Consider the following 57195-nt stretch of genomic DNA (forward strand, 5'->3'; position numbering starts at 1 on the left):
CTTTCTGTTAAAAAGTACAGAATCCAGCTACAGAGGGGGGCGTTGAATCCCAGCGAGGATAGTTTCCCCTTCAGCTTCCGACGTTTAAAGGTGTTAAACGCCGATCTGAAGTCTATAAACAGCAGTCTGGCATATCAGACCCATTTTCCCGGTGGGACAGGACAGAGTGGAGGGAAGAGGCTATGACTTCGCTATTGGATCGATTCGAACGGTAAGCGAACTGGAAGGGGTCAAATGTAGCCTGGAGAAAGGCTTTAATGCGTCCCATGACCAGCCGCTCAAAGCATTTTGATGTTAATGCCACAGAACAATACCATTAGACTTTTTGATATTTGAGTTTTCTTTGGAGGGGTGAATTAAAGTAGGTATACGTCCTGTCTCTTTGCTCTACACTTCAGCTCAGTAAGTGACGAAATTTACCTTATGTTGGTGTGCCAACCTCCATTAAACTTTTCAAGAAAAATAGCTGACAGACGGCACTTCGTCAAATAAAAACAAGGTAAGGTTAAGGGGAGCAGCCATTTGAAACTGGACGCTTCAGTCTGTGTACAGATTTCATCAAAGCAAGTGATTCTGCAGATGCTGGAAATCCAGAGCAACACATTCAAAATGCTGGAGGAGCTCAGCAGGTCAGGCCGCATCTTCGGAAAGGAATAAACTGTTGATGTTTCGAGCGAAAACCCTTAGGAAGAATTGGGGGAGAATAAAGGGGCTGGGTAGGGGAAGGAGTACGAGCTGCCAGGTGAAGGAGAAGGTAGGTTTCTGTGTGTGTGTGTGTGTGTGTGTGTGTGTGTGTGTGTGTTTATGTGAGAGAGAGAGAGAGAACACAAAACTAGGACTTAATAAGAAGAAGGGGTAAAGAACTGAAGGGGAGGAATCTAATAGGAGAGGAGAGTGGACCTTGGGAGAACCGGCAGGAGGGGGGAGCCAGATGGAGGTGATGGGAAGGTGAGAAGAAAAGAAGGGGTAAAAGAGAAGTCAGAATGGAATGGAGGAAGGAAGAGAAAATTACCGGAAGCTAGAAAAATTGATATTCATGCCATCAAGTTGGAGTCTACCCAGATGGAATATGGGTGTTTCTCTTCCAATTTAAGATTGATCTCATTATGGCAGAACGAGAAAAGGAAACAGAACTAGAACGGAAAATCCTGTCTTTTGTGGTGGGCGGGACAAAAGGTGCTCAGTGAAGGGGTCCTGCAATCTACTTTGGGTCTCAGCAAAGCAGAGAGCACACCAAGTAGAGTAGATGACACTGACAGACTCGAAGATGTGTTACTTCACTTGGAAGGAGTGTTTGAGGCTCTGAATGTTGGTGAGGGAGGAGGCGTAACACTTGTCACACCTTCAAGGATTAGTGCCATAAAGGTGATCAGCGTGGGATGGGGGAGATGTGTGGGCAAGGGAGTCATGTAAAGCTTTCAAATTCAAATTTGTATATCACATGTAGGTGAAAACATACATTGAGACGCATAGTTTGCTTTAACAACGAACACATTTGGGCTGGGGCCACACATTCTGAGACCAAGATAGCATGTGTACTCTTGGCACAACAGCACAACACAAAACAGGGCGGCAACAAAACAGCAGCAGCAAAAACAGACCCCTTTCTTTCCTTTCATCCAACAACCCACACGCAGACAGTGCTCCGACTGTGGCGTTGGCCCTCGGGCCCTCAGCGTTTGGCCATTATGCTTCGATTTCCAATTGATCTTCGGCATCAACCCTCGGGGTAGCTAACGATGGGACTCCGTACCCCAGGCTTCAAATTCCCAGCTTGCCGACTGACAGGCCCTCGTGCGTTATGCCCGCACGGGTATCCAACCCTGGGACCCACCATCCACCTATGTCGTTAGCTTCAGAGCACAGAGCGGAGGCCTAAACTCGAGCCAGACCTCTAACTCCCCACATCCTAAACCCTAACCTGACCCCCAGTGTCAGCTTGACACAACATCAGAGGCCGAAGGGCGTGAATTCTGCTGTCATGTTCCACGTTCTGAAACGACCCCTACGCATGCGAAACAATGAGGCCCGAACCACAGCCCTTCACTGTTGTCCTGCTATGGTAATAATGTGGTTAATTTACAGTGCAGACCTGGCCCTTCCGGTCACTCAGCAACCCATCTATTTCACACTAGCCTTATTCCAGCTCATTCACCCACTTTGGACTGAGGGAGGAGACACACTGCACCACGGAGAGAACGTATAAACATCCTACGGTGCTGGAACTGAACTCCCGACACCCGGATCTGTAATAGCGTTGCACTAACTGATATGCTACCGTTAAGCTGGTAAGAAGGCAGCAAATATTTACAAGGATTTTGCCCAGACTAGAGGGCCCGAGTTGGAGAGAGAGCTTAGCCAGGATACGCCTATATTCCTTATGATACTGAGCGATGACAGTCTTTCCCCCGGGGCAGGGGAGTCCAAACCTAGCGGGCATACATTTAGGGTGAGGGAAAATGCTTTAAAATGACCTGAGGGGCGACGTTTTCATTCTGGTGATGGTGAACGATTAGAATGAGCTGCCAGAGGAAATGGTTGAGGCAGATAAAATAGTATTATTTAACAAGTTGGATATTTACTGGGATGGGCCAGGCTTACAGCAGCAGTTGCCAACCTTATGTGGATCCCTACCATTAATTGAGAGGTCGAAAGACCCGAGGTTGGGAGCCTCTGGTTTAGAGGGATATGGGACAAATTAGGAAATTGGGATTACCTGGGTGGGCACCGTGATTGGCATGGTTTTGCTGGGCCGAAGGGCCTGTATCAGTGCTGTTTTGCTCTATGACCACACACATTTTCTAAAGGAGATTAAGAACACTTATCAGTAGTGATATCGACTTGTCCTGGGGCATTCAGGGATTTGTGGACATTCTCCTCCAGATCTCTCTAGTCCAGAACCCTGTTATAATATCTTCCCCCCGCCCCCTCCCATTGAGTTAATGTGTCTTCCTCCCCCCCACCCCTCTTTTGTTGCAAATGTCTCATTGGCTGTGAATCACATTGGGATGTTCTGATTGAAGCTACCCTGCTGAGTGAGTTCGACAGCTTTGTCTCTCTGATCATTTCATGTTGCAGAGATAGTAAAATGTAACTGAGGATTGTTCACAGTCTGGAGGAACTCAGCAAGTCAGTCAGAGGAGAATTGATCAAGACCGATAGAGAATAGAGCAGAAACCAGAATAAGGTGGTGGATGGCTGGGGGAGGGGAAGGAGTTCAAGCTGGCAGGTGATAGGTGAGGCCCGTGCAAGGTGGGTATGTGGGATGGGGGGGTACGAAGGATGAGGTACAAAGCTGGGACACGACAGCTGGAAGAGGTAAAAGGGTTGAAGAGTGAACCATTAAGAAGGTTTGGGGGAGGGTGTTCTGTCGTCATCTATTCTATGCTGCTTTTTGCAGTGGATGGAGCAAAGGTTCTCAAGAAAATCAAGGTTTAAAGTACGTTTATTATCAAAGTATGTATACATTATACAACCTTGACATTTGTCTCCTTACAGACAGCCACAAAACAAAGAAACCCCAAAGAACCCATTAAAACAAAGACTGTCAAACACCCAATGTGCAGAGAGAAAAAAAACAAATCATGCAAACAATAACCGCAAGCAAACAGTGTTTTGAACTGAAGTCCACAAAGAGCCTACGCTGGGTCTCACCAATGCAGAGGATGCCACACCATATACAATAGATGACCCTGACAAACTTGCAGGTGAAGTGCATTCTCACCCTGAAAGACTGCTTGAGACTCTGAATGGTGGTGAGAGAGAAGGTGAACAGGCAGGAGTACCACTTGACTCTCTTGAAGGGCAAGTGTCAGAAAGAGATCAGTCGGGAGGGAGGAGTTGACAAGGGAGTGATGTAGAGCACAATTCCTACAGAATGCGGAAAAGAGTGTGGAAGGAAAGATGTGCTTTATGGTAGGATCTCATTGGAGATGGCACAAGTTGAGGAGAATGTGCTGGACGCAGAGGCACATGGGATGGTAGGTAAGGACAAGGAGTCCACTAAACTTGTTAGGTTGATGGAAAGATGGGGTGAGGGCCAATGTGCAGGAAATGAAGGAGATGCTGGCAAGGATAGACCAATTGTGGTGGAGGAGAACCCCCGTTCTTTGAAAAAAAGAACATCTCAGATTTTTCAAAATGGAAATTCTTGTCCTGAGAACAGATAAGGCAGAGACTGGGGGACTGAGAGAAAGGAATTACATTTATAAGTGACAGTCAGTTTGTAGGTCAATGAAGAGTCTGTCTTCAGAGATCACCTGCCATCTTGTACTCTTTCTCCTCCAGCTTATTCAGGCTTCTGTTCCCTTCCAATGCAGGGTCTCAGACCAAAACATCGATTGTTTCCCCCTCCACAGATGAGATAAAAGATTAGCTTCGTCACCTGAACATCAAAATGTACAATAAAATGCAGTATTATTACTGTCAACAACCAACACAGTCTGAGGATGTGCAAGAGTCACCTTGTTTCTGGCACTACCAGAGCATGCCCACAACCTACCAACCCTAGCCCATATGCCTTTGGAATGTGGGAGGAAACCACAGCACCAAAAGGAAACCCACATAGTTATGGGGAGGAAGAACAATCAATGGCAGGAATTGAATCCTAATCTAAAGATCACTGGTGCTGTAAAGGGTCGTGGCTGACTGCTATGCTAATGTACCGTCCACTGCCCGAGTTGCTGAGGCCTTCGAGTATTCTGTGTGTTGTTCAAATTCCCAGCGTCTGCAGAATCTCTCCTGTTATTGTTCCTATCACAAAGATAGTAAAACTTACCTCGGGATTGTTCATGTTTCACCATTTTATTACAGGTACAGTTACAACTGGTGTCAGTGAGCCAAGAGAGATCACCGGATGTGGTCCCTCTGGGAACGGTTTGACCAACTCAAGTCCCATCACAGGAGACCTCAGTCTCCCCACAAACTCCACCTACAAGGACCTGGCACCAACATTTCAACAACTGCAACACCAGCAGCAAAACCTGAAGCTCTGACCAGTCATCTCGATACTGTCTGTGGGATCTATCTCTGCTGGTTCTGACTGATACAACCTCAGTGGGAATTGTCTGATCACAATGGTAAACAGTGCACTTAAATGAAAACCAATAAAATGTACAATTATTAGTGATGCTACGGGAACTGCAGGGCATGAGTTATAAGGAGATGCTGAATAGCCTGTGGTTCTTTCCCTGGGATATCAGCTGAGGGGTGACCATACAGAGGTGCATTAGTTTGTGATGGAAGTAGATAAGATGAATGATCAGTCCTTTCCCCAGTGTAGGGGAGGCTACAACTGGACAGAATAGACTCAAGGATAAGAGGGGAGAGTTTTAAAAGGACTTGAGCTACATTCTGTAACCAGAAGGTAGGAGGTATGTGGCAGAAGCTGCCAGATGAAATGGTAGAGGTGGGTACAATTCCAATAGTTGAACAGGTACAGGGATTTGAGCCAAATGAAGCTAAATGAGACTGTCTAAGGGAGGTAACGTGGATGAGTTGAGCTTAAGTGCCCAGTTCTGTCTTACATAATGTATCACTAGGGGAGGTATTTGATGTTCTGGGGACTGAGCCTATAAACATCAGGATAAAGAACCAAAGGTGGTGAGAGTGTGAACGTGCCATGTTGTTTGCTTTGAAATTCCTTTCATTGCTGAAACACTGCAAAATTAATTGTGAAGAAGAGAGGAGATTTAAAAAAAGAGGAAGGCAGGCAGGTTGTGAAATTTGGAAAAAATCAGTATTTGCAAACATGATAAAGCCCAAATGGTTCACTTTCAGGGGCGATGACCTCGCACTGCACAAGAGAGCCAAGTATAATCTGTGGAAAGCTATCAGGGATGCTGAGTGAGAATACCAGAGCAAACTAGAGAGTCAATTCCAACAGCAGATGCCAGACGACTGTGGCAGTGTCTGAATAATATAGTGAGTAATAACCAAAATCAGGGTGACCACTGGCAACGATGCAATCCACTGGATGTTTAAACTTTTAAAATGTTCCTTCTGTGCTGAAATTGTCTCTACCAGGCAGCCCAGGACTCAGTCACTCCCTCTCCACACAGATCAGACAAACGGCCTCTCCCCAGTGTGAACTCAGCCGTGCTTCCTCAAGGTGGGTGAATGGGAGAATCCCTTCCTGCACGTTGGGCAGATGAACTGCCTCCCCCAATGTGGACACGCATGTGTTCCTTCAGGCTTGACGATTCACTGAATCCCTTCCCACACACAGAGCAGAAAAACGGCCTCTCTCTGGTATGGACCCGCTTGTGAATCTTCAGGGTTGATGACTGACTGAATCCCTTCCCACACACAGAGCAGACAAACGGCTTCTCCCCAGTATGGACTCGCTTGTGAATCTTCAGGCTCGAGGACTGGCTGAATCCCTTCCCACACACAGAGCAGAAAAACGGCCTCTCCCCAGTGTGGACTCGCTTGTGGTTCCTCAGGCTGGTTGACTGAGAGAACCCTTTTCCACACGCTGGGCAGATGTACGGCCTCTCCCCAGTGTGAACACGCTGGTGGTTCCTTAAATTGGAGGAATCATGGAATCCTTTCCCACACACGAGGCAGATGAACGGCCTGTCCCCAGTGTGACTGCGGTGATGAATTTCCAGAAGGGACGGGTAAACGAATCCCTTCCCGCAGTCCCCACATATCCACCGTTTCTCTGTGGTGTGCCTGCTTCGCCGTCTCAACTGTCCAGATGCTTGGCTGAAGACTCGTCCACACAAACAATCTTGACATATTGTTTGGTTTGAAATTCCATTCAATGCTGAGACCCTGTGAAATTTCAAACAGGAAGAGGCAGAGGGAGAGAAAGATAAGGAAAAAAGGCAGGTTATGAAATCTGGAAAATTGAATACAAGTCGATCATGATAAAGCCCAGCTGGTTCACTTTCCCTAGGTAAATAAGTGACCAGTCTCAATGACTACTGACCAGTGATTCTAACTTTCACCATAATGAACAGCTTTGAGAGATTAGTAATGGCCCACATTGCCTCTCAATCTATACCACATGCAGTTTCTATACAGGAAAATAATATGTCTATGGAGGACATCATCTCTCATTGTGGAGGCTGAGGGAAGACCCAATGGATCTTCAAAAGGTTATGTGTTACATAGATAAACTAGACAGCCAGTACCTCTGACCCAAGCTCAAAATGTCTGATAGTAGAGGACGTATATTTAAGGTGTAAGGGGGGTAAGTTCATAGCAGAGATGAGGGTTATGTTATTTACTGAGCGGTGGGCACCTGGAATTCATCGCCTGCTGGAGACAGAGCTGATAAAGTTGGGGTTTCATCCTTGGTGATCTCAGCCTGTAACACAGCTATTATTTCTTTTTGTCTCCCTCTGGTTCACTGCCTCTGTCCCTCTCCACATACAAACTCCCAGCACACAGTCATGGCCACCCACTCCTTGATCATTTCCCCTCCCCCTGCAAATTAGTTCTCTCCCAGTGCAGTCCCTGAAAAACTCTCTCTAAAACTGTTCATCACTGCCCTTTCAAATCACCACTATTCCCTTGGGCTGGCTTACTCCCTTACACCTCAAGTCACTATTTCAGTACCAGAGAGAAAGAGGGGAGATCATCGGTATAGGCAGGTAGGCAGAGGGGACGGGGTGAATCTTTTGGTAAAACATGAAATCATATTCTGAGACAGAGTTGACAGAGGATCAGAAGACGTAGAATTCTTGTGGGTAGAGTTAAGCAACTGCATTGGTAAAAGGGAGTTATATACAGGCCCCCAAACACTAGTCGGGCTGTGGGAAATGGGAAAAATAGGTACATGGAGGACACCATCTCTCAAGGTGGAGTCTGAAGGGAGACCTGATAGAGCTTTACAAGATTATGGGAACAGAGATAGAGGAGACAATCAGTAGAAATGTCTAATACTTAAGGGCATATATTTAAAGTGAGGGGACAAGTCTGAAGTAGAGGTGTGGGGCACATTATAACACAGTGATAAATACATGGAATCCACTGCCAGGATGATGGTGGGAACAAATATGACAGAGGTATGTATGAGGCTCTTATATAGGCTCATGAATATGCAGAGAATGGAGGGGTAGGGACAATTTTAGGACAGAAGGGATGAGTTGAGTTAGGCATTTAATTACTACATTAATTACTCCAACACAACATTGTGCACCAAAGGGCCTGTTCCTGTTCCAGTCTCATCAAGGATGCCTGCCACTCTGGCCATTCCCTCCCAGCTATCTCCCAGGACAAGATCCAGGAGTTTGAAATCCCGGACCACCAGGCTCAGGAACAGCTTCTTCCCCACTGCTGTCAGACTCCTGAACCAGTCAGCTCTCTCACATCCCCTTCCCAGAGGGGGTCCCACGTTCTCAGTTGTTCCGTTATTGTCTCTGGATCATTTCTGTTTGCACTTGGTCAGGTGACACTGCTGAACTTTCCACCAACCTGTTGTTTTCCGCTCCTCACTGTGTTTATATAACCATGGACACTGTTCACTCTGTCACCTACATGGCAGCAAACTCATCAGGGAAGAAGCTTGTCTCCTGGACAGGGGAGAGGAAGATGTGTGATGGGGACAGAGCTGCTAAGGTTGAGGGTTTCATCCTTGGTGATTTCAGCCCATATCACAGCTATTACCTCTCTCCATCTCCCGCTAGTTCACTGCCTCTGTCCCCCTCCACATACAAACACCCCAGCCCATATTCACCGCCACACACTCCTCAATCACTTCCTTGTTCCACTCTCTGCCGCATTACCCCCATCCTCCATCCACACCACCCATCCTGACAAAATTGACCATTCCCAGTGTCTGTCCCTGGGATCTCTCTCTGAAACCCACTGTCACTGCCCTTTCTAATCTCCTTCATTCCCTACTCCACGGCATTCTAACAGAGGGAGGGTGAGCAGCCAGAAGTTTTGGTGCATACTGGCACCAATGTCGAAGGTAGGAAAGGAGGGCCTGAGGAGAGATTTTAGGGATCTAGGTAGAAAGCTGAAAAGCAGGACTCCCAGGTTAGCAATCCCCGCACCAGTGAGGATAAGAATAGCACAACTTAGCAGATGAATATGTGGCCGAGGAACTGGTGCAAGGGACAGGGTTCCAGGTTTCTGGATCATTGGGCTGTCTTCTAGGGAAGGTATGACCTGTGCAAAAGGTTCCGGTTACAGCTAAACCCAAGGGGGACGAATATCCTTGCGGACAGGTTTGCTAATGTCATTCGAGAGGGCTTAAAACTAATTTGGCGGGGGTTGGGAACAGGAGTGATAGTGCTGAGGATGTGGTAACTCGTTTACAAACAGAGGCAGAGGTAGTGAGACTGCTAGCAAGGATAGGATGGACGATAGGGCAAAATTTCAGTGAACCGGATGAGGGGAGAAAAATTGAAAAGGGTGATGAATACAGGACTGAAAGTGTTACATTTCAATGCATGCAGTATACAGAATAAGGTAGGTGAATGTGTACCAGTGTTAAGAGATTGGAATGTCTGATCTGGGCATCACTGAGTCGTGGCTAAAAGATTATAACTGGGAGCTTAACGTCCAAGGATACACATTGAATCGAAAGGTCAAGCAGGTAGGCAGAGGGGATATGGTGGCTCTGTTGGTTAAAAAAAAAATTACATCAAATCCTTAGAAAGAGGTGACATATGATCAGATGTAACAATGTTGTGGGTAGAACTAAAGAACTGCAAGATTAAAAAGACCCTGATGAGAATTATATACAGACCTCCAAACAATAGCAAAAACTGTGGGCTACAAATTTCAGTGGGAGATAGAAAATGCATTGGGGCATTGTTACAAAAGGTATGGAGGATTTCAATACGCAGGAAGATTGGGAAAATCAGGTTGGTGCTGGATTCCAAGAGGGAGAATTTGTAGAATGTCTACAAAGATGGCATTTTAGAGCAGCTTGTGGTTGAGCCCACTGGGGGTTCAGCTATTCTGGATTGGGTGCTGTGCAATGAACTGGAATTGAGTACAGAGCTTAAGGTACAGGACAAATGATCATAATATGACAGAATTCACGCTGCAATTTGAGAAGGAGAAGCTAAAGTCAGATGTGTCAATATTACAGTGGAGTAGAGGGAATTACAGAGGAACATGAGAGGAGCTGGCCAAGATTGATTGGAAGGGAATACCAGCAGGTATGGTGGCAGAAAGACAATAATTGGAATTTCTGGGAACAATTCGGAAGGTGCAGGATAGATACATCCCAAAAAAGGAAGCAGTATTCTTAAGACAGGATGACACAACAAGGGAAGTCAAAGCCAAGAGAAAATCCAAGACAGGACATAAATAACAGGACAGGATTGAGATTTTTGATTGGAGAAAAGCTAATTTTGAGGAGATGCGAAAGGATTTAGAAGGAGTGAATTGGGGAAAATTTGTTTAATGGGAGGTTATTTAAAGGTGAAATTTTGAGGGTTCAGAATCTTTATGTTCCTGTTAGGTTGAAAGGTTAAAAGTTTGAGAGAGCCATGGTTTTCAAGAGATATTAGAAACTTGGTTCAGAAAAAGAGAGGGATCTTCAGTAAATATAGGCAGCTTGGAGTTAATGAGGTACTCAAGGAATATAAAAGAATGTAAAAAGAATCTTAAGAAAGAAATTAGAAAAGCTAAAAGAAGATATGAGGCTGCTTTGGCAAGTAAGGTGACAATAAATCCAAAGGGTTTGTACAGTTATGTTAGTGGCAAAAGGATAGTGAGGGATAAAATTAGTCCCTTGGAGAATAAGAGTGGATGGCTATGTGCAGAGCCAAAAGAGATGGGGGAGATTTTGAACAATTTCTTTTCTTCGGTATTCACTAAGGAGAAAGATATTGAATTGTGTAAGGTAAAGGAAACAAGTAGGGTAGTTATGGAAAGTATAGCAATTAAAGAAGAGGAAGTACTGGCACTTTTAAGAAAGATAAAAGTGGATAAGTCTCCGGGTCTAGACAAGATATTCACTAGGACCTTGAGGGAAGTTAGTGTAGAAATAGCAGGGGCTCTGACAGAAATATTTCAAATGTCATTAGAAACGGGGATGGTGCCGGCGGATTGGCGTATTGCTCATGTGGTTCCCTTGTTTAAAAAGGGTTCTAAGAGTAAACCTGGTAATTATCGGCCTGTGAGTTTGACGTCAGTGATGGGTAAATTGATGGAAAGTATTCTTAGAGATGGTATATATAATTTTCTGGATAGACAGGGTCTGATTAGGAACAGTCAACATGGATTTGTGCGTGGAGGGTCATATTTGACAAATCTTATTGAATTTTTTGATGAGGTTACTAAGAAAGTTGACGAGGGTAAAATGGTGGATGTTGTCTATATGGACTTCAGTAAGGCCTTTGACAAGGTTCCACACGGAAGGTTGGTTAGGAAGGTTCAATCGTTAGGCATTAATATGTAAGTAGTAAAATGGATTCAGCAGTGGCTAGATGGGAGACACCAGAGAGTAGTGGTGGATAACCGTGTATCAGATTGGAGGACGGTATGTAGCAGTGTGCCTCAGGGATCTGTACAGGGTCCAATGTTGTTTGTAATATATATTAATGATCTGGGTGATGGAGTGGTAAATTGGATTAGTAAGTATGTAGATGATACTAAAATAGGTGGAGTTGTGGATGATGAGGTAGGTTTTCAAAACTTGCAGAGAGATTTAGGACAGTTAGAAGAGTGGGCTGCAAAATGGCAGATGGAGTTTAATGCTGAAAATGTGAGGTGCTACATTTTGGTAGAACTAATCAAAATAGGACATACATGGTAAATGGTAGGGCATTAAAGAATGCTGTAGAACAGAGGGATCTAGGAATACTGGTGCATAGTTCTCTGAAGATGGAACCTCATGTGGATAGGGTGGTGAAGAAAGCTTTTGGTTTGCTGGCCTTTATTAATCAGAGCATTGAGTATAGGAGTTGGGATGTAATGTCGAATCTGTATAAGGCATTGGTAAGGCCAAATCTGGAGTATTGTGTACAGTTCTGGTCACCGAATTATAGGAAGGATGTCAATAAAATTGAGAGAGTACAGAGGTGGTTTACTAAAATGTTGCCTGGCTTTCATCTCCTAAGTTACAGAGAAAGGTTGAACAAGTTAGGTCTTTATTCTTTGGAGCATAGAAGGTTGAGGGGAGACTTGATAGAGGTGTTTAAAATTATGAGGGGGATTGATAGAGTTGACGTGGTTAGACTTTTTCCATTGAGAGTGGGGAAGATTCAAACAAGAGGACATGGGTTGAGAATTAGAGGACAGAAGTTTAGGGGTAACATGAGGGGGACTTCTTTACTCAGAGAGTGGTAGCTGTGTGGAACGAGCTTCCAGCAGAAGTGGTTGAGGCAGGTTCGATGTTGTCGTTTAAAGTTAAATTGGGTAGATATATGGACAGGAAAGGAATGGAGGGTTATGGGCTGAGTGCAGGTCGGTGGGACTAGGATAGGGTAAGAGTTCGGCATGGACTAGAAGGGCCAAGATGGGCTGTATCCATGCTGTATTTGTTATATGGTTATATATAATAGAGCAAAACTTAGTAGGAAGTTAGATGATTGGGAAGCTAACCAACAGGAGGTTACCAGTAAAGTCATAAAGAAGGAAAAGATGGAATAGGAAGATAAGCTAGCCAATAATATTAGAGATACAAAAACTTTCTTCAGATACATAAAGAGTGAAAGAAAGACGAGGGTAGACATTGGACTGCTGGAAAATGATGCTGGAGAGGTAGTAATGAGGGACAAGGAAATAGCTGAGGAACTGATTAAGTGAGTGTCATTACTCAGTGTGAGAAATTGCCATTACTAGGGAGAAGGTGCTTGGGAAACTGAAAGGTGTGAAGGTGGATGAGTCACTTAAGCCAGATGGTGTACACCCCAGGTTCTGAAAGAGGTGTCTGAACAGATTGTGGAGGCAAGTAATGATCTTCCAAGAATCAATGGATTCTGACATGGTTCCAGAGGACTGGAAAATTGCCAGTGTCACTTCGCTCTTCAAGAAGGGAGAGAGGCATTAGAAAGAAATTTATAAGCCAGTTAGTCTGATCTCAATGGTTGGGAACATGTTAGAATTGATTGTTAAGCATGTAGTTTTAGGGTATTTGGAGGTCTATGATAAAATAGGCCATAGTCAGCATGGTTTCCTCTAGGGAAAATCTTGCCACCAAATTCTTTGAAGAAATAATGAGCAGGATACACAAAGCAGGATCAGTGAATGTGGTGTGTACCTGGATATTCAGAAGGCCTTTGACAAGGTGCCACACAAGGCTACTTGACAAGTTGGGACCAATTCTTTGTATGTTATATGTCAATGATTTAGATGATGGAATTAATGTCTTTGTGATCTAATTTGCAAATGATACGAAGGTAGGTGGAGGGGCAGGTAATATGAAGGAAACAGAGAGGCTACAGAAGGACTTAAACAGATTAGGAGAATGGGCAAAGAAGTGGAAGATGGAATACAGTGTCAGGGAGTGTATGGTCATGCACTTTGGCAGAAGAAATAAAAGAGTAGACTATTTTCTAAATGGAGAGAAAATACAGAATCTGAGCTGCAAAAGGACTTGGGAGTCCTTGTGCAGGATTCCCTAAAGGTTCATCTGCAGGTTGGGTCAGTGGTGAGGAAGACAAATGCGATGTTAGCATTCATTTTGAGAGGACTAGAATATAAAAGCAAGGATGTAATGTTGAGGCTTTATAAGGCACTGGTGAGGCCTCACTTGGAGTATCTTGAGCAGTGCTGGGCCCCTTAGCTAAGAACGTACATGATGCCATTGGACTGGGTTCAAAGGAGGTTCACAAAATGATTCTGGGATTGAAAGGCTTGTATGTGAGGAGCGTTTGATGGCTCTGGGCCTGTACTCACTGGAGCTCAGAAGAATAAGGAGTGATCTTATTGGACCTATTGAATGTTGAAAGGTCTGGATAGAGTGTTTCTTATGGTGGGAGAGTAAGATCAGAGGAAACAGCCTCACAATAGAGGGACATCCATTTAGAATGGAGATGAGGAGGAATTTCTTTAGCCAGAGAGTGCAACTCATTGCTGCAGGCAACTGTGGAGGCCAAACCATTGTGTATATTTAAGAAAGAGATTGATAGATTCTTATTAGTCAGGGCATGAAGGGATACAGGGAGAAGGCAGGATATTGGGGCTGAGATGGAAGTGGATCAGCTGTGATAAAATGGCAGAGCAGACTCAATGGGCCAAATGGCCTAATTCTGCTCCTATATCTAATGGTTTTATAATCTGTGTAAAGCTATCAGGGATGCCAAGTGAAAATACCAGGGCAAACTAGAAGGTCAATTCCATCATCATATGCCAAATGACTGTGGCAAGGCCTGAATAGCATAACAAGTGATAACTGAAATCAGGGTCTCCCCTGGCAATGATGCACTCGACTGCATGTTTAAGTTTTTAAAGTGTTCCTTTTGTGCTGATTTTGTCTCTACCAGGAAGCGCAGGGCTCAGTCAATGCCTCTCCGCACACAGAGCAGACACACGGCCTCTCCCCAGAGTGAACTTGATTGTGCTTCCTCAGTGTGGATAAGTGGGAGAATCCTTTCCCACAGGTTGGGCAGATGAACGGCCTCTCCCCAGTGTGCACACGCATGTGATCCTTCAGGCTCGAGGACTGGCTGAATCCCTTCCCACACACAGAGCAGAAAAACGGCCTCTCCCCAGTGTGGACTCGCTTGTGGTTCCTCAGGCTGGTTGACTGAGAGAATCCTTTCCCACATGCTGGGCAGATGTACGGCCTCTCCCCAGTGTGAACACGTTGATGGTTCCTCAAATTGGAGGGATCATGAAATCCTTTCCCACACACGAGGCAGATGAACGGCCTGTCCCCAGTGTGACTGCGGCGATGAATTTCCAGAAGGGACGGGTAAACGAATCCCTTCCCGCAGTCCCCACATATCCACCGTTTCTCCCTGGTGTGAATAGTCCGGCGTCTCAACTGTCCGGATGCCTGGCTGAAGCCTTGTTCACACTCAGAATCTTCATGTGTTGTTTGGTTTGAAATTCCATTCATTGCTGTGATCCTGTGAAATGTATTTGGAACAGGGAGAGGGGTAGAGAGAGGAAGACAAGGAAAAATGGCAGGTTATGAAATTTGGAAAATTGATTGTAAGCGGATCATAATGCAGCCCAGCTGGTTCACTTTGCCCGGGTAAATAAAGTGACCAGTCTCAATGACTACTGACCAGTGGCTCTGACCTTGACCGTAATGAACAACTTTGAGATCAGTAATAGCCCTAATTGCCACTAGCTTCCCGGTCAGTCTATATCCCCTGCAGTTTTCATACAGGAAAGATAGGTCTATGGAGGACACCATCTCCCAGAGTGAAAGATGAGGGGAGACCCGATGGAGCTCAATAAGATTATGTAAGACATAGATAGAGTAGACAGCCAGAAGTTCTGTCCCAGAGTCAAAATCACTGATAGTAGCAGGCATATATTCAAGGTGTAAAGGGGTAAGTTCAAAGCAGAGGTATGGAGCAGATTATTTACAGAATGATGAGCATCTGGAATTCACTGCCATGGTAGAGGGAGAGAAAAGCAAGCTGTGTGGGTGGAGACAGAGCTGATAAAGTTGGGGGCTTCACCCTTGGTGTCTTCAGCCTACATCACAGCTATTATTTTCCTTCATCTGTCCCTGGTTCACTGCCTCTGTCCCTCTCCACATACAGGCTCCCCAGCCCATATTCACTGGCACCCACTCTTTAGTCATTTCCTTGATCCACTCTCTGCCCATATCACCACCCACCCCACTAGACCTCCCCCCATATTACATCCTGCCAGATTTGACCTCTCCCAGTGTCTGTCCCTGGGATCTCTCTCTGAAACCCTTCATCACTGCCCTTTCAAGTCTCCATCATTCCCTGGGGCCAGTGCTTGACTAGTCCTGACATTTCTGCGATGTCCTTCCTTTTCCAACACCTCTGACCACTGATACAGAGAAAGCCAGAGGACCTCCGAAGGACAGGCAGCATCTACGAAGGGCAATGTGCAGTCCACACTTCAGGACTGGACAGAAAAGATGGGAGATAGCCAGTACAAAACTGTGCAGTGCTGGGGTTAGGGAGGAAAGGGGAAGGGGTGGAGCAAGAACAGGATGGTTTTCAATGCATCCAGGTTGGAGTCAGTGTGATAGGTAGGTGGGGATGGAGGAAGACCAGAGTAGGAATGATGCATAAAGCTGGGAAGTGATATTCTGAAAAAGGAAAACCTCTCAGATATGCTAGAGTGGAAAGCGTCAACACGAGAACAGAAGAACCGGAGACCACAAGACCATTAAGAGATTGGATGGGATGGCACAAGTCTGCTGCGCCGTTCCAACATGGCTGGTTTATTGACCCTCTCAACCCCAGTCTGTCTTCTACCCGTAACCTTTGATGCCCTGACTAATCAAGAACCTGTCAACCTCCACTTTAAATGCGCTCAATGCCCTGGCCTCCACAGCCGGAATTCCATAGATTGGGTGCAGTTTTGGTCATTACCGACTTGAGACATAGCAGTGAGATGGAAAGGGTGTAAAGAAAACTTACAAGGATGTTGCCAGGACTTGAGGACATGAGTTATTGGGTAAGGTTGAATATGTTAACACTTTATTCCCTAAGTCGTAGGAGAATGAGGGAAAATTTGATGTACAAAATTATGGTATAGATAGATACTCAAGTTCTGAGGTTGGATAAGATTAGAACTGGAGGTCATCAGTTAAAGGTGAAATTTTTAAGGAATGAGCTGCCAGCAGAAGTGGTGGATACAAGGTCAACAACGTTTAAGAGAAATTTGGATAAGTCTATGGATGGGATGGGAGGATCTACTGTCTGGGTACAGGCTGATGGGACGAGGCAGATTAATAGTTCGGCATGAACTAGATTGTCCAAAGGGCCTGTTTCTGTGCTGTAGTGAAAAAAAAAAGATTCACCATGCTCTGGCTAAAGAAATTCCTCCTCATCTCTGTTCCAAAGGGACATTCTTCAATTCTGAGGCTGTGCTCTCTTGACCTAGACTCTCCCACTATAGGAAACATCCTCTCAATATCCACTCTGTCTAGGTCTTTCAATATTCAATAGGGTTCAACGTAATCCCCCTGACCCCCCACAATCTTGTAAACAAAACAGAGAAAGGGAATTGTATCCCTTGACTGCAGCAGGGTGGGATGAGGTGTAGTCTAGGTAATTCAGGAGTCAGAGGTGTTGTAGAAAATGCCAGTGACTTTGTAGAGGATGGCAAAAGATCCTTTTCCAAGATGGAGACAAAGAGATCAAGAAAGAGGAGAGACGTGTTCGAGGTGGACCACGTGGACCTGAGGTCAGATTGGAAGTTGATGGAATTGATGAACTCCGAAAGGGTGCACAGAGCAGCACCAATGTAGATGTCAATGCATCATTTGGAGCACTAGTGGTCCAGGCTTGGAACATGAATTACTCCACATAGACAGTGAAAAGGCAGGATTACCAGTGACAATGTCCATGGCTACATCTTTGGTTCTGAGAAAGGTAGTGGGACTGAGGAGCTGTTAAGGGTAAGCACCAGTTCTGCCAGACAGAGGAAGATAGTGGTGAAGGGGAACTAGTCACATCTATAACCCAGAATAAAAAATGGAGAGACCCGTCGCCTTCCTCATGGGGGAATAGAAGAGCACAGGGACAGGACGTCCATGTGAAAAAGCAGGGCCAAGAACGAAATATACTGAAGTGGTGGAGTGCACATGAGGTGACATGTATAGGGTAGGAAGGGACTGAACCCTTAGGGACAATATGGAGCTAAGATAGAAGAACACACTGGGGCAAGGGTGGGCAGAACCAATGGCCAATGGGGCAGGTCTGTGGACCTGGAGTAGGAGGTAGAAATGGGCAGTGCAGGGGTTGGAGGACGATGAGGTTGGAGGATTTAGAGCGGAGATCTCCAGAGAAGATCATGTCAATGATGGTGTGGGAGACAGGGGTCTGAGGCTTCTCATTGGGAATCTGACTGAGTGGCAAGTGGGAGGCTACACAGACTACAACAGCCCCATCCATGACTGCTAGTTGGACAGTGAGTTTGGCACTGGTGTGGAGAGATTGGAGAGCAGTGTGTTCAGAGGGTGAGGAAACTACTGAACTCTTTAAATCCACTGGTCTCACCTTAAGACCATAAGACATCGGAGCAGAATTAGTCTATTCAGCCCATCGAGTTCACTCTGCCATTCTATCATGGCGGATCCCAGATCCCACACGTACACCTGCCTCCTTGCCCTAACCAATCAGGATAACTATCAATTTTTACTTTAAATGTACCCACTGTCTCGGCCTCCACTGCTGCCTGAGGCAGAGTATTCCACAGATTCACTCTGTAAAATTCCTCTTCACCTCTGTTCTAAAGAGACATGCCTCAATTTTGAGGCTGTGCCCTCTAGTTCTGGACACCCCACCACAGAAAACCTCTCCACATCCAGCTCATCTAGTCCTTTCAACATTCAGTATGTTTCAATGAGATACCCCACATTCTTCTAAATTCCAGTGAATACAGGCCCAAAGCTGCCAAGTACTCCTCATGTGTTAACCCCTTCATTCCTGGAACCATCCTCGTGAGCCTCCTCTGGACTCTCACCAATGACAACTCAACCTTTCTGAGATAAGGGGCCCAAAACTGTTGACAATGCTCCAAGTGCGGCCTGACTAGTGTCTTGTAAAGCCTCAGCGTTGTCTCCTTCTGTGAGTCTTGCTTGAGGACCTCTAAATCCCTTTGCATGTTTCATTTTCTCTCCTTTTAGATAATAGTCTGCACTTTTGTTCCTTTTATCAAATGCATTATCATACATCTCCCAACATTGTATTCCATCTGCCACTTTTTTGCCCATTCTTCCAATTTGCCTAAGTCCTGCTGCAATCACATTGTTTCCTCAGCATTACCTACCCCTCCACCTATCTTCATATTATTCACAAGCTTTGCCACAAAGCCATCTATTCCATTATCTAAATCACTGACAAACAATGTGAAAAGTAGCGGTCTCAATTCTGACCCCTGAGGAGTACCACTAGTCACTGGTAGCCAACCAGAAATGGCCCCATTTATTCCCACTCACTGACTCCTGCCTGTCAGCCATTCCTCTATCCACGCCAATATTTTTCCTGTAATGCCATGGGATTTTATCTTGTTAAGCAGCCTCATGTGTGGCACCTTATCAAATGCCTTCTGAAAATCCAAGCAAATGACATCCACTACCTCTTTCGTCCATCCTGTTTGTTACTTCCTCGAAAAACTCTAACAAATTTGTCAGGAAAGATTTCCCTTCACAGAAACCATGCTGACTTTGACTTATTTTATCATTAGTCTCCAAGTACCCCAAAACCTCATCCTTAATAATGGACTCAACAGTTTCCCAACCACTGAGGTCAGGCTAACAGGCCTACAATTCCGTTTCTTTTGCCTTCCTCCCTTCTTAAAGAGTGGAGTGACATTTGTAATTTTCCCAGTCCTCTGGAACCATGTCAGAATCAAGTGATTCTTTAAAGCAGTGGTCCCCAACCTCCGGGCCGCGGACCAATACATTGCCACAAAGAATGCAGTGGTAGTCGGAACGCACCCAGCATATCTTTAAGAAAAAAGCCGAAATAAACAAACTAATTAATTAGGTGCCGCCCGGCACGTAAATGTCAGCCCAGATCAGAGGCTTTGTTCTTAAAGATGTGCTGGGTGCATCCCGACTACCGCTGCACCACTGCATTCTTCGCGGCAATGTATCGGTCCGCGGCTCAGAGGTAGGGGACCACTGCTTTAAAGATCATAACTAATGCATCGGTTATCTCTTCAGCGACCTCTCTCTGGACTCTGGGATGTTGTCCATCTGGTCCAGGTGACTTATCCACCTTAAGACCTTTCAGTTTGCCTAGCACTTTTTCCTTTATAATAGCAATGGCACTCATCCCCGCTCCCTGACACTCACAGATCTCAGGCATACTGCTAGCGCCTCCCTTCCACAGTGAAGACTGATGCTAAATACTAATTACGTTCATCTGCAATTTCTGTGTCCCCCATTACTATCTCACCAGCATCATTTTCCAGTGGTCCAGTATCAACTCTCACCTCCCTCTTTATATTACTGAAAAAAAACTTTTAATATCCTGATTTATATTATTGGGTAGTTTGCCCTCATATTTCATCTTTTCCCTTCTTATGGCATTTTAGTTGCCTTTTGTTGAATTTTAAAAACTTTCCAACTTCCCACGCACTTTTGCTACATTACATGCTATTTCCTTGGCTTTTATGCAGTCCTTAAATTCCCTTGTCAGCCATGGCTGCCGACACCTGCCATTTGAGAACAACTTCTTCTGTGGGACATATCCTGTGCCTTGTGAACTATTCCCAGAAACTTCAGCCACCTCTGCTCTGCCGTCAACCCTTCCAGTATCTCCCTCCAATCCACCTGGGTAAGCTCATCTCTCATGCCTTTCTAATTCCCTTTACTCCATTGTGATACTGATACATCTGACCTATGCTTCTCCCTCTCAAATTGCAGTACGAATTCAATCATAATATGATCACTGCCTCTCAAGGGCTCCTTTACCTTAAGCTCCCTAATAAAATCATGATTATTACACAACACCCAATCTAAGATAGCCTGTCCCTGAGTAGGCTCAAGCACAAGCTGCTCTAAAAAGCCATCTGGTAGGCATTCAACAAATGCCCTCTCTTGCGATCGGACACCAACCTGATTTTGCATATTGAAGTCCCCCATTACAATTGTGACATTACTCTTATTACATGCCTTTTCCAGCTTCCTCTGCAATCTCAACCTCACATCTTGGCTACTATTTGGAGGCCTATATATGATTCCCATAATGGTTTTTTACCCTTGCAGTTTCTAACTCCATCCACAAAGATTCGACATACTCCGACCCTATGTCACCTCCTTCTAAAGATGTAATTTCATCTCTTACCAACAGAGCCACACCACCACCTAAACCTTCCTGCCTGTCCTTTCAGTACAAAGGAAATCCTTTGATATTAGACTCCCAACTATGACCTTCTTTCAGCCACGACTCAGCGATGCCAATAATACCTTAGCTTGTTTCATTTAATTGGATTTTGGGTTTTAAATCAATTCACCGTCTACCATCGTCTACCATCAGGACGGAGGTACAGAAGCCTGAAGTCCACGCAACCAGGATCCAGAAGGGCTAATTCCCTTTCCCCGCTGTTCCCTGTAAGCTGCGCAGGTGTATGGCCATGCCCGCCTGCATACACAGCCTTTGTTGCTACGCAGCTGGAACTTTCTTTCATACATAGTGTTGCGCAGTTTCCCTGCTCAGAGTTGGAGCGCGCAGCTGTAAAAATATATCTGTAGACAACATTTCCTTTGACTTTGTTCTTTAAGCAACCAATACAAACCTGATCAGTATAGTCTGGCAACATTTTGGCCACTTTGCATTGAAATTTACTTTTGTTCTAAATGATTTTTTTCTGTCACGGAAATTTGGTACAATTTATGTTTAATTTCTGTGGATGTTACCTATATGATACCATGTACCAACGACGCTACTGTACGTTTTTCATTACACCTGTGCAGACATGTACGTGCACAGGACAATAAACTGGACCGACTCGAAAGTCTGAAAATATTGACATTGACCGACGATGACATTTTGCTCCGAGCCACCAGGGCCTGACACATTCCATTGTCTAAACCGCGTAAACAGAGCCCCTCGTTACCTGTGTTCCCCCGGTGGAAGTCGAAATCTCTGCCGCCTCAGCACCCCTGACAACTTTGGGTCAGACGCCCATTCTCTCCACTTGTCTGGCAATCGTTTCGCTCTCACCACATCGATTTGCGGTGACTCTCATTTTCTTCCTTTCCTCGGCAATGAAGCTCGAGAACAGGGTTTTACCCAATCAGAGGCGCCTATAGACGACCCATGATTTTCACTGTCCAATCGCAGTGGGGACACCTGACTCCGCCCACCCGGTCCGGGGCGGCATCGCTGTCCTCCGGCATTCCAAAGGTCTTTGCGGACACAAATCGGTCAGACTGTTCGCTTTGGCTGAAACTGGACTCTTTTGAGCATCACCTTGCCTCCCGGGACCGCACAGACGGTTAAAGGTCCCCGCCCTTTCACCCGCATCCCTCACACCCTCTGCTCTCCGCAGCCTCGCTGTCTGATCTGCCGGTTCACCCCGAGCTCTGCATGCCCTCTATATTTGTTCTGACGCTGGGTTGCTTTACTCCCCCAAATACCTGGATCATGCTGCAGGCGCGGTTTCGGAAGTAAACCGTAACAGGCACAAACCCCACAAATTTAATACGCAGGGTGACGATCTGCAGTAATAAATACGCCATCTAGTAGAGTGAAATTCAGTCCGAGAAAGGAACAGACAGGCTAGCAAAAAAAAATAAAAGTACCTTCCATAGCGTCCGGATTGAAAATCAGAAGCCCCTGGGCCTCAGAAAGGACAAAATTGGTATTACGCGAGCAGCGACCAAACGTCATTAACAAAATGGCTCCGGAGATCGACAATGGAGTTTGAGCCCGGGTGGTGCGTTGTGGACGGAGGAGAACTGTGGACTGAGGAACAAAGGACCGAGCCTGCAGTTGGGAGTTCCTTCTCAGGCAGGAAAGGGGAGAGATGTCAGGAAGTGACGAAAAAGACGAGGTAGCAAACGTGAAGTGGCATTGGGTGATATGGGGAAAGATAAATGGCAGATCTCTGGGAAACAGAACATAAGCGGCGCATTGAAAGTTGGAATGGTTTATCGTCTGGCGATAAAGGCTGTAGGCAGAATTTAAATAAAAGAAGGAATTGCTGAGTTTTGAACCTTGAACTATTTCTGATATCAATCCGATTGGAGTAACTAAGGATTTGAGAAAAGCGTTAGATATTGTGGGTGCAAGACCTTTAGGAGATAGGACACAAGGTGTTTTGTAAAGATAGTAAGCAGGGTGAGAAAGCTTTCAGGTTGAAAGTTGTGGGAGGAAGGAAAGTAACAGCAAGGGATTATACTGAATGACAGGGCTTTGGGATTCATGACAGGAGTGCCTCTAGCTGTACCCTCCGACCATGTTTAAAATAAATTAGTCAGGGGAGAAGTTGTTGACAACAAATGTTTAAAAAGACTTCGTGGTGCATTAAATTTGGTGGAAAACAAAAGTTGATAAATAGGGTTGATTTAGGTTGTATCTGCAATATTTTCAGTGCCAGAAGTGTGGTCATCATGCTGCACCTGTATATTGGGGTAAAGTGTGGTAGGTGTGGTGGAGAACATGATCATGGTAATGTGGAGAAGGTGTCAGGCTAAAGTATAGCAGCAGTGCAGCTCGTAGCTCTGCTCAAGCGCGGCTGTCATGCAGGGAAGAAAGTTGTGGAAATTCAGCGTGTTTGAGTCGAAATGGGCACAGCATATGCAAAAGTTCTTCAGAAAGTATGGAACACAGTACCAGTGGGACCTATTACTATCCAAAACACAGACAGATTAAAGTCAGTATGTGAAGTGCGTGACTGTATAACAAAGATTGTCGATAAACTAAAATTTGTCACTTTCATGGCAAATGTGGTAACTTGTACAGTACAAATTGAGAGCAGGACAGAGAGAATAAAGTTATATTAAAAACTGCAGAAAATCGTCTAGAGATTTTCTAAGCGGGGGTAAATAATATTCAGATCTCAAAAAATTGATATTGTTTTCTTACTTCCTTTTTCTTGTTTTTTTTACAATTGAATGCTAGAAGTTTGTTAGCTAATGGTCAGGAGATTTTAATGCTCAGAGTACTATGTGGGATTGTAGTGACACAACTGTGAAAGGGACGGTGGTGGAAGACATTCTGGAAGAAAAGTATTAATTGTGCTTGAAGGATGCTCAGTAGATGGCAGTAATACCCCTTGTGTTGGTCTGCCAACCACCATTAAACATTACTGGAAGAATAATTGACAATGTTTCAGGAAGAATGAGGCAGGAATACAACAGGTTTTGTTCCCCTCCCGGGCAGAGAGATGTTGCTGTTGTCATGGTCCATCCACGAAGTCCGCATTCCAGTTCACGGACCGGTCCGTCGATCCTTATTCCAGGCTTTCCGGTTTTCCCTTGTTCTGTTGGTGCCTTAATTGAGGCACATGATTCTCATTTTGGGCTGGCTACATAAATAGCTCCTGGGTTCAGCTTGGGTTGCTGGACTGTTCCTTTCCCTTCCCTTCACCTTCTGCCTGAAGCCTTGCCTGCAACCTCACCTGTGTTCTTGCCTGTATCGCTGTCAAGTTCTACCACCGGAGAAAGACTGGAGCCTTGCTGTGTCTAGATAAGGAACTGTTGTTTGGAACTGCCTGTTTGTGTCCTCACCTTCGCTAGGTAGGTCCGGCCGTTTGCCGCTACCTTGAGTTGAGAACTGTCCCTGTGTCCACGCCTTCGCTAGGTAGGTCCAGTTGTTTGCCGCTACCTTGTGTTGAGAACCGTCTCATCGTGTTCAGCATTCTGTGTATGAGTCCCGGCCCTACGTCCTGTTCCCAAGGAGGGGTCCCGGCTCTGTGCTGTGTATTCCTGTCTCCCAAGATTACCAAGGCTCTGCGTTCTGCATTCCTGTCTCCCAAGACCAAGGCTCTATGTTCTGCGTTCCTGTCTCCCAAGACCAAGGCTCTGTGTTCCAGTTTCCCAAGTCTTAGCTTTGTGTCCTCATCCAGTTTTGGTCCCGTGTCCTGCCCAGGGGTCCCGCATCCTGCCGCCACGTCCAGTCCTGTTGCCTTGCCATGTCTTGTCCTCACCTAGATCCGGAGTCCGAGCCCAAGTCAAGACCCAGGTTCCAGGTCCCTGTCCAGTCTCTGGCTCGGAGTCCTTGTCCAGGTTCCAAGTTCCTTGTTCCTTGTCCAGGTCCCACTTTCCTAGTCTAGTCCTAGCCCAGGCCCTGTATCCTAGTCTTGTCCAGGGCCTGTGTCTTGTCCAGTGTCGTTTCTTCCCCACCTCCCTTGCTTACCTAGTCCTGTTCCTAGCACTTCAGTGTCTGTGTCTTGCATTTGGGTCCGCTCCCAGCGTGCCCCCTCCCCCCATGACAGCTATAGCTCAGCACCAAGTATGAGTGGGGTGCCGGGCTGTGAAGTGTGTGAACATTGAGGCTAAGCCAAGGAGCAGTCCCTGGATGGGGGAAGAATCAGTGTGGCCTCCAGAAACCCTGCGAGCTGTCACGTTGGGGCATACCCGGCCCTTACCCCCATCTTCCTCTACCCACACTCCCTCACCAAGCCCCAGGGATTCTCCCATTTCTCACCCAAGATGTCACTGACACTGATCCCAGCCAGCTGTGAGACCCACATCTTGTTAGCACCGATGGCGGCAGCCACACAGACCAGTCCACAAATTGCATTGGGAAAGACCTGCAGACTGACTGGGAACCTTGAACTATACAAGTACTGTCAGCTTCTAAAATCCAAATCCGAGGACTGGGAATCAAAAGCGAAAAGAGAAACTGTCAGCAGAATGATGATCTGAACATCTATCAGGACAGTGAATTAAAGTCCATTCTTCCAGAGGGAACAGATTCTTTGTTTCTACTCCATGAAATCCCATTTTTGTCATGGTCCGGTCCGTGAAGTCCAGATTTGGCTTCACGGTCCGGTCCATCGACCCTTGCTCCAGGTTTTCCTGTCTACCCTGTTTCTGTCCTTGTTGAGCTCTAATTGAGGCAGCTGATGCTCGTTGGGGCTGGCTGCATAAATACCTTCAGAGACCAGGGCGTGGCTGCTGGATTGTTCTTGTCCTTACTCCTTGTATTGTATCCCTTTCCCTGCCTTCTGCTTCCTCGTCTGAAGCCTTGCCTTGTCTTTCCGGTAACTCTCGCCTCGCCTGAGGTCTTGTCTTGGAACCACCCTGAACCTAGCTCCCTTCCTGTCCCTAGCCTCCGTCAGGTAAGCCAGGCTGTCTTGCCATTACCTGCGGTTGGTTCTGTCCCTTCCTGTCCCTTGCCTCCGTCGGGTAAGCCAGGCCAGATTGCCATTACCCTGTGGTGGGTTCTGTCCCTTCTGTCCCTTGCCTCCGTCGGGTGGAGATCCGTGCCCTGCCCAGGAGAAGCTGCAAGACCTCAAGTCTCTAGCCTCGCCTCGAGCCTCGCCCCAAGCCAAGCTTCAAGACCCCAACCTTCAAGTCACTAGTCTCGAGCCTCACCCCAAGCCCCTCGTCTCAGGCCTCGCCTCAAGTCTGAAGACTCCAGCCTCATCCTGCCCACCAGCCTAGTCTTGTCCTTGCCTAGTTCTGGGGTCCGAGCCAGAGGCAAGACCCAGGTACTGGGTCCTTGTCCAGTCTTTGGCTCGGAGTCCAAGCCCAGGCTCCTAGCTCTCTTGTTCAGTCTTGTTCCAGGTTCCCGGTTTACGTGTCCATGTCCTTACCCTCACCCTGTATCCTAGTCCTGTCCCTAGTACTTCAGTGTCTGTGTCTTGCACTTGGGTCCATTCCCAGCCACTACCGTATGACAATTTTATAATGATTTGTCTCAAGACTCTTAACACTTTACAGAAATTGCATGTTCAATATTGTACATAGTTCTTTTGCTGGTGTTTCAGTGACTTAATGGAGATGTATACATCTTCAAGTTCATTTTTAATTATCATTCAACCACACATGAATATAGCCAAATAAAATAGTATTCCTCCAAGGCCAAGCTACAAGACACATTACCATTACTGCACACAGCACAAACAGCACATATGATTACAATATCAGAAAAGAAAACATACAGTCACAAAGAGGGGAAAGTAAGTCTAGCTCTAGACTTATGGGGAAGATTAATACTGTGCATCTTGCAGTGCATAACTTTGTTAATATTCATTACATTTACATGAGGTGCGACCTGGAGCCAGAGGATAAAAGAAGTATGGGGTCTTCTTGTGAGTTTCACCTCACAGGAATTCAAGAAGTCCATCAGGCTGTTGTTAATATCTGATTGGCTAATAATAAAATTGTCAACAGTCAATAGATTAGATTATGAGGACACGCAGTCCTCTTTTATTGTCATTTAGTAATGCATGTATTAAGAAATGATACAATATTCCTCCAGTGTGATATCACAGAAACACAGGACAGACCAAGACTGAAAAACTAACAAAAACCACATAATTATAACATATAGTTACAACAGTGCAACAATATCATAACTTGATGAAGAACAGGCCATGGGCACAGTAAAAAAGTTTAAAGTCTCTCGAAAGTCCCACATCTCACGCTGACGGGAGAAGGAAGAAAACTCTCCCTACCATGCCCGACCACAGTCTGACTCTGAGTCACCTGAAAACTTCGAGCCTCTGACACCGAGTACTGAGTACCGAGCACCATCTCTGCCGAACGCTTTGACCCCAGCCTCCGTCGCCAGCAGCAGGCAAAGCCGGGGATTTTGGGGCCTTCCCTCCGGAGATTCACGATCGCACAGTAGCAGCGGCAGCGAACCGGGCATTTCAGAAGTTTTCTCCAGTTGTTCCTCTGCGCTTCCCACGTCTGTCTCCATCAAATCAGAATTGTGCATGGCATCCTACTTAGAAATATGATATCGTTTCACCGGAGAGCTGCGTGCAATAGAAAAAGTGGAGTGACCGTTGTAGGAGTGAGCTGGTGCTGGAGTGGGGAGTGGAGTAGTGTAGACAGTTTTAAAAACTGCAGAAACTTTTAAGAAAGGGGTGACATTGATTAGCTGTTGGGAGGCACTTTATCCAATAAAAGAAAGGTAAGGTTAAGTGGAGCAGCCATTTCATCTTGAAACCTTGAATCAGGAGGCTTCACTCTCTGTGCAGCAGTTTACATCAAAGCAAGAGACTTTGCAGATGTGGGAAATCCAGAGCACACACCCAATGCTAGAGAAACTCAACATCTGTGGAAAGGAATAAACAGTCGATGTTTTGGGTCAAGACCTTTCAGGACTGGAAAGAAAGGGGAAGAAACCTGAGTAAGAAGTTGGGGAGGGGGGAAAGAGTACAAGCTGGCAGTTGTCAGGTGAACCCAGGTGAGGGGGGATGAGGATAGAGGGTATAAGGGATGAAGGGTTGGAGAGGATAGGGTTGGGGTGGATGAGGTTGGAATGGTGGGGTATGGGATGGGGATGAGGGTGCATAGCCTCCAACTGGATGGCATGAACATCGAACTTCCGATGATTGCCCTCCTCTTTCCTTCACCATTCCCCCATTCCCATTTTGCTCCCTCACCTTAACTCCTTACCAGCCCATCTCCTCCCTCTGGTGCTCCTCCCCCTTCCCCTTCTTCCATGGTCTTCTGCTCTCTCCTATCAGATTCCTACTTCTCTCTTTTATCCCTTTTCAGCAGTTTATCTCTTTGACCAATTAACTTCCGATATTTTTCTTCACCTCTCCCCTGCTCCCATTTTCACCTACCACCTTGTACTTCTTTGAAACCTCCTCCCACCTTCTTGCACTAACTTCTCATCTTTTTGAGGGGTGAAGGGTCTCGGCCTGAAACGTCGACTAAACTCTTTTCCTAGATGCTGCCCAACCTGCTGGCTTCCTCCAGCATAGTGTGTGTGTCGCTTGGAACTCCAGCACCTGCAGATTTTCTCTTGTTTGTGATTGGATGGCAAAAACGAGCCCCTTTCTCTCCTTTCCTCCCAACAACTCACACACGGACAATCCTCCAGCGCTGGCCATCGTGGTCTGATCTCTGGTCGACATCTGGGCTTCGATCTTCGGTATCAGTCCCTGGAGTAATAAATGATGGGACCCCAACCTCCGGGTTTGCTGACCGACTGGTACTCGTGCCTCTGACTTGCTCAGATGTCTGATCCTGGGACCACCTGACCTGAGACAGTCCAAAGTCCACTGACGTCCACCGTCTGTCCGGGCCACTGGCTTCTGAGCACAGAGCAGTAGCCTGGACTTTATGTGTCCTTCGTCACCCATTCACATCACTGGACCGCGAGGCCAAAACTCCAGCCTGGCCTCCTTCTCCCCAAGTCCTAACCTGACCCCGAACTACCCTCCCTGTTGCAATCCAAGGTCGGTACAACATCATGGGCCGAAGGGCCTGTACGATGCTGTAATGTTCTCTGTCCTAAAACTATTGCTACACACTTAAAATAACCAAATCTACGCGATGACTCGACACACGGCGCAGCTCATTGCCATCTTGAGGTTGTTGGCAGAAATAAAGGGCCTGAGCTGGAGGGAGACCCGGCCAGGATAGACCTTTATTCCTGAGGAATGTAGGAGAATGAGTGACACAGACTTATCTCAGAGGTATAGAGTTAAGGTGAGGGGGAAATATTTAAAACAGACCTCAGGGACAGCATTTTTTGTTCCAATGGAATGAGCTGCCAGAGGAAGTGGGTGAAACAGGTACAATGGTATTGTTTACGAATTACTTGGATAGGTACTGGGAGGGCAGGGCAAAGAGGGATGTGGCCCAAATGGACTAGATGGGCTGAATGGACTGTATGGGTAATGTTTTACTCCGTGACGGCTCCCATTTACTAAAGTAGAGAATTAAGAACACTTATGAACAGCGTCATCGACTTGTCCTGAGATATTCAGGGATTTGCGAACGTTCTCTTCCAGATCCCTCTAGTTCAGAATCTCTTTAAAGCTCCATCCCTCCTCTCATTGAGTTGATATGTCTTCCCCCACCTTTTGCTCCAACTGCCTCATTGGCGGTGAATCACATTGGGATGTCCTGAATGAGGTTAACCTGCTGAATGAGTTAGACAGCTTTCCCTCTCTGATTGGAGACGGTGGAACTTAACAAGGGGTTGTTCACGGTTCGTAACGCACACCAAATGCTGGAGGAACTCAGCAAATCAGGCAGCGTCTGCGGAGGAGATGTTTCAGGGTGGGACCTTGCACCAGGTCCGGTAGAGAATGGTGCAGAAGCCAGAATAAGAACGTGGTTGGGGGAGTCGGGGAGGTGAAGGAGTACAACCCGGCAGGCGATAGGTGAGACCGTGTAAGGTGATTGTGTGGGCGGGGGGAGGAGAGATGAGGGAGCTGGAAAAGTTAAAGGGGTGAAGAAGAAATCTGATAGAGGGCTGAACCATAAAGAAGGTTTGGGGAGTGGGGGGAGGGGAAGGAGGGGAAGTGAAGGCCCGCTGGTGTCATCTATTGTAAATCTGCAGATGCCGGAAATCGAAAGCAACACGCACAAAATGCTGGAAGAACTCAGCAAGTCAAGCAGCGTCTATGGATATGCATAAAAAGCTGGAAGGTATCTGACCTCTTGCCTACTCTCACCTTCTCCTGGGTTTCCTCCCCCTCTCCTGTCATATTCCTTATTCTCCAACCCGCTTGGCTTCACGCATCATCGTCCAGCCATCCTCCACCTCTCCCCCACCCTCCTATTCTGACGTCTGCCCTCTTCCTTTCCAGTCTCGACCCAAAACGTCAGCTCTTTATTCATGAGTGGATCACGTGTCTACTGCACCACCTCTCGTTCACCCCCGACCCGCCCCCATCTCACTCCCTCACCTGTGAACTCCAATTCTCTTGCCTTGACCATCGGCTTTGCTGGACAGACTCAGTCGGCCGTGCTGCATCACACGGCCGAACAGCTGTAGATCACTGTACCGGTCCAAAAACTCACTGATTCCCAGCACCGCAGATAACTGGTGACCGGGACCAACCGTCAGTAAAGAGGGGGAGGACACTCGGGAGTCCGAGATTTCAACCTGCGAAGCTGTTGAGAGCAGAGAGTGTGCGGCAAAGATGTTTACGGTCCGGAGGGGCAGGGTGGGGTGATAACCTCAGAATATAATATCTCAGGATAATCACAGATTATCTCAGTGCTGGCGCTGGGCGTCAGGGCGATAACTCGTTCAATTTTAAAGGTGTTCGCTAAGTCCTGTGTCTGGTCTGATGTGTCCTGTATCCATCCTTGCTCTGCTGATGACCAAGGACAATGAGTTCCCGCAAGGTCCCTGCACTCGCTTTGATGTGCGTTTGAGCTAATGGGGAGGGTGAGGAATGATCCAAAGCTGGCGGAGACACAGAGGCCGCGGGTCATTCCGCGGAGATCGCCACTTCTACCTCGGAAACACGCGCTGTTCACGGCGACTTAAGGCCCTGGAACGTGTCGGGTCAGAATAAAACGCAACGTGCGCCGACAATGCATCTTTTCGGATTTAAGGCTGAACGGGTGGGGAGAGGGCAATCAATGTGAGTTAACTGGTTCAGTGGTCAGATGGCGGAGATCAGGAGCCGAGCCCGAGAGATGGCTGGGAACTGGTGAGGGGCTTGCAGAAAGATTTCCCAGGGGCCGGCCCTGGGAAAAGTCATGTTTAGAGGAGAGAGGGAAACTATGGGAGGAGAGTGAAACAAGGAACCGTAAAGATGCGGGAAATAGACGGCGGGGATGACTGTTACTCTGATGGGATCTTAAGTCTCATTCGTAATGGACTATGGCTTGGGGGGGGAGGGGAGGAGAGGGGAGGGGAGGGGAGGAGAGGAGAGGAGAGGAGAGGAGAGGGGAGGGGAGGAGAGGAGAGGAGAGGAGAGGAGAGGAGAGGGGAGGGGAGGGGAGGGGAGGGGAGGGGAGGAAAAGCAGCTGTCTTCTACTGCTAACGGATGGAGTTACTACTGAGAGAGCGAGCGGCGGAACCATTCTTCGCTGGCGGCTTGTTTACATTTCTCTGCAGCGTGTTTGGACTTTTACAAGGACACTCTCGTTTTCACAGGCGGGGTCTCAGCGGGCATCGATCATGGAAAGTCACCCAGTGGCAGGGAGTCGCTGGTCAAAACTTCCAGCAGCCCACAAGGGGTGAGTTGAGTATCGATAAATGACTCTCATAAGTTGCTGCATCTGGAAGCAGTTGCAGAGAAGAGGGGAGAGAAAGGCTTGAAAGAGAAGAAACCTAGTGACAAAGGGGGTCACTATTTGGACTCTCTCCTAGTAGCCCGTAAGGGTGAGTTTGATTCCATTCGAATAGGAAAGTGTGGTTGCAACATAGTTAGTCCACAGGAGTGGGTTCTCTGGTGAGGGGGAAAACTTAGTGAATACCACGTGTGTGTTAACCCTTGACTGGGTGTGGTAGTTCACTGAAGAAAGGTGCCCCTGTGGCAAATCACTGGTGGAATTATTTCGTGTGTCGTGGAACTGGATAAGTGGCTATCACGTTGTGTAACCTTGTGGAATCCACCGGTGTGTCTACCCTAGCCTGGGTGGTAGATTTCCCTTGGAGACGGTCCCCCTTGTGATAAGCTACGTTTGGCTAACTCGAAAGTGGATTCAGAGCTGATGATGCAAAATCGACAACAGATGTTTATGTGGATTACAAATACCTCTCTCTCACCTCAGTTCCGTGCATTGAACTGAACTCTCTTACACACCATTGTAAGACTTTTGTCCTCTCCGTCTCTCCCCCACAATCCCTGCAATTTAAAATTAATGACTGCATTTTCTCTTCCCCAGTTCCGATGAAGGAGTTTCACCTGAAACTTTAATAGCTGCAGCCTGTTAGTAATCTTCAATAAAAGCCACAAAGTATATCAATATTCTTAACGGTGTGGCAGCAGCCATTAAATAGACATTTACGCACCATTACCCAAGAACATAGAAGTCTATGCCAATTACAGTGGCTGTAAACATCAGCAGAGTCAGTTCAGACTGGGACAATGATCTGGATCCAGCCCTGGATATAATTATCAGGAGCAACAGGGGAATCCAGCTCCTGCAGTGACCTGTGGACACATTGGTGATTCCACAGAGCAGCTGACTGACTGAATCCGACCCGTACTTGGTGTGGGTAAATGGTTTCTTTGTGTGTCATTATGAAGTCTGACCCACAGAATCCTTTCCCCTATCTACAGGGGAACACCCCTCCTTGCAGTGAACTCGCTAGTGTGTCTCTAGCTTGTTAGATTCAGTGAATCCCTCTCCACACACAGAGCAGGCAAACGGCTTCTCCCCAGAGTGAACTCTCGTTTTCTTCAAGGTGGATGAAAGAGAGAATTTTTTTCCCCCAGACACGGGACAGATGAACGGCCTCTCCCCGGTGTGGATGTAGCTGTGATCCTTCAGGCATGGTGTGGGACGGAATCCCTTCCCACACACTGAGTAGACAAACAGCCTCTCCCCAGAGTGAGCTCGCTTGTGGTACCTCAAGCTCGTTGTCTGAGAGATTATTTCTCACAGTTTGGGCAGATGTATTGCCTCTCCTCGGAGTTAACATACTGATGCATCCTCAAGCATGAGGAATGAGGCAATTCTCTCCCAGATACCAAGCTGGTGAATGGCCTCTCCCCAATGGTTCCTCAAGTTGGAGGAATGAGGGAATCTTGCCCCACACAGAGGGCAGGTAAACGGCCTCTCCCCAGTGTGACTGAGGTAATGAATTTCCAGAAGGCACGTGTAATCTTATTCCTTCCCACAGTCCCCATTTTCCACCATTTCTCCCTGGTGTGACTGTTCCAGTGTCCCAACTGTCCAGTGCTCAGTCAAGGCCTATCCACACTCAGAATGCTGGCACGTTGTTTGCTTTGAAATTCCTTTCATTGCTGTGATGCAGTTAAATATATTTAGAGCAGGAAGAGGGGGCAGAACAGAAGGAAAGCAAGGCAGGTTGTGAAATTTGGAAAATTAACTATCAGTGGATCATGATGAAGCCCAACTGGTTCACTTTCCCCAGGTAAATTCAGTGACCAGTCTCAGTGACTACTGACCAGAGACTCTAACTACGACCACAATGAAGAGCTTTGAGAGATCAGAAATGGCCCACATTGGCACCAGCCTCCCAATCGGTCTATACTGCATACAGGAAAGATGGGTCTGTGGAGGACACCATCTCTCAGTGTGGAGGCTGACAGGAGACCCAATGGTACTTCAAAAGATTGTGTTTTACATGGACAGAGCAGACAGCCGGTAGCTCTGTTCTAGGGTCAAAATGTCTAGTGGTAGAGGACATACTTTTAAGGTGTAAAGTGGTAAGTTGAAAGCAGAGGTGTGGGGTATGTTATTTACAGAGTGGTGGGTGCCTGGAATTCATTGCCAGGGGGTGGTGGTGGAAGCAAATATGATAGAGAGGGGGAAGAGGAATTCTGTGGGTGGAGACAGAGGTGATAAATTTGGGGTTTCATCCTTGGTAATCTCAGCCTGAAAGACTGCTATTATTTCTCTCCCCTGGTTCACTACCCATTTCTCCCTCTGTCTCTCTCCACATACAAACTCCCAGCACTTCTTCACAACCACCCCTTCCCTGATCATTTCCGTGTTCCACTGTCTGCCCATACCCCTCCCCCTAACTGCCCCACGCCACCAATCCTCCAGATTTGACTGCTCCCAGCATCAGTCCCTGGGAACTCCCTCATCACTGCCCCTTTCAAACCGGGTCAGGGCTCGACTTCTCTTGACGCCTGTGCAGTGACTGGCCTGTGATGTCACACCTTCTTCTCAATATTATAAACAAAAACAGCAGTCGTGCACGTGGCGTATTTGCTACAGTTGATAGCATCACACAATCTCCAGTACCACTAGCACGAACTTCAATCTGCAAAGTCATGGAATGACCTTGCGATCTTTTTTACTGCCAAAATTTAGAAGATTAGACATCCCGTCAGTGTCTCTGCATCAGGTCAGAAGTCAATGTCACTCTGAGAACCAGTTTAGTTAAGATGACACAATTCAAACCTATTGACTGTAAAACTTCGGGAAAAATCGTGCTCTAGCTGAAACCCTCCTCCTGTTCCCTTGGCATTTGACCTGCAACCTTTTTTAAAAACGTTCTTATTTGCACGGCGCCAGACATTCTGTAAATAGTCAAGACTTATCTTCTATCACGGTGCTTCCCTGAAAGCTGCAGTTATTCAACCTCTTTTACAAAAGAACAACCTAGATGCCTCAGTTATTAATAACTACAGGCCAATATCAAACTTACCATCTTTCAGTAAAACTTTCGAAAAGGTTGTTTATCAGGAATGTAACAGCTTTTTTGGTACTAAGCAACCACATGAATGTTTTTCTCTTTCTCCTATACTGCAGATACATCAAGAACCTGAGACAGAGAGTATAACACAGAACTGATTTATTTCTGACAGATCCAGAATATTAAACTCCAGGCTAGTTAACATCCCTCTCCAAAGGGATCCTATCACCAAACATATCTTTCTTTCCCCCTCCCTGTTTTCGCCAGGGAATCGCTCCCTCTCTGATTCCCTTGACCATCCCCACTGATCTCCCTCCCGGCACTTACCCCTGCAAGCAGCCAGAATGCTACACCTGTGCATTCACCTCCTCCCTCAACTCCATTCAGGGCTCCAATCAGTCCTTCCAGGTGAGGTGACACTTCACCAGTGAAAATGCTGGGGTCATCTACCATATCCTGAGACCCGTCGTAATTTGGGGGACCGCTTGGTCGAGCACCTCTGCTCCATCTGCCAAAAGTGGAACTTCCCAGCAGTCAAACATTTTAATTCTGACTCCCGTTCCCATTCTGACATGTCAGTCTGTGGTCTCCTTTTGTGCTACGAGCCCATCTTCCGGGTGGAACAGCCACACCTTGTATTCCGTCTGGGTACCCTCCAATCTAATGGGATCAATATCGATTCCTCTTTCTCCCTCCCCCCTCCTATTTCCCATTGTTGCCTCTCACCTCCCCCCGAATCCCCTCCACCTTCCCTTCCTCCTGTGGTCCACTCTCCTCTCCTATCAGATTCCTTCTTCTCAGCCCTTTACCTTTCCCACCACCTGGCTTCGCCTATCACCTTCCAGCTTGTCCTCCCTCCCTTCCCAACATCTTTTTATTCTGGCATCTTCTCCCTTCCTAAAGATGGGTCTCAGCCTGAAACATCGACTGTTTATCCATTTTCAGAGATGCTGCCTGACCTGCTGAGTTCCTCCAGCATTTTGTGTGCATTGATTTGGATTTCCAGCAAATGCAGAATTTCTCGTGTTTACAGTTTTACGAGTTGCTAACAGCTGAAGAAAGAAACCACAGCTGTGCCTAACGGCCATGGTTCAATCTTAGGTACGAAGAACAAGACCAAGAGCCACAGAATCCAATGCCAGCAGACCCTTGTGAAGATCCCTTCCTTTCAGAAGCTATCACAGGTAAATATTCAGTGTTCAGTGTGTTTAAGCTTTTTCCCCAGATGAACTCGCTGATGTTTCAGCAGGTGGGATGACTGAATGAATCTCTTCCCACAGTCTGAACAGGTAAATGGTCTCTCCCCAGTGTGAACTCGCTGGTGTGTCACAAGGTGGGCCGATCGAGTGAACTCCTTCCCACACTCAGAGCAGGCGAACAGCTTCTCCCCAGTGTGAACTATCCGATGTGTCAGCAAATTGGATAGTTGCTTAAACCCCTTCCCACACTCGGAGCAAGTAAACGGCCTCTCTCCAGTGTGAACACGCTGATGATTGACTAGGTATGAGGACTGTGTGAATCCCTTCCCACACTCAGCACAGGTGTAAGGCCGCTCTCCAGTGTGAACTCTCTGGTGGGTCAGCAGATGGGATGAGTGGATGAATCCCTTCCCACACTCCAGACAAGTGAATGGTCTCTCCCCAGTGTGAACTCGCTGGTGTATCTGCAGGTGTGACGACCATGTGAACCCCTTCCCACACACTGAGCAGGTGAACGGCCTCTCCCCGGTGTGAATCCGCCGATGTGTCAGCAAGTGGGACGAGTGAATGAACCTCTTCCCACATTCCAAGCAGGTGAAGGCCCTCTCTCCAGTGTGAGACACCTGGTGCACCAGCAATTGAGAGGACTCCGTGAATCCTTTCCCACACTCAAAGCAAACGAAAGGCCGCTCCCCATTGTGAACTTGCTGGTGTCTTGTCAGGCTGTATGACCGGGTGAATCCCTTCCCACACTCGGAGCAAGTGAATGGCTTCTCCCCAGTGTGAACTCGCTGGTGTAGCAGGAGGTCAGATGACCGAATAAATCCCTTACCACACTCTAAGCAAGTGAACAGCCTCTGCTTGGTGTGAACTTGCTGGTGCCTCACCAACTTGAATGAGTAATTGAAGCCCTTCCCGCACTCGGAGCAGGTGAAAGGCTTCTCCCCACTGTGAACTCTCTGGTGGTTTAGCAGCTCAGATGACCAAATAAATCCCTTGCCACACTCTAAGCAGGTGAACGGCCTGTCCTTGGTGTGAATTTGCTGGTGCCTCATCAGCTTGGATGAATAAGTGAAGCCCTTCCCGCACTCAGAACAGGTGAGAGGCTTCTCCCCACTGTGAACTCTCTGGTGTGCCAGTAGGTTGGATGACTGAATGAATCCCTTCCCACATTTTAAGCAAGTGTACGGCCTGTCCTTGGTGTGAACCTGCTGGTGTCTCTTCAACTTAGATAAGTAAGTGAACCCCTTCCCACACTCAGAGCAGGTGAATACGCTCCCCCCCATGTGAATTCGCTGGTGAATCAGCAGCTCAGATGAATGTGCGAATCCCTGCCCACATTCTGGGCAAGTGAATGGCCTCTCCTTGGTGTGAACCTGCTGGTGTCTCTTCAGTTTGGATGAATGAGTAAACCCCTTCCCGCACTCAGAGCAGGTAATCGGCCTTTTCTCAGTGTGAACTTGCTGAATTGTTACCATATCAGATGACATGGTGAATCCTTCCCACGCTTGGAGCAGTCGAATATCGTATCTCCAGTGGAGATGTGCTGGTGCGTCTTCAGATTGCCAGGTCAATGTTCAAAACAAAGAGTTTCAACGGGACATTTAAACAGAGAATTTCATTTCATCCACAAAACGGATGCAAAATTTCCAGTTGCTATAGGGAAACTGTCCCTTTTCCAGGGAATGACAAGTGATATCTTACTTTGATCAGGAAAATAGTTGATCAGTCCTTGAGATACTTGAAGATCATTTACAATATTCCCTACCAGGTTGATTCATCAAAATCTTTCCCCACCCAACATGTTTGATTTCTCCTTGCTTCAGTTGGAGAGCTATCTTTTCTGGCTATGATCAATCATTTAGGGGTGTAAATCTCACTGCCTTACTGGAGTCTGTAACCTCTTCTCAGAAATTAAACAGACAACCATCTCCTCTGCTGAAATGACACCGCAGATCTGATGTGACTGATCTTCACTCTGGGATTCCCACACACAGATCCTTTGCTTATTCTGGACTCTGTAAATGGAATTTAGAAAAATCAGTAGGATAAAACTCCAGGAAAGAGAATTTTAAGTTTCTTTTGTGAGTATTGTCCCAGTTGCAGGACTCTTAACATCAATTTGAACATCATGTTTTGGAATGAACTCTTGAAATTTGAGCAGAAAGATTCAGCCTACAGTCCCAAATGGCTGTTGCAATGTTGGAAATGGCACATTTCTCAAGAAACTATAGAAGCATAGAAAGCCTACAGCACAATACAGGCCTTTCGGCCCACAAAGCTGTGCCAAACATATCCTTACTTTAGAACCTACCTAGGGTTACCCATAGCCCTCTATTTTTCTAATAATGAGGCATATAATCTATAAAATTATATGCCTTATTAAACAGTTCATATCTACAATAATGCTTGCATCCCACAACAGTATCCTAATCATGACTCCCCCATGCTCACAGCAATTTAAAACTAACTCATTTTCACATTGTCCCAGAATGTCCATATGGTTTCTCTTTCTGTGAATTCTGCTTAACCTGCTGAAGATTTCCAGCATCTTGAGTTGCTATTAACAGAAGCCTATCTTGAGAAAGAGGTGATATACGATCAGAAGATGTAAAATCCTCGTGGGTAAAGTTAAGAAACTGCTAGGGTAAAAAGAATTATATACAGGCCTCCAATTAGTAGCCAGGACGTGAGATATTAATTACAACGGCAGATTAAAAAAGACATATCATGTATGACAGTCATGAGGGATTTCAATTTGCAGGTAAATTGGGGAAATCAGGTTGGTGCTCGGTCCCAAGAGGGGATTCGTAGAATGCCTACAAGATTGTTTTTTACAGCAGCTTGTGGTTGAGCCCACTAGGGGAAAGGCAATTCCAGATTGGGTATTGTGTAATCAACCAGATTTGATCAGGGAGTTTAAGGAGGCAATGATCATAATATGATAGAATTCACTCTGCAGTTTGAGAGGGAAAAGCTGAGGTCAGATGTATCACTATTAAAGTGGAGTAAAGGGAATTACAGAGGCATGAGTGAGGAGCTGGCCAAGGTTGATTGGAAGGGGACACTAGCAGGGATGACAGCAGAACAGCGGTGGCTGGAGTTTCTGGGGTCAATTCAGAAGACGCAGGATAGATACATCATAAAGATAAAGTAGTATTCCAATGTGAGGATAAGGCAACCGTGGCTGACATGGAAAGTCAAAGACAGCATAAAAGCAAAAGAGAGGGCATATAATATTGCAAAAAAATTAATGGTAAGTTGAAGATTGGGAAGCTTTAAAAACTAACAGAAATCAACTAAAAAAACCATAAGATGAAATTTGAAGGTAAAATAGCCAGTAATAAAAAAGGAGGATACCAGAAGTATTTTAAAATTTTTGGATCTATAAAAGAGAGGTGAGAATGGACGTTGGACCACTGGAAAATGAAACAGGAGAGGTAGAAATGGGCAGGACAAAGAAACGGCAGACAAACTTAATACGTATTTTGTGTCAGTCTTCACACTAGCAGTATGTCAGAAATTCAAGAGTATCAGGGTGCAGAAGTGAGTGTAGTTGCTGTTACTAAGGAAAAGGTAGATAAGTCACCCGGACCAGATAAACTACACCCCAGAAGGAATACAGAGTAGGGTTCTGAAAGAGGTAGCTGAAGAGATTGTGGAAGCATTAGTAATGATCTTTCAAAAGTCACTAGTTCTGGAATGGTTTCAGATCACTCAGTGGATGGGAAGATGGAGGAGTACACTTTTAAGGATGGGGCTTCGGGATACCTGGAGACACAGTAAGATAAGTCCAAGTCAGCATGGTTTCCTTAAAGGAAAATCTTGCCTGACAAATAACAGCCCAGACTGACAAAGAAGAATCAGTGGATGTTGTTTATCTGGATTGTCAGAAGGACTTTGAGAAAGGGCCACACATAAGGCTGCTTAACAAGAAAGCAGCCCATGGTACTGCTGGTTAAGTTACTAGCATGGATAGAGGATTAGCTAACTGGCAGGAGGCAAAGTGGGACTAGAGTTCCCAACCTGAGGGCCCTGGACACCTTGCTTAACCATATTGTCCATGGCATAAAAAAGGTTGGGCATTCCCGGAATAAAGGGTCTTCTTGTTGGCTGCCAGTGACTAATGGTGTTCCATAGGGGATCGCTTCTTTTCATGTTATATGTCAATGATTTGAGTGATGAAATTGATGGCTTTAAGAAGATACAAAGAAAGGTGGAGGGGCAGGTAGTGTTGAGGAAGCAGGGAGTCTGCAGAAGGATTTAGACAGATTGGCAGAAGCAATACAGAGTAGGGAAGTGTATGGACATGAACTTTGGTAGAAGGAATAAAGAGACAGACCATTTTCTAAACAGGGAGAAAATTCATAAGTTAGAGGTGCAAAGGGAGTTGGGATTCCTTGTGCAAGATTCCTTAAAGGTTAACTTGCAGGTTAAATCGTTGGTTCAAGGAAGGCAAATATAATGTTAGCATTCATTTCTTGAGGACTAGAATATAAGAGCAAGGGAAATAATGCGGAGGCTTTATAAGGCTTCAGTCAGACCACATTTGGAAAATCGTGAGCAATTTTGGGTCCCTTATTTAAGAAAAAAAATGTGCTTGTATTGGAGAGGGTCCAGAGGAGGTTCGCGAGAATTATTTCGGGAGTGAAAGGGTTAACATGTGAGCAGGGGTTGATGGCTCTGGGCCAGTACTTACTGGAGTTTAGAAGAATGTGGTGGGGGTCTCGTTAAAAAGCTATCGAATATTGAAAAGGCCTGGTAGAGTAGATGCACAGAGGATGTTCCCTGTAGTGGGTGAATCTAAGACCAGAGGGCACAGCCTTAGAATTGAGGGATGTCCATTTACAACAGCGATGAGGAGGAATTTCTTCAGCCGGAGGGTGGTGAATAAGTGGAATTTATCGCCACGGACGGCCGCGGTGGGAAGTCACTGAGCGAAAGTTGATTGGTTCCTGGTTAGTTAGGGGATCAGAGGTTAATTGGACAATGGGGTTGAGAGGGATAATAAATTAGCCATGATGGAATGGCGGGGCAGTCTTGATGGCCAGTATGTCCTAATTCTGATCCTATGTTCTATGGTTTTATCCCGAGGGCAGGCAGAATCAGGGGGCCGGGGGCTGACCCAATATGAAGGCCGCAAGTTTCTGGAATTCACACTGACCCTCTCCCCAGCCAAAGAGCCGCAGCTCCGGTCCTACCTGCCGCCGAGCTCCCGGAAGCGTCTGCACCGCAGCTCTTGCGGTAAGGACCGCCGCGGCGGTGTGCGCATGCGCAGGAGGCTTTCCCAACCGGCTGGTTGGGTGCTTTCTGGTTCGCTGCGAATTCTGGTCCAACATCACCTCCATGAACCGACATTCTTAAACGTTCTTACAACGCGTTGTTCCCAGCCTCAGATCGCCAAAATTACTAGTTGGACGAATGACTGTTATAATACAGGAAACTTATTCAACTTACGCATAAAAATCAAGAAACAGTATGCTGGAACAACTTGGCCAGTTGAGCAACATCTTAGAGAAAAGCAATTATGGATATTGAAACCTATTGAGTTCTTCCAGCAGATATAAGATTGCTCCAAATTCAAGACTGCATTATTATTTTTTATATATACACACACGCATACACACAAAGGAAGACTTTTACATCTGTAGAAAACACCGTCCAAAATTTCTTATGTCCTTAGCCCACTGCTCTACCCCCTCTGCACCCATTACTGCGTGGCTAGATACAGCTCAAATACCATCTATAAAATTGCTGCTAATACAACTATTGTTAGTAGAATCTCAAGTAGAGATGAGAGGGCGTACACGAGCGGGATATACGAACTAGTGGAGTGGTGTCACAGCATAAACTTGCCCTCAGTGTCAGTAAGACAAAAGAGCCGATTGTGGACTTCAGGAAGAGTAAGACGAGGGAACATGAACCAGTCCTCAAAGAGGGATCAGAAGTGGAGAGAGTGAGCAATTTCAGGGTCCTGGATGTCAAGATCTCTGAGGATCTAACCTTGTCCCAACATACTGATGCAGTTATAGAGCGGCTATATTTCATTAGAGACTTGTAGGCACTTGTGGACTCACTGGTGATTCCACAGACTAACTGACTGAGTGAGTCTCCTCCCCCCCCCCCCCCAACCCACTTGGAGTCAGCGAACACCCTCTCTCCAGTATGAATTTGCTGGTGTGATGTAATCCTCTGTGACTGAGTGAAACCCTTCCCATTGTGAAGGGGAAGGTCTCAATAGTGTGTAATTAGCCTGTCAGACCTAGTGAATCCTTTCCCACACACGAGTCAGTCAAACAGCTTCTCAGCAGCGTGAACTAGGCGATGTACCATTAACATGTCAAGCTGAATGCATCCCTTCCCACACTGAGCAGGCAGACAGTCTGTCTGGCCATGGACTGAACACGCTGGTGTCTAGACGGGGTAGAGGAATTGGAATATGCTTTCCCACACACAGGGCAGGTGAAGGGCCTTTCCCCGGTGTGACTGCGCCGATGAATTTCCAGATGGGACGGGTAATAGAACGCCTTGCCACATTCCCCACATTTCCATCGTTTCTCCTTGGGGTAGTGGCTCTCGGCAGCCCAGACACCCAGCTGAAGCCTCGTATACACTCAGTTTCTCCCTGCTGTGAATGGGGCTGCTGTCTCCCAGGTCCAGGTGCGGTTGGTGTTCCGACTCCACTGGCTCTGGCTGATCTCGGTGAATTGTTTTGCTTAATCTTCACCCCGTTGAAGTTTGCAAAATTGGTTCAGAGCTGGAGGAGGAGGAGGGAAAAATGAAACACGAAGTTGAAACCATGAACACTACCTTTCTGTCCCGCTTTTGCACTGGATATCTTGAGTACATAAAATATTTTGTCTTGCACTGAACTGCTGCCACAAAACGAAGTTCAGGACTGTCATAAGGGGGTGGCTGGGAACGGACCCAAGTGCAAGACACAGACACTGAAGTACTAGGGACAGGACTAGGATACAGGGCGAGGACTAGGACATGGACACGAAAACCGGAAACCCAGAACAGGACTGGACAAGAGACTTCAGGCGAAGCTTGAGTCTTGGGGTGAGGCTCGAGGCTTGGGGCCTGGAAACTTGGCTCGGGGCGAGGCTCAGGGTCTTGAAGCTTGGCTTGGGGCGAGGCTCGAGGCTTGGGGTCTTGAAGCTCCTCCTGGGTAGGGCGCGGTACTCCTGGGCAGGGCACGGATCACCTGGGCAGGGCACGGTACTCCACCCGACGGAGGTAAGGGACAGAACCAGCCGCAGGGTAATGGCAAGACAGCCTGGCTTACTCGGCAGAGGCAAGGGACAGGAAGGGAGCTAAGTACAGGGTGGCTCCAGGACAAGACTTCAGGCGAGACGAGGCGAGAGTTACCAGCAAGACAAGGCAAGGCTTCAGGCAAAGCAAGGCGCGATAAGAACTTCAGGTGAGGCGAGAGTTACCGGCAAGACAAGGCAAGACTTCAGGCGAGGAACCAGAAGGCAGAGGAAGGGATACAAGGAGTCAGGACAAGAACAATCCAGCAGCCACGCCCTGGTCTCTGGAGGTATTTATGCAGCCAGCCCCAACGAGAATCAGCTGCCTCAATTAGTGCTCAACAAGAACAGAAACAGGGTAGACAGGAAAACCTGGAACGAGGTTCGATGGACCAGACTGTGAACTGGAATGCGAATATCACGGACCAGACCATGACAAGGACGTGCACTCAGTGGCCATTTTATTAAGCACACCTACTTGTTAATGCAAATATCTAATCAACCAATCATGTGGCAGCAACTCAATGCATGAAAGCGTGCAGACATGATCAAGAGGTTCGGTTGTTGTTCAGACCAAACATCAGAATGGGGAAGAAATGTGATGTAAGTAACTTTGACCATGGAATGATTGTTGGTCGCAGATGGGAAGTTTGAGAATAGTGCGAGAAACAAAAATAGTAAGTTTATTTATGTACTTATTGAGATGCAGCATTTTGAGGCGCGCCACCCAGCGATCCCCCAGTTTAATCCTATCCATGGGCGAAAATGATTTGTTGAAGAGAGAGGTCAGATGGGAACAGCCAGACTGCTTCAAGCTCACAGAAAGGTGACAGTAACTCAAATAATCACACCGGTCTGAATGCAGAACACATCTAACCTTGGCCTAGAGAAGACCACGAACATACACACAGTATGTAAAATTCTGACAGACATTCATAGAATAGTTTAGTTAGAGTGTTTTCCCCAGGGTGAAATTGTCAAATACTAGGAGTCAAGACACAAGAGACTGTGGATGCTGGAAATCTGAAGCAACACACAAGGGAGCTGGAGGAACTCAGCAGGTCACGCAGCATTTGTGCAGAGAAATGGAGACATCAATGTTTTGGGTGGATATTCTCTCTTCTCCCCTCTTCCACTGGGCAGAAAATACAAAAGACTGAGAACACATACCACAGGCTCAGGGACAGTGTCTACCTCGCTGTAATAAGACTATTAAATGAGTTCCTAGTAGGATAAGATGGACCCTTAACCTTGTTAAGATCCTGAACTGCACTTTCTCTGTAGCTGTTACACTTTATTCTGCTTTGTTATTCGAACTTGTTCTCCCTCAATGCACCGTGTAACAATTAGATCTGCATGAACAGTATTGCGAGTAAGCATTTCACCACACCTCGATACGTGTGACAAAAATAGATTAGTACCTATAGCAATCAGGACAAGGGCCCTTAGGTTTAAGGTGAGGGTGGGCAAGTTTACATGTGGTTTGCAAGACAAAGTTTTTTTTTATATCCACAGACAGTTGGTATGGGTTTAATATTATTGTCCACAAGAACGGAGATACAGTGAAAAACTTCTGTTTTGTTTGCCCTCCACACAGACCAGGCCACACATCATTCAGGGTCAAGGGTCGACTTGATTCACAGTGTACCAGCATGTATTTACATCGACGTAGTAAAACAAACACAGAATGCAGAATGGTAGGTACCTGGAACGCACTGCTGTAGGAGAGGGGCTGGAAGCAGAAACAACACCGACATTTAAGAGCCACTTAGACACACAAACAGGCAGGGGATGGAGGGATATGGACCATGTGCAGGCAAAAGGGGAGAGCTGAGATGATCGTGGTCAGCACAGACTTGGTGGGCCAAAGGGCCTGTTTCTCTCCTGGTGCTTCCTTCCCAGCACAGCCACAGAGCTGCTGTGTGACAGGCGAAGGGAGGTCAGGGGAGTGGGGCATGATGGTCCACCCTGTGTGTGTGTCTCTACTTGGGTGTATGGGGTGTCAGGGAGGGGTAGCACCTCTGGTGGGGGAACATGTCACGTCCTTTTCAAGGTGGTTAGTCCACCTTTGGTCCCACCTGGCACTCTGCTCTCACCTGTGGCTCCCCGTAGCTGTTTGCATGCGATAGCGGCCACACCCCGGGCAACGGCTTCGACAAGCCGGCTAAACCAGGTGAGGGTAGCCGACGGGTCTCAAACCCTCGGTGAGATAGGGAGTTGTCTATCCCAGCATGTGAAGACAGACTCCGGCGGGTTGAGCGGACGAGACCAGCGGAAGGTCCAACGGTCAAGAAGGCGGTCTCTACAAGCGTCGTGGAACGTGTAGAGCAGGACAAGACACAGAAGACGTCCTGGTCATCCACTGCACCTAGTCCCATCTCCAGCCATCTAGACTCTGTCTTGCCACTGGATCCAGATGGGAATTGGGAAGAGAGAGTGAGGCTGACGCTGCGCGACTCTCCCTCACTTAATTCCAAATCACGCGCTAGTCTCGACACCATCATTACGGTGTCGAGGTCCTCTTCGACGTCGGCAGTGAACGAACACACGCAGTGTGTGTCTACCCCACTGTAGGGAGGCGGGGTGTCAGAGTTGGGGGCAGTCACGGAGGTAAAACACAACTAGCCCAGGCACTGAGGGGGAACCAGTCAGATTATCCTAAGAGGTCAGAATAAAACCTTCAGGGGGAGGGGGCAGTGTGTGCACTACACCAACAGGGGGAGAGGGTGACGCAGCTTCCTGTCCTACCTCAGTACCAATCCCACTGGGTTATGTGACAACACGAGAGATGGCAGACAGAGGCCAAGGAGGAAGGCACAGAAACAGCTCATTTGGCCTGATTGATCCATCCTCACTGAGTTGCCTACCCAGATTTGTCCAATTTGCCAGCATCTGGCCCAGAACCATCTAAACCTTTCCTGTCCACGTACCTGTCCAAATGACTTTCAGACACTGTAATTCAGAATCAGAATCAGGTTTATTATCACCGGCATGCGTCGTGAAATTTGTTTACTTCGCAGCAGCAGCTCAATGCAATACATAATAAAGAAGAAGAAAAAATAATATAATAATAAATAAATCAATTACAGTATAGAATAGATTAAAAATCATGCAAAAAACCAGAAATAATATATATTTAAAAAGTGAGGTAGTGTCCAAAGATTCAATGTCCACTTAGGAATCGGATGGCAGAGGGGAAGAAGTTGTTCCTGAATCACTGAGTGTGTGTCTTCAGGCTTCTGTATCTCCTACCTGATGGTAACAGTGAGAAAAGGGCATGCCCTGGGTGCTGGAGGTCCTTAATAATGGACGCTGCCTTTCTGAGACACCGCTCCCTAAAGATGTCCTAGGTACTTTGTAGGCTAGAATCCAAGATGGAGCTGACTAGATTTACAACCTTCTGCAGCTTCTTTCGGTCTTGTGCAGTAGCCCCTCCATACCAGACAGTGATGCAACCTGTCAGAATGCTCTGCATGGTACATCTATAGAAGTTTTGAGTGTATTTGTTGACATACCAAATCTCTTCAAACTCCTAATGAAGTATAGTCGCTATCTTGCTTTCTTTATAACTTCATCAATATGTTGGGACCAGGTTAGGTCTTCGGAGATCTTGACACCCAGAAACTTGAAATTGCTCACTCTCTCCACTTCTGATCCCTCTATGAGGATTTGTATGTGTTCCTTCATCTTATCCTTCCTGAAGTCCGCAATCAGCTCTTTCATCTTACTGACATTGAGTGCCAGGTTGTTGCTGTGGCACCATTCCACTAGTTGGCATCTCACTCCTGTATGCCCTCTCGTCACCATCTGAGATTGTACCGACAATGGTTGTGTCATCAGTAAATTTATAGATGGCATTTGAGCTATGCCTAACCACACAGTCATGGGTATAGAGAGAGTAGAGCAGTGGGCTAAGCACACACCCCTGAGGTGCACCAGTGTTGATCGTCAGCGAAGAGGAGATGTTATCCTCAATCTGCACAGATTGTGATCTTCTGTTTAGGAAGTGGAGGATCCAGTTGCAGAGGGAGGTACAGAGGTCCAGGTTCTGTAACTTCTCAATCAGGATTCTGGGATGATGATATTAAATGCTGACCTGTAATCGATGAACAACATCCTGACATAGGTGTTTCTGTTGTCCAGGTGGTCGAAAGCTGTGTGAAGAGCCATTGTAGCGATAGGTAAATTGCAATGGGTCCAGTGCCTTGCTGAGGCAGGAGTTCAGTCTAGTCATGACCAACCTCTCAAAGCATCTCATCACTGTGGACGTGAGTGTTACTGGGTGATAGTCATTAAGGCAGCTCACATTATTCTTCTTAGGCACTGGTATAGTTGTTGCCTTTCTGAAGCAAATGGGAACTTATGCCTGTAGCAGTGAGAGGTTGAAAATGTCCTTGAATAAAACCATAAAACCATAAGACATAGGAGCAGAATTAGGCCATCTGGTCCATCGAGTCTACTCTGCCATTCAATCATGGCTGATCCTTTTTTTCTCTCCTCCTCACCCCCAGTTCCTGGCCTTCTCCCCGTTACCTTTGATGCCCTGTCCAATCAAGAACCTATCAATCTCTGCCTTAAATACATCCGATGACCTGGCCTCCACAACTGCATGTGGCAACAAATTCAACAAATTCACCATCCTTTAGCTAAAGAAATTTCTCCACATCTCTGTTTTGAAAAGGTGCTCCCCTATCCCGAGACTGTGCCCTCTCGTCCTAGATTCCCCCACCATGGGAAGCATCTTTTTCCACATCTACTCTGTCTAGGCCTTTCAACATTTGAAAGGTTTCAATGAGATTCTCCCTCCATCCTTCTGAGTTCCAGTGAGTACAGACTCAGAGCCATCAAATGTTCCTCGTATGATAACCCTTTCATTCCTGGAATCATCCTTGTGAACCTCCTCTGGACCCTCTCCAATGCCAGCACATATTTTCTAAGATGAGGAGCCCAAAACTGTTCACAATACTCAAGGTGAGGCCTCACCAGTGCCTTATAAAGCCTCAGCGTCACATCCTTGCTCTTGTATTTTATATATATATATATACGACATATAGGTATCCGTTAGCCTCGTGAGACTATGGATTTGCGCCTTAGAAGGTTTCCAGTGTGCAGGCCTCGGCAAGGTTGTATGGAAGACTGGCAGTTGTCCATGCTGCAAGTCTCCCCTCTCCATGCCACCGATGTTGTCCAAGGGAAGGGCACTAGGGTCGATACAGCTTGGCACCGGTGTCGTTGCAGAGCAATGTGTGGTTAAGTGCCTTGCTCAAGGACACAACACACTGCCTCAGCCAAGGCTCGAACTAACGACCTTCAGATCACCAAACAAATGCCTTAACCACTTTGCCACGCGCCAACACACTTGAAACTCCCAACACGCTTTGCATCTCAGATTTTTGGATTTTCTCCCCATTTAGAAAATAGTCTGCACATATACTTCCACTACCAAAGTGCATGACCATGTATTTTCCAACATTGTATATCCTTTGCCCATTCTCCTATTCTGTCTGAGTCCTTCCTCAACGCTACCTGCCCCTCCAGTTGGTTGGCACAGGTTTTCAGAGCCTTACCAGGTACTCCATCAGGACCTTCCGCCTTGCGAGTATTCACCGTCTATAATTGTACTTGCCTCTACCACTTCCTCTAGCATTGTGAGCCAGACACCCACCACACTCTGTGTGAAAAACCTGTACCTAATGAGCTATTTAAATCTTCCTCTGTCTCATCTGAAACAGATGCCCTCTGATTTTACACTCCCCTAGCCTGCGAAACGACTGTTATTATCCACCCTATTGATGCCCTTCGGCGCTTTATAAACTTCCATAGGTGGCGACTACAGGAAGGTGGTGGGGGGGGAAGCTGGGAAGTGATGTTTTCTTTTTAAAACACAGAGAGTGGTTTAAGCAACACACATCAAAGTTGCTGGTGAATGCAGCAGGCCAGGTAGCATCTCTATGAAGAGGTGCAGTCGACGTTTCAGGCCGAGATCCTTTGTCAGGACTAACTGAAGGAAGAGCTAGTAAGAGATTTGAAAGGGAGAGGGGGAGGGGGAGATCCGAAATGATAGGAGAAGACAGGAGGGGAAGGGATGGAGCCAAGAGCTGGACAGATGATTGGCAAAGGGGATACGAGAGGATCATGGGACAGGAGGCCCAGGGAGAAGGAAAAGGGGTCGGGGGGGAAAAACCCAGAGGATGGGCAAGGGGTATAGTCAGAGGGACAGAGGGAGAAAAAGGAGAGTGAGAGAAAGAATGTGTGTATAAAAATAAATAACGGATGGGGTACGAGGGGGAGGTGGGGCATTAGCGGAAGTTAGAGAAGTTCATGCCATCAGGTTGGAGGCTACCCAGACGGAATATAAGGTGTTGTTCCTCCAAGCTGAGTGTGGCTTCATCTTTACAGTAGAGGAGGCCGTGGATAGACATGTCAGAATGGGAATGAGATGTGGAATTAAAATGTGTGGCCACTGGGAGATCCTGCTTTCTCTGGCGGAGAGAGCGTAGGTATTCAGCAAAGCGGTCTCCCAGCCTGCGTCGGGTCTCGCCAATATATAGAAGGCCACATCGGGAGCACCGGACGCAGTATATCACCCCAGTCGACTCACAGGTGAAGTGTCGCCTCACCTGGAAGGACTGTCTGGGGCCCTGAATGGTGGTAAGGGAGGAAGTGTAAGGGCATGTGTAGCACTTGTTCCGCTTACACGGATAAGTGCCAGGAGGGAGATCAGTGGGGAGGGATGGGGGGGACGAATGGACAAGGGAGTTGCGTAGGGAGCGATCCCTGCGGAAAGCGGGGGGGGGGGGTGGAGGGAAAGATGTGCTTAGTGGTGGGATCCCGTTGGAGGTGGCGGAAGTTAAGGAGCATAATATGTTGGACCCGGAGGCTGGTGGGGTGGTAGGTGAGGACCAGGGGAACCCTATTCCTAGTGGGGTGGTGGGAGGATGGAGTGAGAGCAGATGTATGTGAAATGGGGGAGATGCGTTTGAGAGCAGAGTTGATGGTGGAGGAAGGGAAGCCCCTTTCTTTAAAAAAGGAGGACATCTCCCTCGTCCTAGAATGAAAAGCCTCATCCTGAGAGCAGATGTGGTGGAGACGGAGGAATAGCGAGAAGGGGATGGTATTTTTGCAAGAAACAGGGTGAGAAGAGGAATAGTCCAGATAGCTGTGAGAGTCAGTAGGCTTATAGTAGACATCAGTGGATAAGCTGTCTCCAGAGATAGAGACAGAAAGATCTAGAAAGCGGGGGGAGGTGTCAGAAATGGACCAGGTGAACTTGAGGGCAGGGTGAAAGTTGGAGGCAAAGTTAATAAAGTCAACGAGTTCTGCATGCGTGCAGGAAGCAGCGCCAATGCAGTCGTCGATGTAGCGAAGGAAAAGTGGGGGACAGATACCAGAATAGGCACAGAACATAGATTGTTCCACAAAGCCAACAAAAAGGCAGGCATAGCTAGGACCCATATGGGTGCCCATAGCTACACCTTTAGTTTGGAGGATGTGGGAGGAGCCAAAGGAGAAATTATTAAGAGTAAGGACTAATTCCGCTAGACGGAGCAGAGAGGTGGTAGAGGGGAACTGATTAGGTCTGGAATCCAAAAAGAAGCGTAGAGCTTTGAGACCTTCCTGATGGGGGATGGAAGTATATAGGGACTGGACATCCATGGTGAAAATAAAGCGGTGGGGGCCAGGGAACTTAAAATCATCGAAAAGTTTAAGAGCGTGAGAAGTGTCACGAACATAGGTCGGAAGGGATTGAACAAGGGGGGATAAAACAGTGTCGAGGTATGCAGAAACGAGTTCGGTGGGGCAGGAGCAAGCTGAGACAATAGGTCTGCCAGGACAGGCAGGTTTGTGGATCTTGGGTAGGAGGTAGAAATGGGAAGTGCGAGGCGTGGGAACTATAAGGTTGGTAGCAGTGGATAGGAGATCCCCTGAGCAGATAAAGTCGGTGATGGTGTGGGAGACAATGGCCTGGTGCTCCTTAGTGGGGTCACGATCGAGGGGTAAATAAGAGGAGGTATCCGCGAGTTGTCGCTGTGCCTCGGCAAGGTAGAGGTCAGTACGCCAGACTACAACAGCACCCCCCTTATCATCGGGTTTTATAGTAAGATTAGGATTAGTGCGGAGGGAGTGGAGAGCAGAGCGTTCCAAAGGAGTGAGGTTGGAATGGGGACAAGGTGCGGTGAAGTCGAGACGGTTGATGTCCCGTCGGCAGTTGGCAATAAAGAGATCCAGAGCAGGCAGAAGACCAGAGCGGGGTGTCCATGAAGAAGAGGAGGGTTGAAGACGGGAGAAGGGGTCATCGGTGGGGGTGGAAGAGTCCTTGCCGAAGAAGTAGGCTCGGAGATGGAGACAGTGGAAGAAGAGTTCGGCATCATGGTGAACGCGGAACTCGCTGAGGTGTGGGCGAAGGGGGACAAACGTGAGGCCCTTACTGAGAACAGAGCATTCTGCCTCCGACAGTTGAAGGTCGGAGGGGATGGTAAAGACCCGGCACGGATGAGAGCTGGGATCAGAGGGGGGAGGGGGGAGGGGGGAGGCTGGGGGTGTCAGTGGAGAGGGGAGGGTTGGGGTGAGAGAAAGATGGAGCCTCTGAGGGCCCAGGAGTTGACGGTGGGATCTGAGGAAGACGGGGCTGCGGAGTGGTGGTGGGGGAAGGGGAGACGGGAGTCACAACAGCAGCACATAAAGACCAAGCCTGGAGTTCAAGGCTGGAGTCGCAGTTGGTGGTTGCGCGATCGCTTTGAATGTCTCCATGGTCGTTGCTGGAGTCCGGGTTTTGAATATGTCCTGAGGTGTTGGAGCCGCCGAGATCAATGGCGGGAGCCGCAATCTGAAGTTCATGCCTGCTAGTTTCATGGCCAGCAGGCTCTGGAGTCCGTAGATGTAAGATCTTGCGATCTTTGCCTAACATGACAAAGTTAAAAAAACGGTGATTGCAGGCGTGAATCCGACAGAGGATGAAATAACGGGTAGGACCATTACAGACGGCGAAGAAAGTGTCCCGAAGGTGTGGAAGGGTCTGGGATAGGGACACCAAGTACCTCCTCATGGCGGAGAGCGTCGCCTTCAGAGCTTGACGGGAGAAGCGGCGAGAGGCAGAGTCAATAAAATGTGAGTACCTGGGATCCTCAGAAGGTCCAAATTGAGAGGCTTGGAAACAAATCCTAAAGCCAACTGGAGTAAGTTGGCGACGGAGGCACGTTCCAAGAAAGGATATATGGCTGTGATAGCGAGTCTGAGTCAAAGTGTGGTCGAAAAGTTGAAGAGCCGAAGAAATTACAGATGGGGAGCAGTGAGAGATGGTTTCACTGAACTCCCGTCGAAGAGAGGATTTAAACTTCTTCAGTGTAGGCATCACCGGAAGAGGCTTTGCAGTAGTGAATTTAAAAACGCAAACAACAGGAATTCTGTAGATGCTGGAAATTCAAGCAACACACATCAACGTTGCTGGTGAATGCAGCAGGCCAGGCGGCATCTCTAGGAAGAGGTACAGTCAACGTTTCAGGCTGAGACCCTTCGTCAGGACTAACTGAAGGAAGAGTGAGTAAGGGATTTGAAAGTGGGAGGGGGAGGGGGAGATCCAAAATGATAGGAGAAGACAGGAGGGGGAGGGATGGAGCCGAGAGCTGGACAGGTGATTGGCAAAAGGGATATGAGAGGATCATGGGACAGGAGGTCCAGGGAGAAAGACAAGGGGGGTTAACCCAGAGGATGGGCAAGGGGTATAGTCAGAGGGACAGAGGGAGAAAAAGGAGAGTGTTTGTTGTTTGAGAGTGGGTTGAGGAACACTTGCAGGAGGTTCTGGATGGGTTTGGCCCATTGACACAGGGAAAGGATGGTAGGGTGAAAGAACAATGTTTGACAAGAGATGTGGAGCATCTAGTCGAGAAGAAGAAAGAAGCTTTCTTAAGCTTCAGCAAGCAAGGGTCAGACAGGGCTCTAGAGAGTTACAAGGTAGCCAAGAAGTAGGTGAGGAATAGACAGGAAGACTAGAAAGGGGCATGAGAAGGCCTTGGTGTCAATATAGGCCCTTATAAAGGCCACAAAGCAGTGAGGAAGCTGTAAAACACTGATGGGTGCTGCTTAAAGGCCAGTTTGCAAGCAGTTTGCCAAGGGACAGGCTCAGGCCTTGAGAGTGTGCAGTGGGGCTTTTAAAACGTCACCAGTGTCAGCCCTACAGGTAGAAATGGGAATAATGCCTTTGGAACTAAGAAGGATGCAACTGATGGCAAACTACTGGGCTAATTTGCAGGGGCACAATGATTCTCACCCTGCAAAAGGAGTGTTGCAGGAGTGCTGGGAAAATGGGAGGTTTCAGAGGGATACCTCTAGTCGGGTAGGGAATGATATCGCGAAAGAATGTGGAGTATTTGATCTGAGGAGAAGTCCTTCAGTAGTTTATCCGGTTGTAGCTCCATGGAAATTTGTATGGCCTGACATAGACTGGCATTTGTTAGAGGTAAAAAGGAAAGAAAGATATAAAACAGATTTGGTAAATGCGTTTAACTGTCATGTGATGGAAAAGTATAGTGATTATACTCACATTTATACGGATGGTGCGAAGGAACCTGAAACAGGAGTGACAGGGTTTGGGGTGGTAATACCAGCAAAAGAAACTGGAATCAGCAGAAGAACATCTAATAAGTTAGGGGTGTTTACAGTGGAGATGCTGGCAGTGTTGGTTGCATTGCAATGGGTGCAGAAAGCCAGACAAGCCAAAGCATTGATATGTTCAGATTCATCCTCAGTTCTAGCAAGTTTAAGGTCTTTTCACTCAAACAGTTGGCAAGATGTACTTTATGAAATCCTTCAGATAGTTGCAAGAATTGCAAATCAGGGAGGTCAGGTAAAATTTCTATGGGTTCCAGCACAAGTAGGGGTGAAGGGGAATGAGAGGGTGGATGAGTTGGCAAAGAGGGCGTTAAAGAAAGAAAATGTGGAAATGCACATTAGTATCAGTAAAGCAGAGGTTAAGTGTGTAATCTGGGAAAAAGTCAACCGAATGTGGCAAGAAAGATGGGACAGGGAGGGGAAAGGGAGGCATTTATATCAAATACAAAAAAGTGTTGCAGGTACTAGGGTAGGTAGTGGATACAGAAGGGAGGAGACTGTGTGGACTAGGTTAAGGCTGGAACACTGTGCATTAAACAAAACATTGAAAATGATAGGGAAACACCAGACAGGATTGTGTGAGGAATGTCAGGAAGAGGAGTCAGTAGAACATGTAGTTTTGTGTTGCAGGAAGTATGGGATACAGAGAGAGATGATGAGAATTAAATTAGGGGAGTTGGGGGTGCAGGAATTCACATTAAAAGGGTTGCTGGGTGTGGGTGAGAGAGCACAAGTCCGGGTATTTTTAGTGTTTTTAAGGGATACAGGGGTTTTTTTTATAGGATATGACGGATAAACAGGAATAGGATACTAGGATGGTCAAAGATGGGAGGGTAAAGTGTGTGTGTGTGATTGGGTGAAGGGATTTAGAATGTATGTCTAGTGCACATTCTGGAGCAGAGGGTGGTGGTAATGCACCATTAAGCTGGATGCCAACCGCCGTAAAACAAGACACAGACAGACAGTTTGCCAAGGGAATTGTCCAGTAGCCCAGAGCGCATGCGCCTGATGCCGGACGTGACGTCCAGTTCGGCTCAGACTGAAGTCCGACTCGGACTAAGCGCCAGGCTGCGGGTATCATCAACATTAAGAAGCGTTCCTGGCGGGGCAGGCGCCATGAGCATCGCTGGCCGTCGCGATGAGGATAAACCCTTCCCACCCCATGTCTCACCGCCTGCCCCGGGACTGCCCGTCCTGAAACCAGCGGCCTGAAATGGACGTGGCGGCGCATGTGTACCGAGGGAGTAGAGCGGTTTGTCGCTAGCGTGGAATTGTGGGTAGGGAGGCGGCCATTGATTTCACAGCGCCCGGTGCACAGTCAGACGAATTTGGAACTGGTGGTGAGTTTCCCCAAACCCTGCCGACCTCTCGATGCCCAAATCTGAGCACGTAGCGACTGGAGCTGGAACTCAGAACGGGTAAAGAGGAATTGCACTCCTAGTAAATAATGAATCTGATCGAGAATTTTATCCAAATAAAATCGCGAAGTGGGCGCGGGGGGAGCCAAATTAATGTATATAGTTCGTATGTAATTGGGTAAAATGGCCTTTTCTATGACTTAACATACTGTAGATTTATGACAAGAGAATGATGATTGATTTCTTTTTAGTTTTGTTGGTGTTGTAACTAGAAGGGTAGAAATGGGTAGAGGCAGTGACCTTGCATTTTCAGAAGGACTTTGAAAGGTGCCATACAAAGTTACGAAACAAAATTAGGGCAACATGGTAATGTAAGGGTCAGAGCTAGTGACCGGGGTTCAATTCCTGCTTTGTCTGCAAAGACTTTGTATGTTTTCTCTGTGTTAAGAGGGATTCCTCCAGGAGGAAGTCATGGAGGGGTTGTCTACGGGGTCTCTGTGAGTGGAAGTTAGGAAGGGGTCAATAACTCTACTGGGTGTTTTTTATAGACCACCCAATAGTAACAGGGAAATCGAGGAGCAGATGGGGAGACAGATTCTGGAAAGGAGTAATAATAACAGGGTAACACACATCAAAGTTGCTGGTGAACGCAGCAGGCCAAGCAGCATCTATAGGAAGAGGCGCAGTCGACGTTTCAGGCCGAGACCCTTCGTCAGGACTAACATAATAACAGGGTTGTTGTGGGAATTTTAATTTTCCAAATATTGATTGGCATCTCCCTAGAGGGAGGGATTTAGACAAGGTGGAGTTTGTTAGGTGTGTTTAGGAAGGTTTCTTGACACATTCTGTAGATAAGTCTACAAGAGGAGAGGATGTACTTGATCTGGTATTGGGAAATGAACCTGGTCAGGTGTCAGGTCTCTCAGTGGGAAAGCATTTTGGAGATAGTGATCACAATTCTATCTCCTTTACCATAGCATTGGAGAGGGATAGGAACAGACAAGTCAGGGAAATGTTTAATTGGAGTAAGGGGAAATATGAGGCTATCAGGCAGGAACTTGGAAGCATAAATTAGAAGCCAGGAAACATGCGGAAGAAATGTGGCAAGTGTTCAGGGGATATTTGCGTGGGGTTCTGAGTAGGTACGTTACAATGAGACATGGAAAGGATGGTAGGTACAAGATCCGTGGTGCACAAAGTCTAGTCAAGAAGAAAAGAATAGCTTATGAGAGGTTCAAAAAACTAGGTAATGACATGAATCTCGAAGATTATACGGCCAGCAGGAAGGAGCTAAAGACTGAAATGAGGAGAGCCAGAAGGGGCCATGAGAAGGCCTTGGCGGACAGGATTAAGGGAAACCCCAAGGCATTCTACAAGTATGTGAAGAGCAAGAGGATAAAACCTGAGAGAATAGGACCAATCAAGTGTGACAATGGAAAAGTGTGTATGGAATGGGAGGAAATAGCAGAGATACTTAATGAATACTTTGCTCAGTATTCACTACGGAAAAGGATCTTGGCAATTGTAGGGATGACTTGCAGTGGACTGAAAAGGTTGAGAATGGAGATATTAAGGAAGAGGATGTGCTGGAGCTTTTGGAAAGTATCAAGTTGGATAAGTCACCGGGACCGGACAGGATGTACCCCAGGCTACTGTGGGAAGCGAGGGAGGAGATTGCTGACCCTCTGGCGATGATCTTTGCATCATCAATGAGGATGGGAGAGTTTCCAGGGGATTGGAGGGTTGCAGTTGTTGTTTCCTTATTCAAAAAAGGTAGTAGGGATAGCCCAGGAAATTATAGGCCAGTGAGTCTTACTTCAGTGGTTGGTAAGTTGATGGAGAAGTTCCTGAGGGGCAGGATTTATGAACATTTGGAGAGGCATAACATGATTAGGAATAGTCAGCTTGGCTTTGTCAAAGGCAAGTCATGCCATACAAGCCTGGTTGAATTTTTCGAGGATGTGACTAAGCACATTGATGAAGGTAGAGCTGAAGATGTAGTGTATATGAATTTTAGCAAGGCATT

General features: G+C 47.0%; 1 protein-coding gene across 1 annotated transcript; it reads right to left on the reverse strand.

Moving 5' to 3' along the window:
• Positions 1-3394: 3394 nt before the first annotated feature.
• Positions 3395-37961, reverse strand: LOC134352472 (zinc finger protein 208-like). The gene is made up of 4 exons (XM_063059750.1): positions 35961-37961; positions 30364-30571; positions 14397-14987; positions 3395-6777 (listed from the first exon to the last, which is right to left on the reverse strand). The coding sequence occupies exons 1-4, from the start codon at positions 37438-37440 to the stop codon at positions 6105-6107; spliced, it is 2952 nt and encodes a 983-aa protein (XP_062915820.1). The 5' UTR covers positions 37441-37961; the 3' UTR covers positions 3395-6104.
• Between the last annotated feature and the right edge of the window lie 19234 nt (positions 37962-57195).

This window comes from Mobula hypostoma, chromosome 10 (assembly GCF_963921235.1).
Source record: "Mobula hypostoma chromosome 10, sMobHyp1.1, whole genome shotgun sequence".
Taxonomy (NCBI): domain Eukaryota; kingdom Metazoa; phylum Chordata; class Chondrichthyes; order Myliobatiformes; family Myliobatidae; genus Mobula; species Mobula hypostoma.

What these genes read in the sequence shown, in the direction of transcription:
- LOC134352472 (XM_063059750.1), bottom strand. Translation starts at nt 37,440, where the DNA reads ATGTCATCTGATATGGTAACAATTCAGCAAGTTCACACTGAGAAAAGG. An exon ending in TCATCTGGGGAAAAAGCTTA is followed by an intron (nt 30,572 to 35,960) that starts AACACACTGAAC and finishes TGCTCTCAACAG; the next exon opens with CTTCGCAGGTTGAAATCTCG. An exon ending in AAGAGAATTGGAGTTCACAG is followed by an intron (nt 14,988 to 30,363) that starts GTGAGGGAGTGA and finishes TACATTTCACAG; the next exon opens with GATCACAGCAATGAATGGAA.